Raw genomic sequence first — 72,089 nt, 5'->3', positions numbered from 1 at the left:
CACCACCCACTCTTTATTGGTCCACCACCCTGCACCAAGGCACGGAGCCATGGTCCATTAATAATATTAGTGTAAAGGCACATGCATATATACAAATTAATGTGCAAGTAAATAGAAAAGATATCAATTATATAACCCAATTTATTTACTTTTATGATTTATACAAAAAATAAGTATTATTAAAATTATTTATATTTTATGATCAGCATTCCTTCAAAAATGAAAATTTTGGGTTCAAAATCTATGAACTAAACGCTTTTTATATTATGGATAATAGATATCATATGTATCTTGTTAGGTTTATACTTTTTTCACTCTTAAAATCCTCTTTGGTGGATAAACATGTGTTCGAGGAATAAGGCTTCTATTTTAGAATGGAAGCAAGGGCGGTGATAACTAAAGGGACTTATGGCTGATCTCCCTGTATCCTAGAATCTCCATGGATAGTTGGACCCATGCATGTTTATTTGTTCATCCTCCTCATGCTTGATGCCTCATGGCCTCATTCTTTAGAATATTTTGACAAGACAAAATTATAACCCCATTTTTATGAGAGATGGGATTGGATCTTACAAACAAAGAAAAATAGAGATATTTCGAATATAAGATAGCAAGTGGCTGTAACTTTTTTAAGGATTGAATCCCATATCTCGGGATGAAATCATGGCTTCAAATGTGGTGGGGTTCATCCCCACCGCCAGCGTCAAGGGTCCATATCAGGGATTGAGATTCCCTTTCGTCATTGGATGGTGCTTGGAGTACCAAGTTTTTGTGTACCCGATCCATCTCAACGTGATCACCAGCAAAATAAAACCTACACTAACACCACGTCACCACGTACCACATTTAATCGTCTGAAAACTGCACTCGTGGGCCGTGCCCCTACCACCCCAGCTTCTGCCAAAGTACCTTAACCATCTTAATAGTTAATACCCAGAGGAAACCCCCCAGTACATCTGTCATGCATGCAGGTTCCTGCAGTACTCTCTGGGACCCACTACTTATTTCTCCGGATGAACGCCACGTGCCTACTCTTCCCAAGTTACTATTTTTTTTTTTTCCTGGAGGTGTAGCGTACATCTCACTTTTCAATAAAATATTAAAATGCCACTCACTCAAAAAAGCCATTTGTGTGACAACTGACAGACACCCCTACGCCAGAAAAGTTGACGAAAGTGAAAGAGAAATTAGATACCCTGCAGAGAACAGAGAACTGCCAATATATCGTTATTTTCAGTATTTGTCCTCACCACGATATTTCGGATTTCCCATTATTTATCACGATACGAGAAACCGAGAATCGAGAATCTCTCGGCAATTGGAAATTTTGAAAATAATGCTATGGAAAGCTGGTTACCTAACAAACAGAACATAGATTTCTGGGAAAAACGGGATAATATCCAGTAGCTTCCACCAATTGCTCTATTATGTTTCCCACTTTGGCTTAAATGGTTTCTGGCCGTTGATGTTGGATTTGATAGTAAAGACACTTCAATAATTCTGATTTGAAAGGCATGGAATCGACAGCTCTTGATAGAAGGAGAGAACCGAGAAGGAGAGAACCAAAAAGGACAAGAAGCCCACTAAATGACAATTTTGCCCTTTTCTTTCTTGTTTATTCATCTACATTTTATATAATTCCATCATTCCATGTTGGTGCTGAAAAGACTAGATGTTACAATTTTAATATTCTTTGTCATTGATGGAAATACGAAGGTTGGAACTCATCACATCATGGGCAATTTGGACTTCTTATCTTCATCCACCCAAAATGAAGTCAACAACTTTCTATCGAGGCGGCTAATATTCTAATACTTCCGATTGCTGATAAATTAGCAGGCTTGACCCGCTAACGCTCCAATCAACCCGGATCGAATGGTATTAAATGGGTGACCCACGCCCAAATAACATTCCCTAATTGTATGTCATAGCTTGAGTTAAAGATGCTCGATTATGTATATTGTCGTATTCAATGTTTTAAACTAAGGAAAGATGCTTTGAATCCTAGAAATTATTTAAATTTCTCCTTGGAATCTCAATCACAAATGCATTTTCTTCTTTGTGCTTTACTTATTTGGGTGGGCATTCCAAACTCCATTAACTTTGGACTCTGAACCAACCGTAAAAGGTAAAAAGGTTCGAAAACAATTATGAGATGTAATTTATGAAATTTTTGCTTTTATGATTTTTTACATATTTAAATGCAATGGAACTATTCGGCAGCCACAATTAAAACTTTTGTCAAATTCAAGATCATGGATCATGAATTAATTGTACCCGTATTTGGTAGTTCGAATATTGTATTATAATTTTTGAGAAATGCCTATTTTATAGTTTGTGTAGTGAGATTGTCGGGTTATATAAGGCTATAGCACACTAGTGTAAGGACACGTGGGTTGGGGGATTCTAATATAAGAGGGAAGGGCAAGATTTGGGATTGAGTCCGGCCTGCACCTGGGTTGGGGGGTTATGGGTGTAGGGGATGAGCTATTTCCATTGTGTAGCCCCTTGTAACAAAAAAGGGCACATGCTATGTATATGTGAAAGTAAAGAACAAATATGTAAGTTAACCTTATATAATCAAATTTTATTTATAAGATATACACCAAAACCAAGATAAGTATACATTTTATATATAATTTTTATAGCACATAAGGATATTTATATGTTGTATTATATGAATATGATACCTTATAACCAATCAACCAACATCATAGTAGTGCCAACCAATTAGGTGGTATACAAAATGTAATTTTCATGTAATGTAATATTATCAGCATTGTTATGTTATATTATTTGGTTATTTGGGATCTTTGGAGGACAACATTGTCCAACTAATCCCTAAGTCAAGACCTCTCCTGATTTTGTAACTTTGGATTCAAAAATTAAGGTCCTGGCATGGCCCCCCATTGAGCTACACTAGATAGAGACTTGTACAGAGCAGCCTACCTACAAGGAAGAAAACACAAGTTGGTACTGCTTTTGTTCCAAAATCATTGAATTGGGTACTTCAATAGGATAATCATAAGATATGCTAAACTTTATGCTCAATATTATAATTTCTACTATCATGAATTGGAGTCTAGATCTCCTGAATAATCAGTCCAAGCCAGGGTGGATCCTGTCCCAATTCAATAAATAGATGTAAAGGTGTCAGTGGACTATTTTTGGATTGGATCCCATCCAAACTAAAATCAATTTGGATGGATTGGATAGACCAATAAGATACATTGAATTGGACCAATTGAGACTTAATGATTCAAAGTATTTATTGGATTGGATTGGACCTGGTCCATCATAATGAATTTATATTGGATTGAATTGAATTGAACTAACAAATTTGTTTTAAGTGTATGAGAAAAGAGATTAATGGAGCTGCACACCTTTAACTCGAAAGATAAAAGGTTATATGGTGGGATTGTAACTCTATTTGTTTGTAGAGCTCTATTTTTCCTCCTCTTGTAATAATTATTTCTATGTTCATAAAAATCCTAAATCAAAAGTACAAAACATAAAACAATATACATTCTATGCATTCTTTGTTTACCAAACAAAGGCTGGCTCATTGGTATATTAGTCGATTTATTTCAGCGTTGACATGGATTTGAATCCCCCAACCAACACTTTGGGAAAAAAGGGAAAAGGGGGAAATTATTAATCCGAATACCAAAAAAAGCATTCTTTGTTTTAAAATACAATGAGAAAGAACGAAAAGAGACCATGGCCTTCATTATATAGGAGCAAACAATTTGAGACAATAATAAAGATGTTCATTTCATATTTCAAAGATAAATAAAACGAAGAAAAACTGTTCTTATCTGTTCTATTATTTATTTTAAAGTCTCCACTATATAATCTCTCCATTGAATACCGGAACAAAAATGGCAGCCCCCATTCAAAATTCCCCCATTCCTATTTAAACACCCTCTGACTGCATTCTCTGACTTAATTAGAGGAGGCAGCAGGTCTCCAAGAGGTCGCAATGGTATTGAGCTAAGATGTATATGCATGGTTTTTAAAACCGGATTGGACTGAAAAATTTGGGAATCGGTCAGGTAATTGATTCTGTTTCATCTTAAAATTGTTTTTTTGACCAAAGATCAATGATTTGGTCAGTAATCCATTAACCCGAATGGTCAAACTTTTGAACCGTCAACCTAAACAATAGTTTTAACCTTTTTTATTTATTTTTTTAAATCAGAATGGGATATCCCTTATAATCGGACAGTTGAACCATCCAACCCAGAAACCAGTCCCCATAATCATTCCCCTGTCCAATATGATATTAAAAATCTTGTGTATATGAGTAGAGAATTGCTAGTAATTGGACTCCCTAACCTTGGTTAGTGATGAATTGGGTAGGGACTTCTTCTTTTCTCTCTCTTTTACAAAGCTCTAAAATCCTAGTCCGTGTAGTCTTCATCCCATATCAAAGCAAGTTATGCCATGGAACAGTTGTTGGCAGCACATTCTGCTCAATTGCTTGGAGAGGACTCTTCATGTGATATTGAGATATGGAGAAAGAATGCAACCAAAACAATAGGGAGGCAAATGACAAGTGGCTTCGAATCCTAATTGGCCCAAGGGCATGTTGACAAAACGGAGGAAAAAAATTTGTCACATTTTTTCGCGAAGTATTTCAAAGGGATTTCTCATTTTTATTATATGAAACTCTCGTTATATAGCATCATTATCGTTGTCAATGAACAGGTTTTGGATTCAACCCAGTCTAAATCTAAATTAAAACCAATTTGAATGGATTGATGGACCAATAATACGTATTGAATTGTACCAGTCCAACTTTAATTGTCCAAAGTATTTATTGGATTGAATTGGACCTGATCCATCTGCAGTAAATTTATATTGGATTGGGTTGGATTGAGTCAATATCTAGTGTACCGGGTTTGAGTTAGAATTAATTAACATTAAAACAAATTTGAATAGATTAGATGGTGCAATATTAAATTGGACCGATCTAAAATGATCCAAAATATTTATTGAATTAGATTGGACTTGATCCATTTATAATTGACTCATGTTGGACTGGATTGGATTGGACCAAATCCAGTTCAATTGGCACACCTTTCATCAAGCCTTATCCCAAATAATATATATATATATATATATAACTTTATATTCTGAACAAGCAAAACCGATCTGACCCATTGTAATGGAGAAACTTTATGTAGAAGCAAACTATATTTGGGTAGGTTTTTACCATCCAATTGCAATTGAAGCTTCTGATGCCAAGCTTTCTGATGATGGCGGATTTGGCCTTCTAATGACATTATGACACATGACACCTCAGAACAACTAGGTGACACACGGAACCACTCAGGCAACAACTTGCCAAGTTGATGGTGTCCCGACCTGGCGACCTGGCACAAGCGTTGAACTAGTGACCTGGCACAGGCGTCGACCTAGCGACCTAACTATCAGGACAACAGCTCAGCCTGACATGCCAAGTCTGTAACGAAATCGAGCTCAGATAACCAGACCACCTCAGGACAAGTCTACCTCAGGACGAGTATACCTCGGTGCAAGGTCACATCAAGACCACCTCGGTCCCAAAGCACTTCGGCATTCATATCAGGTCAGATCTAAAGAGAACGAGCTCAGGCAATGCTAACCGACCACCACATGGCAACCCTGGGAATCTCGTCACCGTACTCCACGTCTTATGGGATCATACCTTGTAACGGCTAGTATTATCTCCCCATTCCCCAATTCAGGCGTAAATTGTCAGCCTTACCGGTTGGTAGCTTTATCCCCAACTAACACGGAAACGGGTCCTGTCACAGCGAGATTTCGAGAACTACTCCACCGAACCCACAAGGACTCCAGTATATAAAGGCTTCACCCCCCACGGGTGAAGAGAGGCATAATCTCTGCTCTCTAGCTCTCTCACAATCTAATATCATTTTCAGCTCGCAACCAAGTGCTAACTTAAGCATCGGAGCGACCCCTCTGGGTAAACAACACTGGGTTCTTTGATTCATCTCTTGCAGGTTCATTGAGCCCATCGTTGCCAGTAGCCAGATCATCTCCCGCAGGGAGCAGTCGGACTGCGCTACATCATTTGGCACCATTTGTGGGAAACGCTACAAAAAGCTAAGTTCTCATCTTCTGAAAGGCTAAGTCCTCTTCTTCAAGAAAGCTAAGTTCTCACTTTTTAAAACTAAAGCTCTCTCTTTATAGTTTTCATTTTTTATGAACTCAAAGACAATGTAGGAAGTTGATAGCTAACAGATTAAGTAGCTCTACCAATTTTACTTCAACTCGGATAAAGCCTCATCAATCCTCTTCGCGAGGTCCCCTCTACAAAGATGGCTCTCTGTGGCTTCTATAAGAGTTGACGGCCAACAGACTGCATGGATGCCCTTGCTGGTCGAGCCTTCCAAGGCTCCCGTGCAAGCTGGCGACCTAAAGTTAGTAGTGTTGCCCCCGTAGGTAGATCTCCTAGTAACTTCTTGTAGGAGTGGGTGACCGGCGTCACGAGGCTGATGCAGTGCAACCATAGCACTAAAATACTGAACTAGTGAAGACCTCCTTACCACATAGGCCCAATCACCTCTTTGGCATGGGCAAAATCAAGGAGAGTAGACTACGAGTCGCTCCCAGAGCCTAAGGGCTAAAGTGCCGAACTGATAAAAGACCTCGGCACCGCTTAAGACCCAGTCGCCTCTTCGGATGGGCAAAATCAAACTCAAGGAGCGAATTGCGAGTCGCTCCTAGTGCCTAAGGGCTAAAGTGTCGAACTGATAAAAGACCTCGGCACCGCTTAAGACCCAGTCGCCTCTTCGGCATGGGCAAAATCAGAATCAATGAGAGTGGACTACGAGTCGCTCCCAGAGCCTAAGGGCTAAAGTGCTGAACTGATAAAAGACCTCGGCACCGCTTAAGACCTAGCCGCCTCTTCGGCATGGGAAAAATCAAACTCAAGGAGCGAATTGCGAGTCGTTCCAGAGCCTAGGGGCTAAAGTGCCAAACTGATAAAAGACATCGGCACCACTTAAGACCCAACGCCTCTTTGGCATGGGCAAAATCAAGGAGAGAACTGTGAGTCACTCCCAAAGCCAAAGGAATTGAATCGATGCTTACGAGCTCATCGAATTATTCATCCCGGGCCAAAAAGAGAAATTTACTCCCTTAGCCGAGTTGTCATGTGGTGGTTGGCCCTCCAATGACATTATGACACGTGGCACCTTAGAACAACTAGGTGGCACCCGGAACCACTCAAGCAACAACTTGCCAAGTTGATGGTGTTCCGACCTGGCTACCTGGCACAGGCACCGACCTAGTGACCTAACAAGTAGGACAACAGCTCAACTTGGCACGCCAAGTCTACAACGGATCGAGATCAGATAACTAGACTACCTCGGGACAAGTCTACCTCGGGACGAGTATACCTCGGTGCAAGGTCACATCAGGACCACCTCGGTCCCAAGGCACTTCAGCATTCATATTAGGTCGGATCTAAAGAGCATGAGCTCAGGCAATGCTGACCGACCACCACATGACAACCCCGGGGATCTCGTCACCGTACTCCGCATCTTATGGGATCATACCTTGTAACGGCTAGTATTGTCTCCCCATTCCCCGATTCAAGCGGAAATGGTCAGCCTTACCGGTTGGTAGCGTTATCCCCAACTAACACGAAAATGGGTCCTCTCACAACGAGAATTCCAGAACTACTCCACCAAACCCGCAAGGACTCTAGTATATAAAGGCTTCACCCCCCAAGGGTGAAGAGGGGCGTAACCTCTGCTTTCTAGCTCTCTCACAATCTAATATCATTTTCAGCTCGCAACCAAGTGCTAACTTAAGCATCAGAGCAACCCCGCCGAATAAACAACCTCGGGTTCTCTAATTCATCTCTTGTAGGTTTATCGAGCCCGTCGTTGCCGGTTGCTAGATCATCTCCCGTAGGGAGCAATCGGATTGCGCTACATCATTTGGCGCCGTATCTGGGAAACACTACAAAAAGCTAAGTTCTCATATTCTGAAAGGCTAAGTCCTCTTCTTCCAGAAAGCTAAGTTTTCACTTTTTAAAAACTAAAGCTCTCACTTTATAGTTTCTACTTTTTATGAACTCAAAGACTATGCTCTCTTGCAGGTTTATCGAGCCCGTCGTTGCCGGTTGCTAGATCATCTCCCGTAGGGAGCAATCGGATTGCGCTACATCATTTGGCGCCGTATCTGGGAAACACTACAAAAAGCTAAGTTCTCATCTTCTGAAAGACTAAGTCCTCTTCTTCCAGAAAGCTAAGTTTTCACTTTTTAAAAACTAAAGCTCTCACTTTATAGTTTCTACTTTTTATGAACTCAAAGACTATGCAGGAAGTTGATAGTTAACAAATTAAGCAGCTCTACCAATTTTTTTCAACTCGGATGAAGCCTCATCAGTCCTCTTCACGAGGTCACCTCTACAAAGATGAGTTCTCTGTGGCTTCCGTAGGAGTTGGTGGCCAACAGATTGGATGGACGCCCTTGCTGGTCAAGCCTTTCAAGGCTCCCGTTTGAACTGGCGACCTAAAGTCAGTAGTGCTGACCCCGTAAGTCGAGCTCCAAGTAGCTTCTTGTAGGAATGGGTGACCGACGTCGCAAGGCTGATGCAGTGCAACCATAGTACTAAAATACCGAACTAGCGAAGACCTCCTTACCACATAAGACTCAGTCGCCTCTTCGGCATGGGCAGAATCAAGGAGAGTGGACTACGAGTCGCTCCCATAGCCTAAGGGCTAAAGTGCCGAACTGATAAAAGACCTCGACACCACTTAAGACTCAGTTGCCTCTTCGGCATGGGCAAAATCAAACTCAATGAGCAAACTGCGCGTCGCTCCCAGAGCCTAAGGGCTAAAGTGCTAAACTGATAAAAGACCTCGGCACTGCTTAAGACTCAGTCGCCTCTTTGGCATGAGCAAAATCAGAATCAAGGAGAGTGGACTACGAGTCGCTCCAGAGCCTAAGGGCTAAAGTGTCGAATTGATAAAAGACCTCGCATCGCTTAAGACCTAGTCGCCTCTTCGGCATGGGCAAAATCAAACTCAAGGAGTGAACTACGAGTTGCTCCTAGAGCCTAAGGAATTGAATCGACCCTTATGAGCTCATCAAATTATTCATCCCGGGCCAAAAGGTGAAATTTACTCTCTTTGCCGAATTACTTTCAGCTCAAGAGTGGGGGGCAAATGATGAGGGCGGATTTGGCCCTCCAATGACATTATGACATGTGGCACCTCAGAACAAATAGGTGACACCCGGAACCACTTAGGCAACAACTTGCCAAGTTGATGGTGTCCCGACCTGGTGACCTAGCACAAGCGCCGAACTGGGCGACTTGGCACAGGCGCCCACCTAGCGACCCAACTAGTAGGACAACAGCTCAGCCTGACACGCCAAGTTCGCAATGGATCGAGCTCGGATAACTAGACCACCTCGAGACAAGTCCACCTCGGGACAAGTCTACCTTGGGATGAGTATACCTCGGTGCAAGGTCACATCAGGACCACATCGGTCCTAAGGCACTTAGGCATTCATATCAGGTCGGATCTAAAGAGCACGAGCTCAAGCAATGCTGACCGACCACCGCATGGCAACCCCTGAGGTCTCGTCACCGTACTCTGCGTCTTACGGGATCATACCTTGTAACGGCTAGTATTATCTCCCCATTCCCCGATTTATCCCCAACTAACAAGGAAATGGGTCCTGTCGTAGCGAGAATTTTGGAACTATTCCACCGAACCCGCAAGGACTAGTATATGAAGGCTTCACCCCCCATGGGTGAAGAGGGGTGTAATCTCTGCTCTCTAGCTCTCTCACAATCTAATATCATTTTCAACTTTTAACCAAGTGTTAACTTAAGCATCGGAGCGACCCCACCAGGTAAACAACCCGAGTTCTCTGATTCATCTCTTGCAGGTTCATCGAACCCATCATTGCCGATAATCAGATCATCTCCCGAAGGGAGCAACCTGATTAAGCTACATCACTAGCCATTATAACCGTATAAGGATGGGTCAGGATCAAGTGTGATACAGAAGCTTACCATGCTTCATTGCTTCCCCTAAAAGGAGAAAGTAAGAGAAGACCCATCAACTTTAGTGATCACATCATCACGGGTATGGGTCAGGTTGGACACAAAATCCAAACCGTTTTTCCCTATTTAAGCCAACACCTCTGAAATAGACCGTTTGGGAGGGCTTCACGTTTCAGCGTTATTGAGCTGGATTGACAGAGACGCTTCCAAAGTTCCAAGAAGTTATCGACAACAATTTTTCCAGAAAGTCTATTTTGCAGCTCCTATAAGTCTATTTTTAACTTTTGGGTTTTTAATCAAATACTTCATGAATCATGAGTCATGACCAGGACGCTGTATTGAAAGCCCTTACCAAATGGGCACAAAGCCGTGAAACATATTCATTAAATTAAGCCAGGCTTAGATTGGACTTGAAGCATTAGGCTCAGACTCTACCCTAAAATTTGTGAATTTGGTGCGAATTCAATGCCAAGATAGACCTGAATACAAAACCCAGCCGAAGTCTGAACTTTCCAGGCAGGGCTGAAATGATCACTGCTAATTGTTAGGGTGCTGGAACGTTTTTTTATTGACAGGAGATCCGAACACCCTGCTGCGATGCAAAGGGAAAATGAAAACGTCAGTCTTTATAGCGACAGTGGAATAGTCACAAGGACCACACGGATGACTGTGGTCCCCACTCCGTGCCGCACTATCATCTCCGCTGCAAACAACGAACCTGATTCCTGCATGAGCTCCCCGGAGGACAATAACATGAGCCCCAGCGCACCTCACCGACCTAGGAACATCTCACGTACTTATTATGTATTGTTATTATATACGGAGAGATTGTCCTGTGAGGTCGGTGTGAGGTGCGCTGTGCGAGGAGCAGATTCCAATTCAATTACATCGTTGCTATAGAAAATTGTTACTTTACCTGAGTGGATATACACACAAAAATCTATTGAAAGAAGAACTCAAAAAGCAATTATAAAGTCCTTAATCCCATCTTAATCAAACCATAATTAACTTAATAATTAAGACTTTCTTTACTTCTATGGTATCTATGCACTGCTCTTGAACGTGGAGCCTAACCGGTCAATTCATCGAATACATAATCGAGAGATCCCTACAGAAATCTGCCACGTGTAGGATGATCCCGATCTCCCCAACAAACCATTTTGTGGACCCGGGTCCCTAGAAAAATAAACAGCTTACATTGACCAATCTCAGAATGGCGCACACCAAAAATAATAGTCATGTTATTCAACTTCCATCAGACGGTCCCGGGATCAACCACTCATGTTGATTTTCAGGTGGGCCCTATTGAAAAGACTGACTGTAGACTATGTGGTAGGACCTACAGAGTGGGTTAACGTTGTTGTGGATTTTTTAATCTTTTTGAGCAAAAAAATTGCTTTCCGTGCATGCAATGCCCAGAAAAACTACTGCACTTTTTGTGGACAGCGATTTTCTTTCCTTAATTCGGACTCATTAATTATCAAAATTAATTAAATTATTGTCAGTAATTTTTGAGTGCCGACAGATCTTCTCGCGTCGATATATCGCAGGAATTATCGTGTTAATCAGAGCTTATCTCGTTATCGAAACGAAAGACAGGATCACGTGATGCTTTTCGTACCGTACCATAAATAAACAATGGCAGTTCTCGTAATTTGTATGTTACATTTGACCAAAATTGGTAAAATATCAGTCCAACGGGTTTTTGTCGTTTCTTCGGGGATATTGGAGAAACGAGAGTAACTGCAGTCTTTCTCTCTCCCCGATATTCTCTCTCTCTCTCCGTTCCCAGTTCACAGTTAACACTCATACTTATCTCACGCTCTCTTTTCAGTCTTGTTTTAATGAGCTAAGGACAGCTGTCTTCTCAAGATTCCGCGCCGATAAAGTCGAGAAAACGTAGCCGGTTCTGAGGGACCCACTCTATCACTGTACTTATAAAAGTGAATGCACTTATTATGGTTGATAACTGCACGGACTTGACACAAGATAAGCAGATCAGCTTATACTTCTGTTCCTGTCGCCTCTTCTCTCTCCCCTATAAATTCGCTCTAGCTGCAAGTCCTGAAGTCCATGTATTTTTTTTCCTCCTCTGGGAAAGAGAGAGAAGTGTGGACTGGAGAGAGAGAGAGAGAGAGAGAGGAGAGATAGGTAGAAGAAGAAGAGTTGTCGGAGTTTGTCTTTCCTCTCTCTACTGTGTTATGTCGCTCGTCTGCATCGATCTATAAATTTTCCTTGTTGAGGTAAGCTTCTGTTTGCTCTCGTTCTGTTCGAATCTTCACCTTTAAAGCGGGCTTTTCCTTTTATCTTGACCTCGCTTTTTTTTTTTTTTTTCCATTTCCCTCCTCCTTTTTCTCTGCATCTTCGATTCCAATGCTTTAAAGCTGCTTTTGTTTTGCTGATAGTGGGAAACCCTAAAATTTCACCTCTGTTTCACGGTTTTGAGCTACTGAGTTCGGTGGTTCTCAATTTGATTGATGGTATAATGGAAAAGAAGGAGTTTTTACATGTTCAGTCGAAGATCAGTTGAACCTTCTGGTCATAGTCCGATTGTGGATGCCTCAATGCTTTTTTCTTTTTTTTTTTTTTAATTTCGATAATTCTAAGAACGGACTCTGTTTGTGGTTTTTGCAGAAGATCTGTGTTTGTTTTGCTTGATTTCGGTTAATTTGAAGTGTCTGGAGACCCAAACGGGCCATCGAGATGTCCTCTCTCAGTAGAGAGCTCGTCTTTTTGATATTGCAGTTCCTCGACGAGGAGAAATTCAAGGAGACCGTTCACAAGTAGGTTTGATTTTTATTTTTATTTTTAATACATATATTTTTCTTTTTTTGACATTTTTAAAAGTCAACTTCTGTGATTTTTTTTTGTAATCCAGTTTATTTATTTATTTATTTTTTTTTAGACTTGAACAGGAGTCAGGGTTCTTCTTTAACATGAAGTATTTTGAAGACGAAGTTCACAATGGAAATTGGGATGAGGTTGAGAGGTATCTTTCGGGTTTTACCAAAGTGGACGATAACCGGTATTCAATGAAGATATTTTTTGAAATCAGGAAGCAGAAATATCTTGAGGCATTGGATAAGTAAGCTTGTAATTTTTAAAAACTTGCTTTTTTTAGTCATGCAAATATTATGAAAAGTCATCCTTCCTTTTCCATTTTCCAGGCATGATCGTGCCAAAGCTGTAGATATTCTTGTAAAGGATTTGAAGGTTTTTGCTTCTTTTAACGAGGAGCTATTCAAGGAAATCACACAGCTATTGACACTGGAGAATTTCAGGCACTTCTTTTATCAGAGCTGTTCTGCTAGTTGTCACCTTAATTAGGTCATGTGAGATTTGTGTTAACGAGATTTTGTAATCCTATGGGTTTTACAGGGAAAATGAGCAGCTATCCAAGTATGGAGATACAAAGTCTGCTAGAACAATCATGTTGGTTGAGCTCAAGAAGCTTATTGAAGCCAATCCTTTATTCCGTGACAAATTGCAATTTCCTAGCCTAAAAAACTCAAGGCTAAGGACCCTTATTAACCAAAGGTAATTTCCAAGCCTGTTGTGTGTTGCTTTAATCTGTAAAACCAGGATTATTTTACATTGTTATGTAGAAAATGACTTGCGTCTTTAAGTTATTGTGCTATTGTGAAATGTGTTCCATAATAGGTAGTAGCCTAATCACGTTTTGATAACTGAAGTTGATACATTGATGTTCCTGATAGAATTGATTTATTAAGTAAGAAGAAATTGATTTGTGTACATCTGGCAGCTTGAATTGGCAGCATCAACTTTGTAAAAACCCAAGGCCCAACCCAGATATAAAAACCCTTTTTGTTGATCATACTTGTGGACAACCGAATGGTGCCCGTGCCCCTTCACCTGCAAATAATCCACTGCTAGGATCTATACCCAAAGCTGGAGGGTTTCCTCCACTCGGTGGACATGCGGTGGGTAACGTATCTATTTTCATTGGTCACCCAACCTTATTGTCTAGAAATCCTGTTTAACATTCTCATTATGCTTGAATTTTCATGTTCAGCCTTTTCAACCTACACCAGCACCAGTTCCAACTCCCCTTGCTGGTTGGATGTCAAATCCATCCACTGTTACTCATCCGGCAGTTTCCGGAGGACCTATTGGCCTTGGTGCTCCTACAAATCCAGGTAGTAGTCTCAGTTCTCCAGTAATGCCTTTATTATGTTATGGAAATATCGTTGTTTATTTTGCACCATTTTACAGGACCACTGTTGTCCTAGTAGTGGAATGGCAGAACAGGATCTATGTACCTGACTCCAAATGGCTTAGTTGAACTAATATTGTTCTGCTGATCTTTTCTTTCTTCTCTATCTGTTGCAGCTGCAATTTTGAAGCATCCTAGGACTCCTCCAACTAATAACCCTGCTGTCGATTATTCATCAGGGGATCCTGATCATGTATCTAAAAGAACAAGACCAATCGGCCTTTCTGATGAGGTAAGTTGGTTGATTATTGCTGAGTTTAGCTTTTCTTTTTTTTTGTTGTTTTTTTTCTTAAATTTGCCTTTTTTGGATATCCATAGTTTATTCTCTCTTTACAATTTGTGTAGGTAAACCTGCCTGTTAATATGCCAGTAACTTATCCTGGTCAGAGTCACAGTCAGGCTTTCAATATACCCGATGACTTGCCAAAGACTGTTGCTCGAACATTGACTCAAGGATCATGCCCAATGAGCATGGACTTTCATCCTGTTCAACAAACTTTACTACTAGGTGAGCTTCTTTTGCACTGATATCCTTTATTATTTCTATTTTCAATTTCTACTTTGATTATTTCTTATCCTTTCTTTTCTTGTCAGAATTATTTATTATTATAAAATTTGGCACATTTATAAATTTAAGCTTGCTATTGACCTGCAATTTCCATGTGAAATAGTTGGTACCAATGTGGGGGATATAGGTCTCTGGGAAGTTGGTTCTAGAGAGAGGTTGGCTTTTAGAAATTTCAAGGTTTGGGATCTCGGTGCATGTTCAATGCCCCTTCAGGTGTGCTCTCCTTTCTTGTGTTATAAAACATAAATTACATTTGGAGAGTGCAAGCTATTTTAATAGGTTATATTGCTGTACTTCATGGTTACTAACATCAGATTGTCTAACATGTAAACCGATTTTGCATGAAACCCAGGCAGCTTTAGTCAAAGATCCTTCTGTATCTGTTAACCGCATAATATGGAGCCCTGATGGTTCTTTGTTTGGTAAGCTCATGGATATGGCTTCTTCAACTGCATGTGTGTTTAGCAATATTCTTTCTAATTCTTACTTATGAGGGGCTAAATTCCATCATTGAGCTCATATTACACAGGAGTTGCATACTCGAGGCACATTGTGCAAATATATTCTTATCATGGTGGTGATGATGTACGGCAGCACTTGGAGGTATTAGTTATTACCTGCTCTACCCCATGTAGTGATTTATTATCTTTCTTGTCCTATTGAGTTGTTTCCTCATCAACTGATTTCTGTTTCGTAGATTGATGCTCATGTTGGTGGTGTAAATGATCTGGCATTTTCTCACCCCAATAAACAACTGTGTGTTATCACTTGTGGTGATGACAAGACCATAAAGGTTGTCTCCTGATATGAGATAATTTCTGATAAGTAGAGGAACTCCAAAACCTAATACTAATAATTTCAAATTTTAGGTGTGGGATGCAGCTACTGGTTCCAAACAGTATACTTTTGAAGGTCATGAAGCTCCTGTTTATTCTGTCTGTCCTCATTACAAGGAAAACATCCAGGTAACAACTCCCCTTCATTGCCGTTGCTTTCTTTTTTTTGTTATATATTTATCTTTGCGTGTAGTCTTTTTTTTTTCCTCTTTCTTCATAAGGCTGCTGTTGGCATCAGTCTGTTTTTTGTCCTAACATTCTCTTCTTTTGCCTTAATGTAACAGTTCATCTTTTCAACAGCATTGGATGGAAAGATAAAAGCATGGCTATATGATAATCTGGGTTCTAGGGTAGATTATGATGCTCCAGGTCACTGGTGCACAACAATGGCTTATAGTGCTGATGGGACAAGGTTGATTTCCTAGGTCCACTGCTCCCATCTTCATAATCATTGATTTTATCAGCATAATTAAAAGCTGTTCTTTTTCCCTGAACATTTTCAGGCTATTTTCATGTGGAACTAGTAAAGATGGGGAGTCATACATTGTTGAATGGAATGAAAGTGAGGGGGCTGTGAAGAGGACCTACCAAGGATTCCGGAAACGTTCTATGGGTGTTGTTCAATTTGATACAACCAGGAACAGGTATCTGGCTGCTGGTGATGAATTTTCAATCAAATTTTGGGATATGGATAATGTTAACCTTTTGACAACTATTGATGCTGATGGAGGCCTACCAGTAAGTTCTTGAACAGTTGTTCTCTGTGTTTTTTTCCTTCTTTCTTTTTTTTTTTCCATTTACATTAAGATCAAAGATGGTGATGAAAAGGATTATGGTCCAAGTTGCTGACTATTAACTCTTTCAATTATCAAGGCAAGCCCACGTATCCGCTTCAACAAGGAGGGTACACTATTGGCTGTTTCTGCGAATGACAATGGAATTAAGATTCTGGCTAATGCTGATGGACTTCGGTTATTACGAACATTTGAGAATCGTTCTTTTGATGGCCCAAGAGTTGTATCTGAAACTGTAACAAAGGTTAGCTTGTAACTTCTTTTTTTGATGTCTAATTTCTGGTTGAAAATTGATCTCTGCCTAATTCATGTTAATTTAAGCAGCCTACAATTAGCCAGATTTCAGCTGTTACAGCTGCAAGTGCTGTGGGACATGCAGATAGAGGTGCTCCTGTCGTTTCTATTACTGGAATGGTGTGTGATAAATATCTACCTTTTCTAGCATATTTACATTATCTAAGCATTACTGATTTCACGCTTCCATTTATTATATTACCATTATTTCAATAAAATAAATCACAATGCTTCACATATTCTGAAAACTAATTCTGATGTGGCATTATAATTGATTTTGCTAGAATGGAGATGCACGGAGCTTGGGAGATGTTAAACCTAGAATTACTGAAGATGCCAGCGACAAATCAAAGATTTGGAAGCTTACTGAAATTAGTGAACAGGTTCAGTGTCGATCATTGAGGCTTCCTGATAATCTGAGAACAAACAAGGTGTGGTCTTCATCCATTTCTAACATTTCCAATATTTCAATGAATTGACCATGTTTCTTGGGGAGTCTTATTTGCATTTATGAATATGGCCTATACTGTCAATTTCTCTTCTTTCCCATCTTCCCTTGAATGTTTTACATGGTTTCCTACCAAGAAATAGACTATTGTCCCCCAATTTGTGGTCAATAAAGTAGTTGACACTTCATGTTGTTTGAAGGATTCTTCCATGTACTTTCTGCTTTGCATGGCACTTTGTTCCCTCCTTTTGACATCTAATATAATACAGTACATTGTAGTACATATAGATGACTACAATACAACAACAAGGGGTGGGAAGGGCACATTCATTGTGGGCTTGCTTGTAATTGCTCTTGTTTAGAGCTTATCCCTCCCCTAGGAGGCTGTAATTGCTGTACTTTGTTTTATTAATAAAATTTCTGTTTCTGATAAAAAAAAAATACAATAGCAACAACAACAATAATAAAAAAAAAATATTTGCCTAGAAGCTTTGTACACTAATCCAAGCTTTGCAATTTTGGCCAACTATAAGTTCATAAATGATATAATTCCAGTCTTCCATATTTTCCTTATCAACAAAAAATGATTAAGAAATAGTCTGAAGTACCAGTCTCTTGATCCAAGGCTCGTGCACTTGGGTTACTGAGTGCCTCCTCTTTGAATTACTAAACCTCAAAATTGTCAGTCGAAGAAAATGAGATTCTTACATGTTTCTTTTGCTAATAGCCGCAGATATCAAGATTGATCTACACTAATTCAGGCACTGCAATTTTGGCATTAGCATCAAATGCTATTCATCTACTATGGAAATGGCAAAGAAATGAACGCAACACAAGTGGCAAGGTAGAAAGGACATATGTCGATTATCTATCAAAATAGAGAAAGAGATATATTTTTAGGTAAACCTCATCCCCTCTTGAAGTTGGACAATAGATTATAATAGATGCTTCATTATGCAGGCTACAGCCAGTGTGGCTCCTCAATTATGGCAACCAACAAGTGGAATACTAATGACCAATGACATTGCTGATACTAATCCTGAAGATGCTGTGCCCTGCTTTGCTTTGTCCAAAAATGATTCTTATGTTATGTCTGCATCAGGAGGGAAGATTTCCTTGTTCAATATGATGACCTTTAAGGTGATTTGTACGCAATAATATCATCTGTTTGGTTATGGCTTCACTTGCTGGCTGGGATTTAATTGATTCTATTCAATTTCTGTTGGACGACTGCAGACGATGACAACATTCATGCCTCCACCACCTGCAGCAACATTTCTTGCTTTCCATCCACAAGACAACAATATAATTGCTATTGGCATGGATGACTCCACAATACAGATATATAATGTCCGAGTAGATGAGGTATGATACTCGTGCTGGAACTGTCTGAGCCATTACTGGTGAAGAATCAGAACCAAAATGCCTGGTTTCCCTATTATTATTTCAGGTTAAAAGCAAGCTCAAAGGACACTCCAAAAGAATCACTGGTCTTGCCTTTTCTCATGTATTGAGTGTTCTAGTTTCATCTGGAGCAGATGCCCAGGTTAACTTCTTATCCTTCACTTATACGCACTACAGCAGTAGCTACATAAAGTATAGTTTTCTATGCTTTTTATTTCCCCTTTTTTAATTTTATTGATAATCAATAGAATGAATTTCATCTGTTGTAAAAGAATCCTCCTATTTAGTTGCTCTTTTCAATCCCATCATGGATACTGTAATTTATGATTTAGAGGTTAAATTTCGGATGGTGTTTCTTGCAATAGCTGTGTGTGTGGAACTCAGAAGGATGGGAAAAGCAGAAGAGCAGATTCTTGCAGATTCCATCAGGAAGAACTCCAACAGCCTTGTCAGACACGCGAGTGCAGTTTCACCAGGATCAAGTACACTTCCTGGTTGTGCATGAGACTCAACTTGCAATATATGAAACAATGAAACTTGAGATTGTCAAGCAGGTAAATTCATCTGTGTAAAATTGTGAATATGCTGAAGAAAGATGCGTCCTCAACTTTTTTGCCACACCTCATTTTGATCATTGCAGTGGGTTCCAACTACTGCCCCAATCTCCCATGCAACATTCTCGTGTGACAGCCAATTAGTATATGCCAGCTTTTTGGATGCAACTGTGTGCATATTTAGTGCAGCAAATCTCCGACTACGATGTCGTATTAACTCATCAGTTTATCTTCCAGCCAATGTCAGGTATGTGCTTCCTTAAAATTTTGCAAGTTTTGTCTGTAAAGCTTAAGAGCTGATTAGCTTGCTAACAAGTTCAGGTAGGTAGCATGCTTAATGTCCGTCCAATATGTATAAAACTTTGGTAGGATATGGGAAATGCCACTGATTTTATTTTATTTTTTTGGGAGGAGTGGGGGGTGCATCCCTAAAGATTTGTTTTCTTTGATGCTTTTCCATACTGTTTACATTTGTACCGAGAAACTTGATTTTTCTCTTGGTAAGTACTAGTAGTACATCTAATTGGTCTCTGTGCTCTGGATGCCTTGTACTTTTCTGTCAATGCTCCCCTTGTTATACCAATCGAAAGAAAAATTTTGAAAATCATGTTGAAACTACATGTTCAACTATAATTCCTTGCATCTACGACATTGTAACTAATTCTTGTACTGTACTGCAGCTCGAATGTATATCCACTTGTGGTCGCAGCCCATCCATCAGAACCAAACCAATTTGCAATGGGACTAACAGACGGTGGGGTACATGTCTTTGAACCCTTGGAATCCGAAGGGAAATGGGGTATACCACCACCTGTTGAGAATGGGTCAGCTAGTAGCATGCCCACAGCAAGTGCAGTTGGGGCTTCAGGTTCAGATCAACAGCAGAGATGATGGAGGTTCCAGGGCACAAGTTCTTTTCATATGCACAGCTTGGATGACCCTTAATCTTTTTAACTGCAACTTTGGGTAAGCTCTTTAGATCTTCATTTGCCTGAAGCATTTGCCGTGGGTAATTTCTTGTTGTCCTAGCTTATACAGTTAAACAATCAGTTTTCTATTTATGCATTTGTTTATTTCTTTTTGTTTGGTGCAGTTTGACGTTCAGGATAATTTACTAAGATGGATAGGTAGAAGCATAGACTCAACATATAAGATAAGGGGTTTGCGTAAGCTAAGTGTCGAAGTAGGATCATGGCAAAATCGGTCTCATAATTTCCTGAAAATGTTCATTTCTTTCCTTCAATTTTTTTCTTTATTTATAATTTTCTTTTACATCAAAGGCTGCTTGGATGGTGGTGCTGTCTCATGTAATCAAATTGCAGTGTTTTCAGTTTTCTGTAATTTTTATCACATGCAATCTTCAGCCCCGTGCACATTTGGTTAGAGGGGGGAAGAAGCGTTTTCTGGGCACTAATTTATGTTAAAGATGCCTCTGAAGATTAGTCTCTTTTTTGTTGAGCAGTTTGAAACATTGCGACTTATTAGTGTTTCAGACGCTATTGTATTGTACATCTCATATGATCCTCCTTTGGGTACATTCCTCGCCCTACATTTATTCTCATTATTTTGGTGGGGGTTTCATACTTTCATTCCCTTGTTGAACGCAATCTCGTTCATGACTTGGTGGACTACCTGGATATATATTTTAGGGATAAGTTGATGCCCATCAATTACCGTGGAGAGTTGTCAATATTTGAATGAGACAAAAATATTTCTTTTAATAATGGATTTATATGCTTAAAGTGATCATTGGTTTATTTAACTGGGAAATAAAAGAACATCAGGTGAATGTACTTACCTGGATATATATTTTAGGGATAAGTTGATGCCCATCAATTACCGTGGAGAGTTGTCAATATTTGAATGAGACAAAAATATTTCTTTTAATAATGGATTTATATGCTTAAAGTGATCATTGGTTTATTTAACCGGTAAATAAAAGAACATCAGGTGAATGTACTTACCTGGATATATATTTTAGGGATAAGTTGATGCACTCCACCTCAGAATTCTGAATTCAATTGCAAACCTACAACAATTCAAAATTATAAACATCTTTACTTATAACATTCATACTCGCCCGTAAATTGACATCAATTACCGTGGAATTAAGATTTCTGGCGTGGAGCTAAGATTTCTGGGTGAACTGAACAGTAAAAAACCTTATATTTTATGAAGATGTCAGCCATGCAATTTCAAATTTCAGCATTATGTCACGCCCTTCCAATAAGCACCAATGAAGCTTGATAGGCATCTTGAGATTCAGATAAGAGACAGGTGGGACGTCGAGTGTGCTATCAATATAATTATCCACCCGACCCAGGGAGGATTCCCCAAGGAAGTCGTTTCATGTAACTTGTATCCTCTAGCCAGCCCAGTGATGTAATGTTGTGGCACAGAAATTCTGTCCTTGCAACTTGTCGCACAGAGGTAAAGCTGCGCTACTCCTCCAGTCGAGTCGATAGGGGAGAGAATATTATCCCAACTGCGAGACATTTCAGCAACCCTAGAATTTGGTGGAATATCATCTATCTCAGTTCAATTATTGATTGACAACACTAAAGACTGACTTGTAACGTGGTGAACTAATGGAACCAACACTTGGTTTAACCGATAAGCACTGGAGAATATGCTACTTTCTGTGTCAAATAGAAGAAGACCAAAATCCCAAAGAAACCAGGGGAAAATAAATCTTGGGTCGTTTTTCTTAGAAGTGAAAGGAAAACGTTAATTCCTTTTTGAATTTATTAGCCGAGAGAGAGATGTTTAAGAATTTCTTCTCACCATAGTTTTAAAAAACGAACCGGTGACTGAACCGGTCAGGGGTTTGGTTACCGGTTTGAATGGTCTGACCATTCATCCCAAATGGGTGGTCCATTCTAACAAAAAAATAAAAAAAAATTTAATAAAATTAGAAAACGATCAAAACCATTCAAACGGTTTGAATGGTTAATCAGCCGATTAAACAGTTTGTTGATCAAAATCAACGGTTTTGGAGACAAACAGAACCAATCAGATGACCGGTTCTCGGTTTTTCCGATCTGACCGTCCGGTCCATCCGGTTTTAGCATGTACTTATTTGATATTCTATACTTTTATTTTATGTCGACAATTTTAGCCTTGTCAATTATAAAAGCTTCTTTTGAGGGCTAAACTGCCCTTTCAGTGTTTACCCCAGCTTTATGCGATAGGCCCCAATTGCCGGAATTAGGGAATTTTTATTGGATCTTTGCAAGCCATTAAGAAGACCCCACAAACATCAAATATCTTGGTTAATCAGTTATTTGCATATTTCAGTTGTGACGAAGGGGAGTCACTGATTGAGGAATGGGAATAGGTGTCAATTACAAATCTAAGATGGCCAAAGCATCATGACACCTACTAAAAAAGTTATCGCGCAAATCCTTCAATTGAACCCTATAGGCTAGAATAGAGAACGTCATTAATGTGCCCACATTGATTCTATGTTGATAAAATTGATCAATGATGGGAAATAATGCACCATACAACCATATTTTTTAAGGGTGCAACTTGGGCAGTCCAACCCTAGCCCAGACGATCTACCCCACAATTTTATACAGGTTGGGCTTAGATGTTTTGTCCGGGCCTGACTCAAAAGTCTTGGCTTTTTAATTATTTTGGGGGTAGTCCATCCCCCAATCCCTAGCAGGTGCAGGCGGGATTCAATTTCAAGTCTTTGCTATGATCAACATGAGACCTTACCAATTAGCTGGATTGCATCTTGTATAAATAATTTTTTTTATTAAATTATATATATATATAGATAGATAGATACATAGATACATATATACATATATATCAACTTTTAGTATGGACTGATTGACCAACCCAAACCTGAGCCTAACCCAAATGCACCAAATTTTACCATAGGCTGGGCTTAGGTTGAATAGTTTGGGCTTAACCTTGGGCCTGGGCCGGATTCAGACTTTAAGCTCAATTCTTAGAATTGGGCTTGGGTGAAGCTAAAACCTGGCGCATCTCGTCTAAGTTGTACCTCCTATATCTATTGGAAGTGAGCCGACGAGGCAATGACCCAGTAGCTGAGTTGGTCACTCAGCATCACTCAGATTATGGAGGCACAGGATCAAACCCACAACTGTAGGTTGAATGGTCGAATCTCATGGTTTTAACTGCAAAAGGTAGGTAAGTGTAAAATGCCAACACAGGCCAACCTGAGTTGCACCCCTAATGCCAAGTGACCATCTCAGCTACTCTGGGTCATCGGCTGAAATACATATCAATTCCATGGGAAATTGGATCGGTGATTATTATAGGAGGGATAACAAACAGAAAGTATGAATAGAAAACAAGTAGTAAGTAGGGCTGTAAGTCAGGCCGGGTTGAGGCCAACCCTACCCAACCCTAAGTTCTAAACCCCCAACCCTAATCTTGACCCAACTCAACCTACTCAATCCTAATCCTAACACTAACTAAATTCCTTCAACCTTAACCCAACCCAAGGTCAACTTCGGGTTGGGCCCAACTCAACCTTCTTCCCATCCCTTAAAATCTCATACAAACTTCTTAATCTCAGATCTTAACTCAAGTTTCACTACATATATTAATCATATGTTTTATTAATACTTGTTTGTTGATGTTTCTCTTGATTCTTTAAGTACAAAATTTGGAAAAAAAAGGTGTTTGAAATGACTATAGTTTATAATGAGTTATGACTTATAATAGATCTTTTATGAACAACAAGTTATGGGTGGCAAACAATAGAGAGGAGATAAAGAATAAAATATTCAAAAAATGTAAAATATGTTATTAAGGTTTTAGTATTTCCAATTAGGAATAAGTGAAGTGATTATCTTAAAAGAAATAAATGATAGTATGTGGTGGGGGCTATACAACTATCATGCATCTAAACAAGTTAATGTATGATATATCACACATATAACATATATTTATATATGATATGTACTATAGAGTTGGGTTCGGGTTGCCCAAGGGGTCAACCCTAACCCAACCCGAAGTAAAGTCGGGTTCATAAATTTCAATCCTAACCCTAACCCGAGCATCAACTCGACCCAACTCACCCGACTTTTTTGGGTTGGGTTTGGGCCAAAACGGCCCAAGTTGCAGCCTTAGTAGTAAGGAAGAGGGGAAAGAAACAATAAAAAAAATTAAATAGAAGAGGGAAAGAAACCCATAGTACATCGGTTTTGTCACTCCAATTAATTAAAAGGGAAAATTCCCGATTAGTACCTTGTACCTTGGGCCTAATTCCACTTTGGTTCCTGAACTTTAAAATGTGACAATTCAATACACGAACTTTCAAAACATGTCAATCTAGTACCCTGTTAACCAGCTATTAAGTGGCATTTGAAAAGACACAAATGTCTTTCGAGTGTCATCTAATTCTCTTTATCAACCATCTAAACATTGACAAAAAATGAACAATTCCAAATCCCTGCCTCTTCTATTCAAGAAAGTTGGGGTCACGTCTCAGTGGGCATTCTGGTGACCCCAACTTTCTTGAATAGAAGAGGCAATGATTTGGGACTGTTATTTTTTGTCAAGAATTAGATGACACTCGAAAGACATTTGTCTTTTCAAATGCTGCTTAATGACATTTGTTCATTTTTTATCAACATTTGGATGGTTGATAAAGAGAATTAGATGACACTCAAAAGACATTTTTGTCTTTTCAAATGCCACTTAACAATTAGTTAATGAGCTGGTTAACGATAGGTAGTGGATTAACACGTTTTGAAAGTTCGGGTGCTAAATTCTCGCGTTTTAAAGTTTGGTGACCAAAGTGGAAGTAGGCCCAAAGTGTAGGGTAGTAATCGAGAATTTTCCCTAATTAAAATTCTCATTTTAATGGCATATAATGTGATTGATTTATTGTTTAAAAATTTGTTAAATCATTGTATATGTGGCACTCTCAAAATGAGGGTTAAAGTTCTCTTTTTAAAAGAATACTAGTTAGAACCTTGATGCATGGGCTTTACTTATCAACAAAATTGAAGATGGAGCTCTATGACATTTCCAATTAAATGGTGTCCATCTAAGTTCAATTCAATTATTATTTTTTAAATAAATACTAGTTAGGACTCATGCGATTGGTGGGCTTTATTTATTAGCAAAATTGAAGATGGGGCACTATGACATTTCCAATTAAATGGTGTCCATCTATGTTCAATTCAAGTATTATTTTTTGGGGTTATGTATAGTTTTATATTAACTTTAAATTGATATTCATTTTTAATTTATCTTATTCCCTTTATTAACTAAACTTTTTACTATATTAATAAAAGTATTTTTATCATAACAATAATTAATAATAATTTTTATTTTATTTAACTTACTAAATAATTTTTATTATGATTAATCATTTTTTATTTTTCAAGTGGAATATAAATGGATTGTAATTTTAAATGGAAGTAGATTATTTAGCAAATAATATATCCTTGAATATCTCAATTTCAATATAATTAATCTTTACAGATAATTACAGTTTAATGGGGATGAGAGGGAATTAGTGGCATGGGTTATTGAATGAGAGAGTTAATGGCATAATTAATGAGGGGAGATTATTAAAAGAGTTAATGGAAGAGAGAGAGAGAGAGAGAGAGAGAGAGAGAGAGAGAGAGAGAGCTTAGAGGTAATTGGTCACTTGAATTATTTTGTTCAATTTTAAAATTAAAAAAATTCAAAAAGAAACCAGAAAAAAAGATAGGTGCCTTTGAGAAGAAACCTAAAAAGAGATAAAGTGGCTTCAAGAATAAAACATAAAGTAATAGTGCCAGCTTGGCACATTGCATTTTAATATATAGATATAGAAGTGCTTATATTGGAGAAAAAGACCATCAAATGCCTAAAATAAAATAAGTGCTTATTTTTCACTTGAAAAATCTGTGTCAAATGCAAATAAATACTTATTTGATTAAGCACTTGTTTTAAGAACTTATCAATAAGCGCTTATTTTTCAAATAAGCACTCCTAAACTTGTAAAGGCCTAGCTACACTAGGGGTAAGGTTTTGAGAAAGGGGAGGCGGATCTTCCATCGTACGTGGACTCCACGTTTGCAAGGGATTGCTAGTTGGCTTGCATTAATAAAGCTTCATTAATGAGGCATGGGAGGGACCAGGACCAGGGGAGAGGGAATATCCATAGCGTTGACACGTGGACCACTGATATGACGTTCCAAATAAGATCTAAGGCATTCAACTAAAATTGGGATTTGCTCTATTTGCCCCTCACAAAGCGCACCATACACTGACATACACATCCCACCAGAATAATAAAACACAAGTATGAGTGATGTTAGTGTGAGGAGCAGATCCCCACTCATCCAACGAGGGGGGGGGGGGGTTCATGACTCATGATAACGCAGCTGAGTTCAGCTGATAAGTATAAGTGGGATTCCTCCCCTCTGAAGGGATTATAAAGATCCCCCCTAATGACATTAAAGGCAAGTCATACGGACCTCACAACATGTTCCAGCTGCATATCGGGAACATCTCCTGTAATTGTATGTTATTATTCATGGTAGATGTTCTCAATACATAGTGGGATGTGACTGTGAGGTCGGCGTGAGGACCAGAACCCAATTCATTAAAGGCAGAATAAGGGAACTGTTTGTTTGAGAATTCAGATCTCCTACCCATATGACAGTATAGCACAGCTATACATTGGAAACATCTCTCCATGAATGATAACATGTAAATAAAGGAGATGTTCTCAAAGTACAGCTATAGTGAGCCTTGGGTAGGGTTCTTGTGAATAGGAGATCCAAGCTATCTAAACAAACCCTTGGAAATAACTCTCACTCTCATGCCTCTCCCTGACACAAGACCGGACCCCTGTTGTATCATCAGGCAGCCTGAAACTTGCCTCTTACAGAAACTTCTATATATAGCTCAGAAGATCTTAGAAGCATGGTTTTTAAAAACGAATCGGTCAGGGTTCTGGTTGCCGGTTCGAACAATCCGACTGTTCGACCCGAACAGCTGGCCCATTCTAACAAAAAATAAAAAAAAAATTTAAAAATTGGAAAATGGTCAAAATCATTCAAACAGTTCGAATGGTTAACCAGGCAGTTCAGTGGTTTGTTGATCAAAATCAACGGTTTTAGGGAAAAAAAAACGGTTTTGAGGGAAAAACAGATCCCGTTTTTTCAGTCCAACTGTCCGGTCTGGTCCAGTTTTGAAAACCATGCTTAGCAGAGCTTGCATCAGCCTCCAGATCTTGACACATATAGCACAAACATTTTGAATGCCGACAATGTGTCCTTTGTTTCCAAAGCTGAAACCAAAAGTATTTTCTTGATTTTCTGGTTTCATGCTCCATAAGTCATCTATAATTTCTTTTTATTTCATTGGAACGTTTTTTGTAATAGCTGTTGTTCGTTAACTTTTCTGGTGGTAGGATGTTCAACTTGCTTTAAAAAGTGATTGAGGCATTTTATTTTTTACAAAATAGCGATTTTTAGAAGCTGTTATTTGTTTGTCTTTCAGATTAGATTAAAAAAATGAATAGGATACTTTATTGTTGGGCTTCACATTTGAATATATATTCTACATTGGAAAGGGATAAGAGAGGCAAGAGACTTAAGATTGGTCCATAACCTAATAAGTTTAATTAAGCTTTTGGGTTAGGGTTGGTATTAAGTCCTATGTGTGTATGTTTGAGCTCTCGGATTTTGGTGACTGCTGGCCTTGGCTCCCCCAACAAGTAGTATTAGGGCTAACTGTTCAATTGGACTCAAATTTTAAGGAGACTCCCATGGATCTGTCGTTTCCCATGGGTTGGGCGTTAGTGCTTTGCAATTGCGATTGGTGACTCGCATGGCTGAGTGTTGGCAACTGGTACTTAAGCGTCAGCTCCCTGCTATGGCATTGAGCAAGGGCTCTTGGTTAGATGCTTGTGGTGTGTGTTAAGCTTGATGATGTCTTAGTGATTTCCATTTGGGGGGAGTGGTTGATGTGAATGATAAGAGACTCACACATTGGGGGGATTGCTGGGATTTATGTATGAATAGTTGGTGACCCACATTGCAAACGGATAGGAGAGTAAGGTTGTCAATGGCTCAGATCTGGGTCGGGTCCAGGTGGAACCGGAACTGAATTGGACTTGATATGGTCTGTAATTTAGACCCAGAATTGAACCGATTAGTTCTTGAAACAATCAGGTTTGATCCGATGGTTGAAAATATTATATAAATAATAATTTATTTAATATATTATACATTTAATATATATTAAATTGGTTCGGGACTAGATGGAACCGGTTTCAAACTGATAAGATTCGGGGCAATATAACAGGAATTAGAACTGATCCATCTGCTATAGTTCCTGGAATCCAAACCAACCCAATCGGTTTGGGTCCATCGAGTGCATCATGTCCAACCCGACCCATTGACAATCCTATAAGAGAGGTAAGAGACTTATATACATGATTGGCATACAACCTAATAGCTTAAGTTTTGGGGTTAGAGACTTAAAGTGGTGTCTAACTCATGTATGTCTTACTTTGTATGGGCTCTTGGGTATTGGCGAATGGTGACTCTCTTAATTCCCCTTCATTTGTTTGGTGCATAGCATTGATTTTTAGAATCTATGATTTACCTGTGTTTCAGTTTAATCAACTAAGTTGGAATTACAAAAAAAAAAAACATCTTTTTAATTATTTTCTGGCATAAAAAGCACTAATCGCTTTTCTTAAAATTAGGGGTACAACTTAGGTGGGTCCATTCAATTGGCCCAGCCCGCAATACATAGGTTAGGTTTTGGATTCAAAAGTTTGGATTTTTAATTTTACGGGTTGATATTGAGCCTAGCCCTTAAGTAGCCCAAACCTGGCCCAAGTATTGGAACATAGAGTGAAGAGTGGGAATAGCTAGAGCATTGAAAAGAAAGAGGCTTCACCTATTTATAGGACGGGAGTCTCGTCTAGGGATATGAGTATGTCGTTCACACGCTGTAGGAGCCCCGATCCAACTGTCATATTTGTAGTTTACACGTTATGTGCAGATGGTCGGCAACGTGTCTGCATTGATAATCAATCAACTTGGCCACGTGTAGCATCCAACGGTCTTGTCTTTGTACATGACATCTAGCATGCCTCCACCTGGATATCAATGTGTTACGCTTCCTAAATTGATTAGACAAACATGTGACATGAGTTTGTATGCATGTATCAGCTTGGTTCGGTCACATACATTCTTATGAGTGAAAGTGTTGGATTCAGCTGTGCCATTGACTTTATTTCTCAGGATGAGGTGACTTTTGTCAAATCAGAAAATCAGCTTGGGTTGAAGGGAGTGCTGCACGCCATGTCTGGGTCTGGTGAGGGGACTAGATCATCTTCTGAAGTAAAATAAATTGATCATTATGCCCCTAGGTGCCATACCGTGGCCTCTGATTGGTAGTTGGTTTTTCCCACATCATTCCATGGTATAAACAGAAAGGATTTTCATGTTTTCACACACCCATTGAATTGAAAACATATATCATAAGAGGTAGAATGGAATTAATAGGATACGTACCCTCAAGCATAAAATTAAACATTTATGTTGGCCATGCATATCCTCACTTCACATAGATCATTTAAATGTGTTTTAAATGTTGTCTTAAATTTAGTGTTATAAACTCCCATCCTATTATATGCAATCCTTCATTCAATGGCTTTTTAAGTATATTTAAGGCAGTATCTTAAAGCTGTCTTTCCAATAATTTATACCTTGGATCCAAGTATCCAATCAGTCAATTTAGGCCAAATATTACCCATCTTAATACACCAAAATCTTAGTAGTAATTATGCAACTAGCCAATGATCCAATAGCTGAGCTTGTCATTTGGCATCACTTCAAGATAGGAGGCACAAGATCAACCACTGCAGAACTGCAAATTCTCAGTGACGATAGCCAGTGGATTTCACATTTAGGGGTGTCAATTGGACTGGATTTGGTTCAATCCGTTCAAGTCCATGTGAGTCCATTATAAATGGCCCAGGTCCAGTCCAATCCAATGAATGTTTTGGACCAATTTGGAATGGTCCAATTCAATGTCTGAACCATCAAATCTGTTTAAATTCATTTTGATTTAGATTGGTTTTAACCCAAACCCAGTCCATTGACACATGTATTGTTATCTTGTATCAATGGACCAAGTATTGACTTGATCCAACCCAAATCCAATATAAATTTGTTACAGATGGACCGGGTCCAAACCAATCTAATAAATATTTTGGATCAGATTGGTCCAATCTAATATATCTTGTTGGTCCGTCCAATCCATCCAAATTAATTCGTCTATTGACACCCTTATTCACATGCACCCCACCAAAGTCCAATGTGTATTATGTAATACCCAAGAAAGAAAAAATGTAACTAGTGAAATTCTCAATAGCTACCACGATCCCATAAGAGGGTTTATACCATCTCTGCGGAGGAAAATGAAATCCAGTGTCCTAGATAAGGCCCTAATCCAATCCTGTTTCTTGCCAATAATAGCCAAGTGAGATGACCCAGGTCTGTATTCCCAACGCCTAGTAATCAATCCATTTACAGTTCTCGTATGAACATTTCAAGGATACCCCTAGTAACGGCCCAAAATCATTAAAGTTCCAACTTCCACATTACATAGATGTTCCACACTCGGAAATCGGAATAAAACCACTTTACAGGTTCAGAAGCGTAATATCCGATTCAAGTCCATAAACCATGAATTAGCTGAAGAAAAAAACAGCTACATAAACACAAAAACCATGTGAAGCAAAAGCAGGTTGAACGGTGCAACCCAAATAAACCATATATACAATTCCCATAGCTCCAGAGAAGCGCACCTGTAGATCATGCCAAGGAAGTATATTTACACTTTCTGGTTCATTGCTTGCAAGAAAGCTTCACACATGGCAGATTCTTGCTTTCCCCACACTTGAGAAATATTTACACCATGTACATGGTTGTTCACCAATTGTTGTAAGGATATTTACATAGAATCGTCTCATGCTTAATTGAGAACTACTCAGGTCGAACACTTATAAGATTAGGGAGGAAAATTGTCTGAAGCTTCTTCATTTCACTAGCTGTGACCTTGCATGATTCCAGAGTCAGCGACCTTAAGTTCTTTAAATGCCTCAAATGCTGCAATCCCGCATTGGTTATACGTGAATTTGAAACATTAAGGGAGACCAACGCAGTCAGTCCTGTATTTTACACGATGCTAGAATTAGAAACATGTAATAAACTTGAGATGCAGCACTAGTGACAAGTTAAGAACAAGGGCCCATGCATATGGCATTGGACAGACGGAATGGCAGAATGCAGCCGACCCCATATAATTTAAGGGGATCCATCCCTCTCAAATCTCAGTTTCATGGATTCTATGTACATTTTTTGGTCCAAAAGCAAGCAATTGGACGAAGGAAGTGATCCATATGCACATACACCGTCTGGATTGACTACATATCCCAAGTCATAAAAACATGCCATAGATCACAGCAATTGGCCAGTCAAGTATTTGGCAGAGGAAACTCCCAGCTCGACCTACCATTGAATTGTTCCACATGTACTGCATAAATACGATGGGAACTCCTACCCTGATGTCCTCTGTAAATTTTAAACGAATATAAATAAAGAACAATTCTTCAGCTTCATGAAAGTGAGCATACCTGAAATCAATTCCAAGGTTTTGTCTGTGAGGTTGCAGTTTTGTGACAAATTTAGTAGTGCCAAGGAAGTAAGATCCTTGATATTCTTCACACCAACATCAGTTAACCCTCCACCACATATCTCTAGGGAGCGGAGGTTCTTGAAATCTGATAAAGCACAAAAACAATTATTCAAGGTGAATAATTGAAAGAACCCAATGGTTTAATTGATGAGATATACTGATACACATATATCAGTGTTTTCATGATTTGATTTCATTTAATATTGAATTGATTCTTGATGTTAGATGACTCGGCTATATCAACCAGTGAAACTTCCCAGTGCACCTCAGCCTCGTTAGCCATAATATAAGGAATGCCTCAACCATTGAATCAGAATTAAAGGTACATAGAAATTGAGTATAATTTCTCCATTGGAACTTATTTTATTATATTTGTAATTTTGTACTGAAGAAAGTATTTTTATTTTATATGTTGCTTTCTAACCATGGGTATATGTGAAGTTTATTACTCTCAATATATAATAGAAAAGGGGCTTCATACGCATCCCAAGATTGACTCTCTCAGTAAATAAATAATAAAAATTCTCACCTTAACAGTTTGTTCAATACTAACCCATATGAAAGATGATGAGAAGTAAATATTCAAGTGAATAAGATAAACATGTAAATGATAAGAAAATCAGCATATGGCCCTGCTTCTGTCAACTATTAGCATGTATCAAGAAAGCCTGAAAATGCAGGCACTACTTGTGCTCTCATAATATTTTCCCAACCAAAAGCCTGCTAACAATTCTGAAGACTATTAGACTAGTAATGTTAATGCCATTTATTTTTGTGCATGCAGACGGGTATGACCTTAAGCAAAAACCAGAACAGTATAGTTTTCTTATGAAACATTTGTATACTAGGAAGTACAAAATCTGGGGATTCCAATCACATGCATGAAAACATGTAATAATTTCCTTCTTTCCCTCTTATAACTTTTTGATAGGCATTGCAAGGATTCATTCACATCCACGAATAAACGAAATAGTAGATAGTTAGTCTAACTTACAGCGCAAACAGTTCGTTCCAAAGTCTGTAATTCGAGCCCCAAAAAGATCCAGATGGGTCAACCCAGTCAAATCTGCAACAGCAAATGCAGTGAAATTTGAAATTTTTATGAACAGTGAAATTTGAAGTATTCATTCACATACACTTATAGAATATATGTAAAATATGTACACCAAAAATTCTCAAAAGAATTCTAGTACATCACTACACACTAGGTAAAAATATGCACCATAGCACCAAGTGCTATCTAAGTGGATAAAATGACTTAAAAATAGAATTCAAAGTATATACAAAATATGGACCCAAAAAAAAAAAAAACTCAAGAATTCCATTACATCACTACACTATCTAGGTAAAAATATGCAGCATATACCAGGTGCTATCCAAGTGGAAAACAATGACTTGAAAATAGAATGAGCCACTGAGACTATCCATTAGCATTTGAGCTTTCGTTGGCTGAGAGGCTTGAACTCAGTTCAAAATTTTCAATTACAAAAGTGACCACAGAGAGTGCTTTCTTTTCCACAAGGTATCAAACTTATTCTGATTAGACTTCCTACGTGTGAGTTGCATTGAAAACTGGAGCTGCCAATTGTCAGATTCTTGAGCACGCAAATCTAAGACTGAGCTCTGTGCCTCTAGAATCCATGGTAGGAATATGTAAGAACAATGGTTATGAACTTTTTGCTACTCCATTACAACATTTTTATTGCGCAATTTGGAAGTCTTGAACTACCAAGGAAATATGCATCTAGCAAACAACATAACCATACAACTCGAGAAAAGAAAATAAATTCTGAAGAGCCAAGTAAAAAATAGAAAAGATTACAGCTCCTTATTTCACATGTATCTCTAGATTAGAGAACAATATATATACGCAAAAGCACAGTACATTTTCAAGTTGGATAAGTTATAAACATGCTTACTTGTAAGAGCCGCCAGACCAGTATCTGTAATTTGGCGAGCATCTAGATTAAGTGACTTGAGAGATGTCAATCCGGATAGCTTTCTTAAACCATTATCCGTAACCACAGTAAATGACAAATTTATACTTTCCAGGTTAACTAAACCTACAGGAGAGAACCAACCAATTAGGCTTTAAGTATATGATGTGAACCAAACAACAAATCAAACCCATGGTTAATCATTATAAGAATCAACCTTCAGATAAGAACCAGATATGTCTACTCTAACAAAACTGTCAACCACAGAATTCACTGATCATGGGGTCCAAGTGTCCAACTAGGGGTGATATCATGGTCTAAGAGCTTAATAGTGTGAGGATAGCCTTGCTAAGCTTTTGTACATCCTTCCCCTTTCTTTTGCAATAAAAGTTATCATTTTCTCAAAAAAATTATTCAATTTGAGTTAAAATACAAATTTCATTTTATTATTTTTCTTATTTGTTAGGGTTCAACCAACATGTATAGTGTCTTGAACCCTTGGAAGACTTCAAAACCTGAGATAATAAGCATGGAAGAACTCAAAATTTTGTCCAACACATATTGAATATTTCTTCTTCTTCATCCTCTTTCATCCTTTCTTTTCCTTCCTTTCCTAGGACAAAAATAGAGGCTCAGCCCCTCTATTTTCTGAAATTTCTTTTCTTTCTTCCATTTTTTTCATGAATACGTTTATCTTTTATGTTTTAAATGAATTTTATACATTTTTTCAGAGATCGTAAACAATTAATAATGAAAGATGGTCGGTGTTAGCTATGGAACCTAGGGAATTGTCCTAGGGTTCATGGTTTTTATTCAGAAAACAAAAAGCCATTGCCTAGGCAACTAGGTGATAGGGCACCCCCTATCACCTAGCATAACCTTGATACATTGAAATGTATGCCTCTAAGGTTCACTTCCTTTCTTCGACAATCAAGAAAAGCAAAGATAGCTTAACATGTGGAGCAATGAGTAGGCATGGCCACAGCACTTTCTTTTAGACCCTCCAATATAAATCACCCAGTGAGTACTTACCTGGGTGATTTGGTTCAATGTATTCACATGGTCACAACACTTGCAACCCTCTAATAAAACACAAATATGCTATTAATGAAGCAAAAAACCAAATTATCCACTATCTAGTGAGTGCCTGTTGTTGCTACCCCAAATGACACACTGACAACCCGCTAACATATGAGAAAATGGAGATTGCCTCTAGGGTCTACCACCTGACCATGACAATTTAGAAATAACCAGGATAGCTTAACATGTTGAATGATTAGTTCAAACAACCACACCACTTTGATTCGACTGTCCAATGAAACACAAGCATGCTATCAATCAAATGAAAATCCAAATCACTGAAATGCGTATATGCTTGGGTAATTTGATTTTGATAAGTTCACACAGTCACAAAACTTTCTTGGAACCCTACAATAAAATAGGCATGCTAACAATCAAATGAAAAATCATATAACCCAATGAGTGCATACCTTTTTTCTACCCCAAAATGACATAAAAATATATAGAGACTACCATGTGTTGTGATGTGTTCACATGGTCAGAATACATTTTTTGACCTTCCAGTAAAACACTAAGTCAAAAGAAAAACCAAATCATTTAGTGAGTGCATGCTTAGGTGGTTTGAATTCAATGACTTCACGTGGTCACAACACTTTCTTGTGACCCTCCAATAAGTCACTAAAATGCTAATAATCAAATTTAAAACCAAATCACCTTGCAAATGCATGTCTAGATGATTTAGTTTCTATTAGTCCACACGGTCACAACATTTTCTTGCACCTCTCCGATAAAATATTGACATTCTATCCATCAAATGAAAGACAGAATTACCTAGTGAGTGCATGCTTGTTGTTACCCAAAGTGATATACAAACTACCTACTATCATATGAAAAAATTGAGACTACCTCTAGGATCTACTACCTTGCTAGTTGATCAAAAATAAAGATCAACTAGGAATATAAAAAAAGTACGAAGCTACTAGGAATATAAAAAAAATACGAAGCTAGCCTAACATGTGGAACAATGAGTTCACATAATCATAACATTTTCTTGTGGCCTCTAAAAAAACCCAAACACGCTAAAAGTCGAAGTATAAATCAAATCACCCAGTGAGTGCATGCCTAGGTGATTTACTTTTCATAAGAGCACAGCCACAACAATTTCTTGTGACCATCCAGTTAAACACAAACATGCTACCATCAATCAAATAAAAAACCAAATAACCTAGATAAGGCATGTATACTATTGCTATACCAAATGATACAAGAACAACCCACTATCATAAATAGAGACTAACTCTATGGTATAGTACCTAATTATGACAATCAGGTAATACCAAGGTAGGTTAACATGTAGAGTGACACCTAGGCGATAAGGTGCCCATGGAGGATCACCTCACTTAATTGCCAAGATATATTTTACACGGTGCTCTTAGATACTTTTATATTCTTAACTTTCTAAGATTATAATAATAAGATGTACATTATTAAACTAAATTATTCAGTTTGATTTAAAATACTAGTTTCCTTTTATTGTTTTTTAATTTGTTAGGGTTCAATTAAGATGTATATTATCTTGAACCGTCAAAAACTTCAAAGCCTGAGCTAATAAGAATGGAAGAACTCAAAATGTTGTCCAATCAACACAAATTGATTTTCTTCTTCCTTTCTTTTCTTTTCTTCTTTTCCTAGGACAAAAAATGGAGGCTCAGCCCCTCTATTTTCTGAAATTTATTTTCTTCCATTTTTTCATAAATATGATGATTTTCTATGTTTTAAATAATGTTTATACATTTTTTATGAAGATTATAAACAATAGCCAAAGATGTTGCTGCTTGATATGGAACCTGGGGAATTACCCTAGGATTCACACTTTTTATTCAAAAAAATCCCATCACCTAGATGACTAGGCAAGGCAACAAGGCACCCCCTATCACCTAGCCTCACATGGGCACCAGAAAACCATGGGGCCAAGTTGGGCCAAATTTGGGCCCATGTCATCTAATGAAAATTTTAATTATTTATAAAATTTTAAATTACATCACATATAATACATAAAAAAATATTGCACAAGCTCAAGCTAGGCTAGGCTTTGGGCCAGTGGCACAAAAAATAAGGCATGGTCCTCATTTAATTCCTAGACTTAATTTGGCTTGGCTTATCTATCCTTTTGTAGATGAAGGGAAGGCCTTCATTCCCATTGTTGAGCAATGTGGGACTTGAAACAACAGTCAATGGTGAGTGTTACCATTGAGTGTTGTCCCAAGTCCACCATTGCTTAGAAATGGGAATGAAGGCCTTGCCTAGGAGGACAATTCTCATAGTTAAGTTAACTCGTGTTGGCACATGAGTTGGCATGCGTCAACTAATGAGTATTTATATGTTAGAAGTTTTATATTTTATTTAGTTGGCCACAGAAAAGAGGAAGAGTCATGTGGAGATGTGTCAGGGCTGCTGTGTGTTGGACTATCTGGGAAGAAAGGAACTAGAGAGTTTTTTCAGATAGAGGAAGAAGTCTACAAGATGTTCTGGAGGTGGTCCATTTTAGAGTGTTGCATTGGCTCAAGTCTCTAGAGTTGTTTAAAGACTTTACAGCGGCTGATTTGATTAGAAATTAGAAGGAAATTGCAAGCTCAGCTCCACATTCCTCTACCTACTTGGACTCCTCCTTCTAGTAGTTTCTTCAAATTAAACTTTGATGGAAATAGCATTGGAAATCCAGGTCTCTCAGGTATTAGGGGTGTTCTAAGAAATGAGGAGGGTATGGTAACTGCTCTTTTTTCTGGACCAATTGGAGTGGGTTATTCTCTCCAGGCTGAGATTTCATCTGTTTTGGAAGGAGTTCAAAGGGTTTTAAAGAGCTGAACATCACTAAACTGGTCATAGAGGGAGATTATAAACTAGTGGTGGGCTGGCTGAATGAAGACTCTGCTGGTCTCTGGAACTATAGTAATGAGAAGAGGAAATTTAAGTGGCTGACTAAGGATATTGAAATAAAATTGAATTGGGTAAAAAGTGTTATATAGTTTTGTATGCCCTTAGCTTCAATCAAAATGATGTACTTTATGAGTTTATTGTAAATGAATAAAAGTGCATATTTGATTCATGTTCCCTTAGTATGTTTCTGTGTAATACCCTTAAACTGGACACTTAATGAGACTCGTGTTAGTTTAGAATGTTCACAGCCAGTGGGTGGGTCTGAGGAGACCTATCCTGACAAGGCTGACACTGTGGTGCCACCAAATCGGTTGGGGTGGCTTGTCTCAGCTACCGGAGTGAGACCCTAGGCACATACAGTGTGGTATTAATTGAATCTTTGAACTGGACCAGATTTCCGGTATTGCCCTGGACCTTGGAGATTGATGGGCAAAACTGGAAAGTTACAGCCAACCCCTAGACTCGATTATGATACTGCACTAGGTGTCGGATTGGGCTGTCTTTGATGTACCAATCAGTGAGATCCTTAGCGGGGGTCAAAACCTGGGTATCTTGGGATAGTCTGAGAATTCATCTGAGTGGGTGATCATAGTGACAGGATCAGCCCCTTTGTCGGACAAAGGTAATGATCGGGGATGCACTCTCACTGATGGAAACCAAGACTGCCGGCAACCGATTTCAATTGTTGAGATTTGTTTTGCAAAATATATTTTATATGAGATATAAAAGTATATATATTATGATTTTAAAATGATTTGCAAAAAGTTTTAATTCTCGGGATCCATGCTAGAGAGAGTGCAACACTGTTCCTTGCAGCCGAGGGAGAGGTCCTCTCTTGTTGGGCAGTGTATGATCATTATGGGCTGAGAGGTTAAGTGTAAGACCATTGAGGATAATACCTGATGGGCTAATCTTGCATCTGCCCACAGTCCCTGGGTGTTACAAGGTGGCTTGGCCCAGGGACCACTTAGGGTAAGTGTTGGGCCCATAGAGCCCATCTGATGGGTTTCAGGGGGTGCACTGTCTATATCAGTGTATTCGTCCAGGCCTTGTAACAAAGGCTGGGCTGAACCCAGGTGGCTGATGTGTAAATCAATGTTTGGGTCCCACGCCATACAAGGAAGCCCAACTGGGCAGCAGTTTGGAAGGCTAAATGAATACATAACCCTAAATGGGCCTTAAGCCCATTTCAAACTGGGCTAATTTGATTAGTCACTTAAGGGGCGAATTCTGAGATAAGATCAGCTGATAGGATTGGGCCCACACCCTATCCACTCAGAGAGTCCAAGATTTAAATGAGATTTAGATCTGGAAACTTCCTAATCAGATTAGAAGATGGCTTATCTAATCTATAGATAAGATAAGGATTATCCCATATCTTAAAGGGACTTCTAATCCAGATATGATTTGGGTTAGCAACTCCTAATGGAATTGGGAGCTGATCCCTTTAAGTCTATAAAAGGAAGAGGGGGCGGCAGTCTAAAAGATTGGTGGGAGTTGTATTCACAAGCCGTCCGGGTGATTCTTGAGAAGGATCAAGTTCTTTTGGAAGAACACTGCTGATTCTGCTCCACCCTGCACTGTGCCATCTTCAGTGGGAGCAGATTTTGGATCCTACCTTGGGCGTGAACACCTCCATTGAGAGATATTATTTCTCTGTATCAGGTATTATCTCTCCCTATTCCTTTTGGTTCAGATCTAGTTCAATTTATGGTTCAAGAATGATCCTTGAAAATATGATTTTCTAAATAGGGAATTTGATTCCCAGTTGCAGGGAGAGAAAAAATTTTAAAATTCGCCCCCCTTATTCCACAATCTTTGGGCGTCCATATGATGGATTTCCTATCCCTTCAAAAAGAAGTGCTAACTCCTTTTCTGATGGGTTATCCAAACAAGGGGTGACTAGGGACTCTATGTTTTGGGCTCATTTGTAATCTTGTTTTCTTTGTTTGTTTTGTCTTTTGGTGGGGGAGTTAAGAGAGCTTATCTTAATGAAAGTTACGAGTTATTCATCAAAAACAGTTTTATAAAAATAAAATGAAATATACATGCATATATATTAGTACATCACATATACAATATATAATAAAGATATAATACAGATAATATTATATATAATACATAATATAATATATTATAATATGAAAATATTATGTAAAATTATATTATATTGCAAGTCAAGCCAGGCCTAGGCCTGGAAATTTGCAAGCTAGGCCCAGACAAGAATGATCACCCCTAGGTCCAACCAAATCAGATGCTCATCTGCCATGCTAACAATCTAGTCTCTTGGATATGATGGCAGAACATCAATGGATCATTCAACCAAAGCTATTTGAGACCCAAAATAGGTTGAAAGTAATTTGATAGTTGATACAATGATTTGAGATCTATAATGAGCTCGAGAATGCTTTGATACATGTTAACACTAGTTATCAAAGAAAAAATAAAAGATAGATGTTATACTACACTGCTTAAATAGTTGGAAGAATATTGCATTATTTATATGTTGTTTCTATGAACCAAATACCCTTCAAAAGTTTCCAACTATAACTGAAGAATTCTAATCTACGATTTACTGATCTAAGACTTCTACAGAAATAGAGCTTCCTAAAAGTAGAATCTGGAGCTTCATCAAAGTTATGAGTATGGACCTAAAAGAAGTGAGTAGTGAGTTTGCTGGAATCATGATGTGGACCTAGTAGTGAACATTTCGGCCATCACTTAGCTTCTGTAATTGGTGGCCCTATATGAACAGGATAAAGCAACATCAGGCAAAATTTCCTCAACTTGTCACCTATTGGACCTACCTCTAGGTTCCCATTAAATGATAGTTAACGAGAAACATAAATACGGTGAGATAAGCAAGCAGAAAGAGAAGAAAAACACAAGTAGCAAGATACAACTCCACATAAAGTTATAGTTGAATCAAAACCAAGGCTAGAGAAATGATGTTGTGCCCAAAAGCAGCTCACATAAACTCAAATTTACACAAACAATTAATGCTTTACAAGCACCTCCCCAATGTTAATATTGAATGTAAAAAATTCAAATTCTCTGATCAGTAAAACTAAAGGCCATCACAGAATACCAAAGCACGAAACTAACACCACAATAAATTAAAAGTGACATTATAAGCAGGGGGTACTCATATCCTATATATGGAAAGATGTTATCTAACCAGACAGATGGCGCAGCCCATGGCTCCCAACTTCAGTATCAGACAACTCCAGAATTCTCAAGTGCAGAAGGCCTGGGCTTCAGAAGCCAAAACATAAACATGTAAACATCAGAATCACTTACATATTTCATCTTAGAATAAATTTTTTCTTTAACTTGAAAGGTCATATGGTATATTGTCACAAAATTTTCCTTCACTTGAAAACACAGGAACATTATTAAGTGCTCCATTATAAATCACTTGAGAAGATTTTTTCTTTTTGGTGGAAACTGTTCAGTTCTATTAATTTGTCAAGAAAAAATGAAGTGTGTACAATGAGAATATCCCTATTGATAGACCCCTTCAATTACATTTATATCATCCCATCTTCTTGTAATATAACCCCTCAATACAACTGATTTCTGCTCACTCCTTGCCTAGCTGTTAGCCAATCTATCAATCCACTTGAATGACAATCTTAGCTCCCTAGCCAAATTTCTTACCACTTGAGAGTAATAGGCACCACTGATCTACTAGGTAAGAAGATGAGACATAAATGTCAGCAGGAAAAAAAGTAGAGAAAAATATCTGCAATGCGAATTTTCTCTTTTTAGATGATTAGCAATGAGCAAAGGAATTTCATTATCACCAGTAAAATAGGCATCACTGATCTAGTCAACCTGGCACAAACAAAGTTATTAATATGATTTTCTTTGGCAAAAAAGGACAAGATAATAGTATTTATTGCACCATGTGAAAAGGAGAAAGTCTCTGGAAGGATGTATAATCTAAAATGTTGCACAAGACCCATGGACAGATAGCTCATAAGCTCATTTTTTACAAAGAACTAGACAAGCAATAAGCTGCCAATTTATGAAAATCTATAGCGGTGCTGGATTGAGCAAGACTATCAGCTGCAGAGTTCAGCTCCTTAGGAATCCACTGTAGCTAAACTATCAATCATGGTAAGATCTCCTAGATTTCATTAACTTGATAAGCAATATGCCAATAGGCATATAACAAATACCCCAACAAAAAAGGATAAGAACTCCACAAAGAAACAAAACCACCGGGAGAAACTACCATCCCAAAATAGACAAAAAGACTCAGTCCAACTGCTCGATCCTTGAGAACTGATGAGGAGAGAGACCCCACAACACCCCACACAGCATAACCCCTCAAGAGCCTACGCTACTAGGCAACTACCCCTTCCCCACCCCCCTTTTTTTTTATCAATAACAAGAAACTTTATTAAACATATGAAACTATGTGAAGCTTAGGTACAAAGGGGAGGTAAAAAGACTTGACTCCCCACCAAAGAATACAAGGAAATTTCAAAAATTATCCCCAAAAGTCGAAACCCTATCCACCCCTTGCTTTGCTAACCCATCAGCAAAAGAATTAGCAGTTCTTTTCACCTAGTTGTAATGAACCACAACATCCCTACTCAGCCAGTTAAATTTATTCTTCTCATTGTTATAACTCCATAATCCACTGCTTCCCCCCTTTAGCCACCTAATCACCACCTCCGAGTCACCTTCAAGAACCAAACATCTGATGTTCAACTCCCTTGCTCTTTGGATACCTTCTAGGGCTGTGAAGATCTCAGCCCTAAGAGAGTCTCCTTCCCCAATTGGGCCTGAGAATATAGCAATAATAGCCCCCGCCTCATTCCTGAATACTCCCCCAATCCTAGAAGGCCCTGGGTTCCTTATATAGCTACCATCAAAATTCAATTTTATGAACCCAAGGAGGAGGGGACCCAAAGGACTACAGGTCCTCTTACAGAGGGCAGAGGAAGCTATCTCCTTCCAATTTCTCACCACATCAGCCACAGAATAATCAGAGAACAATTCCATAGTTTTCAACCAATGTGACACCCTTAACAGGATTAGATCTAATAATTTTCCAATGGTTCTTTCCTTATCTGAAAATATTCGTGAGTTTCTTTCTTCCCATAGAGACCAACACAATGCAGCCCTAATGCTTCTCCACATAGTCTTCCCTCTCTTCTTCAGCCATATGAAAAAAGATGGAGAGAACAAGCTTTGGACACCCCCAGGGGGAATCCAAACACACCCAAAAAGGGAAAAGACTAACTCCCAAACTGATTTAACAACCGAACAAGTGACCATAAGGTGGTAACCAGTTTCCCCATCAGCTTTACAGAGAGTACATCTATTAGGAAGTAAACAATAGTTGGGTCTCTTCTTCTGAAGTAGGTCATTTGTGTTAATTCTTTCCAGGAAAGTTTCCCAACAAAAACAGAAGGCCATAGTGAATCTGTTTGGCCTAGGGGCTTTAGATCTATTCATTGAAAACACTACCTTTTTTTTTCTCTTCAAAATTTTTTTTCCAATCGAAAAGTGATCTTCTCATTCCTCAATTCAACTCTAGCTAGACAGAAAAGCACATAGTCCTCAACTTCAACTTTCCTTGCATATAATGACTGCATGTAGAGGGCAACGAATGAGAAGATGATAGTGGGAAGATTTTTAGTGGAGGAGATGGAGTTCGTGCAGGCAGGTCAGTGGAGGAGATCCTTGAAGATAGAAGTAAAAAATCTCCAGTTCGAAGAGATGAGAATCAAGGGGAAGGTAAGCCTGAAGGTAAGGGAAGTGAAAAAGGGTACAATATTGCTGGAAGGATTAGAAGTGATCGAGTGGCTAAGAGAGTTCATAGCTGGAGCCTATTCAAAAGGTAAGCAGATAAACTAGCAGGATTTTAGTACACTAGAAGGGAGAAGATATGTTGTTGAATGTAAGAGGAATAGAAAGGGGTTCTTCATAGCTTTGGCTGAATTTTTTGGTAAGGGACAAAGGCAACTGGTGTGTCTACCAGCAGGAAAACAGAACCAAGGTTGGGGAGAAGTTGACTGGCTGCTCAAAGAGTCCTTAGCTCAAAGAGTAGCAAATGAGAAAAAAGCCTCCATAAGGGAGGAGAAAGCATATCTCAGCAACAGTAGGGTAGAACAAGGGCCATTGGTCATGGCAAAAACAAAAGGCCATTGCAGAATGGTGGGAGGTCTAGAGAGAGAGGAGTGGGATAGTAAGTTTGTGATACAAGCCAAGGAAAAGGTTAATGATTGGAGGAGGGTTGCTGACTTACTGGCAACCAGGTTGAAGTTGAAGAGTGTTTTCATAGTAACCCCTTCGATAACTGTAAAGCCATCCTAGATCCAATAGAGAATGATTTGGAAATATCAGCTATCAATGTTCAAGCTGAGTTCGGATCATTCACAGCCTTCAAATGGAATCCAACACCCAACTCCAATGATTTTTTTGTCAAAGATGGTGTGGTGGTGCGTGTAATAGGCTTGCCATTCGATCTATGGAAACAAGAAATAGCATAGTCTATAGCTGTGTTGTGTGGAGGAATCTTGAAAGGTGCTTTCTAGGGTGATCTCTACTCAGTAGCAATCATGCTAAGTGGTGTGAAGCCAGATGAAATTCCACGAAAGGTAGAGGTACGAACAAAGGGAGCTTTGTCTCTGTTTGGTTAGCTTCCTCCATTGAAGCAGGGTTGTGGAAGGAGGCTCGTATGGTAGGAGGGGAGAAGGAGGAAGAAGAAACACTACGTGGACTTGCGAGATTGGGTAATTCAAATGGGAAGGGATGTTTCACTAAGAAAGGCCAACAAATTCTGGGAAGCCAAAAAGCTTTGGGGGTAGTTGGAAGGTCAAACCTGGAGAAAGCAACGAAAGGTTATGACAAATGGCAGATCCTTTGCAAAGGTGGTGTCAAGGGAAACAAACAAAAATATTCTAGTGTTGAAAGGGAGAGGGCTGAACCAGCAACCTCAGACAGGGAAGGTTGCTGGTTCGACCATTAAAACAGGGGGGCGTGACTCTTTAAGTGGTCACGTGGGATGAAAAGAAGGGCCCAATCGAGTGGATCCCTTTTATGGTGGGCCAGAAAAGGCATCTCAAGTAAAGGCCTTAAAGTTGGGCTCCTAAAGTCTTGAGCCCAAGGCCCATTACATGATAGATGGGCCGAGGGACACGATAAGTAAGCATGTGACTGGGAGGAGGGATGAGCTAATAGACGAGATAAAGTGTCTATCTTCTTCAACCTCGAACCCCTCCTCTCGATTGAACAGATCAGGTGCAAAAAAATCTCAAGACTCGTAGTCTCGAGGCTCTCTACGGTGGGTCCCATCCAACCTGGCGAACCGTCTCTCACCAGATAGGCGCAACCCGAGATACCTGAAGCCTAGTGATGAGAACAGAACAGGACTTGAAGATTGGTTGAGTGAACAAAACAGCAATGACGATTCTGATAGAGATGAAACACTAAGTCTAGGAAGTCTGTCTTCGAAAAGCAACAATGATTTTCTTGAAATAGAAAGTTTGCATACAGAGCAGTTGTTTTTAGAGGAAGAGACTAGAGAGGCAAGTGGCGGGAAGACTAGAAATGGTGAAGAAAATGGTTCTAAAGCTGTGAAAACACCTCCTCCCTTCGTCGAGGGAGCTGACCCTGAGTCTAATGAATTACAGGATGTTAGTGGAGAGGGACAAGAATCGGCCGTGAGGAATGGATGTGGGTTTTCCAGTGTCGGAAACACAGAGAAAGGTTTTCCAAGTGGGTAGGTCGTCAGGAAGTGATTCTTTCACCATGTCTACTTCACAACCTTGTCCTAAAAGGGGAAAGGCCTTAAAACCATTTGCCGCCTGTCAGCAAGTCATTTCCAATGATTCTAATCCTACCCCCATTCTATCAGTTATAGGTGTCAATTCTGTTTTAGGTACTGACTTGTTTGCTATGCCTGTAACAAATATCCCAGCTTCCCATCCAGGAGGTTCTGATGCAAGAGAGAGGGTGATAGTGGAAGGAGGAGAGAGGGTGTTGGAAGGAGGTAGTAAGGGGGAGGCGGATAGAATTTGGGAGTTGATCTGTACAATGATGGAGGAACAAAATAAAAATGGACTCATAGAAAGATGTTGTAGCCAAAACAAGTGTGAGCAGGGTAAAATTCTTTCTCAAACATTGGCTGGAAAGGATGGAGAAAAGAAAAAGGATGATTGCAGTATTGGGAAGGGGGGGGGGAGAAAGAGGACCAAATAAGAAAAAAAATCTGAAGTGGAAAGGGTAATTTCAGACATTGAGGGGGATTTAGAATTCAGTGGTAGAGGGGATAGAAGGAAGGGCCTAAAATGAGGAGAATATGGCCTCTTATTGGGTCCTTTGCTATTTTGTCTCAATGAAAATTATTAGCTGGAATGTAAGAGGGTTAGGGAGTGCAAGGAAGAGAAGGGCAATCAAAGACCTACTCCCAAGGAAAAAAATCTGATATTGTGTTGTTACAAGAATCCAAACTGATGGAATTAGATGGGAGATGGGAGATGGGTGAGGAGTTTTTGGAGGTCTAGAGGTTTAGGTTGGAGCTCGTCTCCTTCTTGGGGAGCCTTGGGGGGGATTGTAACACTATGGAGGGAGGATGTGGTGGAAGTAGTGGAAGAATTGATAGGGAGATTCTTAGTTTCCATTAAGTGCAAGAATGTAGAAAATGGGTGTGTATGGGTCTTAACCAATGTTTATGGCCCTAATTCCTATAGAGAGAGGAATGAGATGTGGGAGGAACTATATGCAATCAAGGGGCTATGGGATGGTCCTTGGTGCCTGGGCGGGGATTTTAACGTCATTAGATTCTCTGATGAAACCAGTAATCCCCAACAGGTAATCTCTACAAGCATGAGGAAATTTAATGGTTTTATTGAAGATTGTGAACTGAAGGAAATACCTCTGTTGCAAGCCAATTACACTTGGTCCAACCTTCAGGAAACCCCTTTGTGCGCAAAATTGGATAGATTCTTATTTAACCTTGCCTGGGAGAATAGTTTGGAAAACTTGGTTGCTAGAGTGTTACCCAGGGTCACCTCCGATCACTGTCCTATCCAAATAGGAACTGAGTCTTTTCCTATAGGACCCAAACCTTTTAGATTCAAAAATATGTGGCTTACCCATCCAGATTTTGCGAAAAAAGTGAAGGAGTGGTGGGGTGAGGAGGAGAGGGGGGTAAGATGGAAGGGGATCAAGTTCCATAAGAAATTAAAAAGGTTGAGAGCCAAAATAAAATAGTGGAATAGAGATCAGTTTGGCAGAATTGAGGAGCAAAAATTGGGCCTAATCTCTCGAATAGAGAATTTGGATGTAAAGGAATCTCACGTGGGCTGACCGAGGTGGATAGTGTTAAGGAGGCAATTAAAAAAGGATTTGGAAGAAGTGTTATTGAGGGAAGAAATCAGTTGGACACAAAAATCTAGACACAAGTGGATTAAGGAAGGCGATGGGAACACTAGATTCTTCCATGATTTGGCAAATGGGAGATGAAAAAAGAATTTTGTGACCAAGCTAGAGATAGGAGAGGAGGTGATTACCAACCAGGATGACATAGCCAGAAAATTTGTGGACCACTTCAAATCGATTTATACAAGGCCTTTGAGTGAAAGAACAATCATGGAAAGGGTGGATTGGCCAAGAATTGATGGAGTGGCAAGGTGGCTGGAAAGGGATTTCGAGAAAGTTGTCTTTCTAATGGATAGATCCAAGGCTCCAGGTCCAGATGGCTTTACAATGGGTTTTTATCAAGACTGTTGGGAGGTGTTGAAAGAGCATTTAGTTGAAGTCTTTAAGGAATTTGCAGACAATCACACTATAAGCAATGGAATTAATGCCACCTTTTTGGCCTTGATACCTAAGAAGAATGATGCCAACCACCCAAAAGATTACAGGCCTACTGTCACTACTCTATTCTGGTAAATTGTATGGTGAGGGACTTTTTTCCATCTTGCAGGGGTGTCAGGCAAGGGGATCCACTTTCACCTTTCCTTTTTACCTTAGTAGATGATGTGATTAGTAGGATCAATACTAAGGCTGACACCGAAGATGCCATTAGGGGTTGGAGAATAGGGACACACCAAGTCCCCGTCACCCACCTTCAGTTTGCAGATGACCTAATGATTTTTTGTGAAGGAGGTCTTAGTGAAAAGGTAGCAAACCTAAAGGAGCTAATAAAAGGATTTGAAAGTGTCTCTAATTTGAGAATAAATCTAGAGAAGAGTTGTATAGCAAGTATAAATTTGGAGGTAGGGGAGGTCCAGGCTATTGCGGAGTGTTTTGAGTGTTCCACCTCTGCTTGGCCTATGTCATATTTAGGGCTTCCTTTAGGGGCAAATCCTAGGGAGAGTAGATTTTGGACCCCGGTGTTAGAAAAGTTTGAGAAGAGATTAGTCTCATGGAAGAGGAGCTATATCTCTTTAGGAGGGAGAATTACCCTAATAAGAGCTACCTTGGCTAACTTACCTACCTATTATTTGTCTGTCTTTAGGATACCAGTTAGGGAAGCTAGGAAACTGGAGAAGTTGATGAGGGACTTCTTATGGGAGCCGGGACAAGAAAAAAAAGGATCACTTGGTTAATTGGGAAATTGTGTGCAGAAGTAAAGAAGATGGGGGTTTGGGAATTGGGAGGGTAACTAGAAAGAATCAAGCTCTGTTAGGGAAATGGTTGTGGAGATGGCCTTTGGAAAGAGAGATTGTGGCATGAAGTGGTGGGAAGCATTCATGGGAGGTCAGAGAATGGATGGGATGCTGGTGTATCGAGGCAAGCTAACCTAGCAGCACCTTGGAAGGCTATTCACAACACCCTTCCTCAATTCCTCAATTCCTCAATTTTATCAGGTATGAAGTTTGTTTTGGCAACTCTATCCTTTTTTGGGAGGATATTTGGGTAGGAGACTCACCGTTAAAGGATTTGCTCCCTTTGCTTTTTTCTATTCCTTTGTACAAAAAAAGAGGTGGTCTCAAAATTTGTCTCACCTTTGGGAACACCCTTAGATCCTACTTGGGATTTTGGGTTACGTAGAGGACTTAGGGATGCTGAAATTGAGTCTCTTTCTATTTTGCTTGGTTGTCTTAATCAGGTTTGTTTGGATTCCTCCAAGCCAGATAAGAGAGTTTGAACTCCTAGACCCAATGGAACCTTCACTTGTGCTTCTTTCTTCAAGTCCATCTCTCAACTTTCTACTCACCAACCCTTTCCGTCAAAAGAAATTTGGTGTAGGCCAGTTCCCCAAAAAATTATAGCTTTTTGTTGGGAAGTTTTCCATGGGAAAGTAAACACTTTAGACAACCTACAAAAGAGAAGACCTTTTCTCTGTATTTCTCCTAATTGGTGTATCCTCTGTAGAGCTCACGGTGAGGATTGTTACCATCTATTAGTATCTTGTCCCTTTTCTACAGACCTTTGGGCTTGGCTACTTTCGTTGTTTGGGGGTAGTTAGAGTCTACCAGCAGGAGTTCACATGCTCTTCAACCATTCTACCTTTTATTGGCCTAAAAAAATAGGGAGAATTATGTGGAGAAGTGCTCGTGCTGCCTTGACTTGGACTCTTTGGGAAGAAATGAATCTTAGAAATTTTCAAGATAAGGAAAGGAATAGCCAAGATTTGAAAGACTGTGTGTTAAACAGCAATACATTGGCTGAAGACCTTGGAAATCTTTCATCAATTCTCCTTTAATGGCATTTGGAGAAATTGGTTAGCAGTAGCAAGGTGTTCATCTCTAAAGGACAAATCAATTACAAGCTGGTCTCCACCTGAAGGCTCAATAAAGTTGAACTTTGATGGAAGCAGCATGGGTAATCCAGGATTATCCGGAGTGGGGGGTGCTTTGAGAAATGAGAAGGGAGAGATTTTGTTGCTCTACTCAGCTCCCTTGGGATTTGGGAAATCCATCAGGGTAGAACTTTTAGCTGATGTACAAGGGTCCAATTCGCAAACCAGCTGGGGGTACAACACCTAATAATCGAGGGGGATTTCAAAGTGGTGGGGGGTTGGTTGAAAAATTCTGAAGAAGCTATGTGGCGATACAAGAATGAAATGAAGAAATTTAGTTGGTTGACAAGGAATATGTTGGTCACTGTACAATGGGTGGGGAGATCAGCAAATACCTTGTCAGATGTGTTAGCTAAGCAAGGGGTAAATAGGGAAGAATAATTTTGGGCTTAGTTGTGATTCTTGTTTTTCTTTCCTAGTTTACTTGTAAGTTTCAAAGAGGAGTTGCAACTCGCGCCTCTCATTGGGATGATGTATGAACTCACTTTAATTTGCTTCTGAATCAATAAAATTATTATTATTCATCCAAAAAAAAAGTTTCCCAACAAAAACTACCAACCCGAGGAGGAATGGGCCTATTCCAAATTTCTTTAACCGGGAAAGACAATCCAATGGGATCAGAAGGCTGAGTTAAAGTCTCGAAAAATGAGGCACAAGAGAAAACACCTGAAGAGGAGGGAACCCAAAATCTGGTGTCCTCCTTAATGGGATCCAAGAAGACATTTTCAAGGATGGCTAACAAAGACAAAATGTGGTCCAAGTCTGTGTCCCTAATTGCCCTTCTCAGCCCTAGGTTCCACCCAAACCTTAAAGGAGAGTCTGAGGGGGTTAAAAAGGAAGAAATGGGTTCATTTTTCAAATCAGAAAGAGCATACAAAGAGGGGAATTGGTCCATTAGAGGTGAGCCCCCGACCCAAAGTTGTTCCCAAAATTTTATTTTATTACCGGAGTTAAGACCATACCTGATACAAGGGGAGAATATTGGAAGCAGTTTGTGTATGGCTGACCAAGGAGAAGCGGCTGTAATCCTTGCCAAGATTCCAGGTTCCCAACCATTGTCTTCCAACCCATGTACACCAGCCACGATCTTTGTCCACAACTTGTCTCTTTCCAACGGAAACCTCCATAGCCATTTCCCCAACAATGCCATGCTCCTCTTCCTAAGATTCCCAATCCCAAGACCTCCTATCTTTTTACCTCTAGTTACCACCTCCCAACTCACCCCATGGTCCCGCTTCTCCTCCCCAGGCTCCAACAAGAAATCCCTCATAAGCTTTTCCAAAGTGTTAGAGACCTTTGTGGGGATCTTAAACACAGATAGGAAGTACACTGGAAGATTAGCTAGGGTTGATCTAATCAAAGTCATTCTCCCCCCCAAGAAAAGATAATTTTTCCTCCAAGAGGCAAGCCTTTTCCCAAATCTCTCCACCACCGGGTTCCAAAAGCTTACCTTCTTAGGGTTATCCCCCAGGGGGAGGCCTAAGTAAGCCATCGGCCAATCCGAGGTTGCACACCCTAAGGCATCTGCATACTCTCTAAGCTCCCTCTCCTCCAGATTCACACCCGCCAAACTACTTTTACCCAAATTCACCTTAAGATTGGATACCTGCTCAAAGAGTTGTATTGCCAACTTTAGGTTCCGAATCCACTCAATGTCCCCACCTTCACAGAAAAGGATAGTGTCGTATGCGAACTGTAGATGAGTAAGAGGTATCTCCTCCCTTCCTACTCTCCATCCTTTTATTAAATTCCTTGAATCCACTCTCTGAATCAATCTCCCAAGTACATCAGCAATCGAAGTGAATAGGAAAGGGGATAGTGGATCACCTTGTCTTATTCCTCTCAAGGCAGGGAAGAAATCCACCACAGTTCCATTCACCAAGATTGAGTAGTGCAACTTCTAATACAACCTCAAATCCAATTACACCAACTGTCTCCAAAGCCAAAACTTTTCAACACCTCTAACAAGAACCAATCAACCAAGTCATAAGCCTTCTCCAAGTCCAGTTTACACACCACTCCTTTCTTCTTGGATTTCCTAAAACTCTCCAGACTCTCATTTGCAATCAAGATTTGATCAGTAATTTGTCTTCCCATCACAAAAGCACAGTGCAATTATAGAAGGAAGAACCTCCTTCAACCTTAGAGACAACACTTTTGCGATTATTTTGTACAAACTGTTCACCAAACTAATAGGTCTGAAGTCCCTTGGTTGTGAAGCCTCTTTCTTCTTAGGAACCAAAGCAATGAAAATGGAGTTCAAGCCTGGGTTGATTATTCCCCTTCTATAGAACTCCTCAAACACTGACCCAATATCTTCCTCCACAATACCCCAACGATCTTGATAAAAAGCCATTGTGAACCCATCCGGACCTGGAGCTTTTGTTCTATCCATTGAAAAGATTGCTTCCTTTATCTCCTCCAAATCAAATTTCCTTTCTAACCACTCTGTTTTCTGGACTTAGAGTCGGCCAATCTAAACCCTCCAACTAGATCCTTTCATTTAAAGGTCTTTTGAAAATAGATTTGAAATGGCCAACAAAGGTTTCTGCTATTTCTACCAGGTGGGAAATAATTGTTCCTTCGACTTCCAACTTTGAAATGAAATTCTTCCTTCTTCTACCGTTTGCCACTGAGTGAAAGAACCCAATGTTTCTACCCCCCTCCTTCAACCACTTGCACCTAGATTTCTACCTCCAGCTTATTTCCTCCATAATCAAAAGACCCTCCAATTGCTTCCTTACACTCCATCTCCTTTCTCTATCTTCTTCACCAAAAAGACCCCTCTTCCTTCATATCCAGCTCTTCTATTTGCTCTACCAACACCTGTTTCCTTTCCTCAACTCTCCCAAACTCCAACCTGTTCCACTCCTTTATTTGGGATTTTAAGAACTGAAGCTTTTTATGGAACCTCATTCCTTCCCATTGTACTAGCAGATATAGTACTTCCACCATTCCTTGATTTTCTCAATGAAGCCCGGGTGGGTCAACCACATGTTTTCAAAACTAAACGGGGCAGGACCATCACCTCTCAAATCCTCCTTGCACATTACTATAGGCTAGTGGTCTAAGGTAAGCCTTGGGAGCACCCTAAATGTTAAGTTACTCCAATGTGCCTCCCAATCTATAGAAAAGAGAAACCTCTCCAGCTTAGAGCAAATTGGGCTTGATTGGACTCTCTGTGTAGGGTTGTTGGTTTCCTTTGTGAGTCTCACTACATTAAAATCCCCTCCCAGACACCATGGTCCTTCCCAAAGACCCCTAATATCACTCAACTCTTCCCACAGTTTCTTTCTCTGCCTATAGTCATTGGGCACATAAACATTTGTTAGAACCCATTCGAAACCATCTTCCACCTGCCTAAACTTCAAAGAAACAGAATGATCCCCTATCAACTCCTCCAGTCCTATAAGCACATCTTCTTTCCACAAAGTCACAATACCAACTGAGGACCCCCACAACAAAGCAGCCGCCCACTTAATCCCCTTAGCTCTCCAGACACTTCTCGCCCACCTACAGTCAAAATCCATTCTTTTGGATTCCTGAAGCAATACCACATCTGGATTGAACTTCTTAAACACCTCTTTGATTGTTGCTCTCTTTCTACAACTACCTAGCCCCCTCACATTCCAACTTACGATTCTCATCACAATTTTGCAAGAATCTACCCTATCACCACCAAAATCTACTTGGGCCCTTTCGTTCTATCCCCTCTGGCCCCAAACTTCTTATCCTCCTCAATATCTCTTTTTAATCTCTCAACCTCACTCAATTTTCTTTTCTTGAACTTTCTATCCTCCTTTTTTCGTAGAAATGCTTTTAAATCATTTGGGTTCTTCAGTTTACACCCCACCTTTCCCACAAATTCTGCCACTGAATGTTCCCTACAATTCTCCTTTTTATCTAGCTTTCCAAGCTCTCCACGTCTACCCCTCTCCTCATTCCTTTTCTCTTTCTCTCCACTAGGCACTCTTTCTGTCCCATTTGTACCCTCCCTTTGCAAATCATTCCTCTTCACTTCACCCATTATCCTCTCAATGATACCCCATATCCTTTTATCCCTGCCCTGTAATCCTACTATTGTCTCCCCCTCCTCCCCTTGTAATCTCATTGCGGCTTCCTGTCCATGGGTCTTTGACTCTTGGTTGGAAAAGGAATCTTGAACAATGGACACAGAACACTCATCAGTAGCACAAACTGAATTGACAAAGTTGTCAGAGTTACCTGGTTCCAACTGAGGGTTGTAGCAAAGGGGCAGAGGAGGGTGGTTGGTTTTCAAACCCTGTAAAGAACAATTGGAGCTTTCAATCTCCTTGGGTTGGAGGGAACTATTCCTCGTCAACTGGTTTACACAAATACCTTTTCCTCTACCCGGTTGTCCACCTCTCTGTGGTGTACTCTTGTTTAGATCCGGGTAAGCATGACCTACCACCTTAATGGCTACTTACAAGGGGTCGAACCTTGGTAGAGGCTTGTCCAAAATTGAGCTTTGGTCTACCCTGTTCAAGTTTACCGGAGTCTCCAAATCTTTCTTCTGTACACCCATCGGATTTTCAAGAAAGAGATGCTCTAAGTTTAACTCATCTCTGATCTGTCCTGCCTGGGAATCTTCTTGTGTGGAGCCATCCAAACTTGCACAGTCATCTGAAATCCCCTCTTCATCACTCTCCATGCTGCAACTTATCCAACCTCTATATTCCTCCTCTCTCTCTTCTATTTTACCCCTACTGTAGTGTGGGTTTGGGCGATCTTCTACACTGGAAGCTTGCTCGCCACAGTCCGGACGAAGATTCCAGCTTAGGGGGCGCCTTCCTCCGCCTGTTTGCGGTTTCTAATAGCCCTGAGAAGCAAACAAATTGGGCTCCTCTTTTTTGGAAGAAGATAGACGGACGTTTCCGTCTACAGTCGAATAGAGCTTAAGCCCGCTACAAGTGGTGAGTGGACCAAAAGATGGCTCGGCCAATCTTACACCCGGTTCAGAAGTGGTGGCCTTGTTAAGACGCGTCGAGTTACAATCTCTTCTGGCCACGTTAGCATAGGAAGGGCCACCTAAAACTCTTGAATTTAATTCAAAAAATTTTGAATTAATTGCTTTTAAAGGAAGGCTTCGAGAGGTGGAAAAACCCAGCGACTGTTCATTTTCTCTAATTACTCTTTCGCGCGCAATAGGTTGCTTCCCTACTCCTTGGGTGCCACATGTGCTCCATCCCGCTGCCACGTCATCATCCCCTACCTCTAGTCGTCTCCCCTAAAGAGACACCTCAACTTCTGTTGCCAGCCAAACCTTATACCAGGCTCCATCTGAAAGAATTTCAAGAGCACGAGGCAAGCTCTCCACCTTATACCCCTTTCCCCCTCTTCCCCTTCATTTTTTTCAAACATGATAGAAAACTTCATTAATGACTGAAGGTGGGTTAGAAAAATTTATAGTCTCATACGATGAAGAGACTGCTACCTCGGAGAAGGGGATGGGAACCAAACACCACCAAGGTTCCAAGACAATGAATCCAAAATCCAGTACAGATCCAGACTACCATTGGTCTCCTGTGTCTTTAATCTAGATGTGAAGTCTAGAAAACTTCTAATTCTTAATAAAATGCTTAGAAGAAGTGTTTATTGGTATGGATGCCAGTAAGTTCTCTCCCTCATAACATTTGTTTCAGTGTTTTAAACGTACAACATACAAGAAAAGTGCAAGGGCCTTCTACTACCTGAGGTTCAAGGTAACACACACCTTTTCAAAGCAAGGTGCAAATTTTTGAAAAAAAATAATAAACTCAAAGTCGAATTTTAGAAGAAATTAAATGCTTTAAAAATCCTATTGACTTGAATTAAAATACATAAGCATGATATATAATACCTATTCAAAGTGAAAATTAAACCAGGTGAGTTATGCCTCTGCACCTAGGCATGCCTTTTGAAACACTAGTTTGTTTTACATTTCTTTCATTTTATTATTGATTTATATGACTACTACTATTTTTTACAAGTGTGAAATTCGTATTACATTAGTTGTCCAAAAAGGAATAGGAATCCCAAGTAGGCTCATGTACAAAGTATACAGCCTATACACATCTAATGGTTGAAACACAATATGCTGCAAATCATTACAGAAATGATAAGAAGTAGGCTCTCAAAATATACTAAAAAGTAACACCAAACAATAAATGAATCCAGTCACTCCTCTATGAAGGTACTAGCTAGCTTTCTGGTAAAGTCTCTACCTGATGTTGTAATGGAACCTGGGATTGTGCCCCACCTTCATCAGGGTTTCTATTCTCAAAATCTCTCAAATATGTTGTGTTTTGGAGCAGCTACAGTAGTCCGAACCAGTGAAGAAGGAAGAAGAAAATGAGGAAGAAGACAAGAGAAAGAGAGAACAGGAGGGTTTAGTCGAACAGATTTCATTTCCATTCAGTCGACCCCCTTGTGTTTATTAGGTTCTAATTACACTTACAAAGACTAAACTGCCCTCACTTAAGTGTGGGGCAGAGTACTCTAATAAAACAGCCACATAAGCAAAGTACTTAACTGACATAAGATTACTAAATTACCCTTATTCGGCTCACTCTAACACTCCCCCTCAAGCTGGAGAATATATGTCATATAATCCCAGCTTGTTACATAGATGATTCACTTTCCCTGAGTTTAGAGCTTTTGTAAACAAATCTGCCCATTGATCATTCGAGCCCACATGTTCTGTGTTTATCTCTCCAGCAAGGACCTTCTCCCTCACAAAGTGGCAATCAACCTCTATGTGCTTTGTTCTCTCATGAAATACAGGATTGGATGAGATATGGAGTGCAGCTTGGTTGTCACAATACAGTCTCATAGGTTTATCCATGTGAAACCCAATTTCTTGTAGAAGATTCCTCAACCACACTAACTCACAGGTAGTATGTGCCATGGCCCTATACTCAGCTTCAGCACTACTTCTGGCCACAACCATCTGCTTTTTACTCTTCCACGTCACAAGATTTCCTCCAAGAAATGTGCAATAGCCCGTAGTAGATCTTCTATCATTCACTGAGCCTGCCCAGTCTGCATCTGTATACCCCACTACTTCAAGTTTTCCTCCTGGTTTATACAATAGTCCACGGCCTGGAGCTCCTTTCAGATACCTCACAATTCTAAGAATTGCATCCCAGTGAGGTATACGAGGGTCCTGCATGAATTGGCTCACCACACTAACTGCAAAGGATATGTCGGGTCTCGTGATAGTTAGATAGTTCAGCTTCCCCACTAGTCGTCTATACCTTCCAGGATCTTCAAATACTTCTCCTGTATCACTGCTCAACTTAACATTTGGTTCCATAGGGGTCTCAGCCGGTTTTGCACCTAACAGTCCCGTTTCTTCCAATAGATCAAGAACATATTTTCTTTGGCACAGATTTACACTTTGTTTTGACCTGGCAACCTCTATTCCCAAGAAATATTTCAATGTTCCAAGATCTTTTGTTTGGAAATGGTTTTGCAAAAATACCTTTAATTTGCCAATCCCTAATTTATCACTGCCAGTAATGACAATATCATCCACATAGACCACTAATAGAATCTTCACAGCTTCTGAGTCATAGCTGAACACTGAGTGATCTACCTGGCACTGCTTCATTCCAAAACTCTTCACCACTTCACTGAACTTCCCAAACCAAGCACGCGGCGATTGTTTCAACCCATAAATTGCCTTTTTCAATCTGCATACCTTACCATCCTCCCCCTGAGCAACAAACCCAGGTGGTTGCTCCATATATACCTCCTCCACAAGATCACCATGGAGAAAGGCATTCTTGATATCAAGCTGAAACAGAGGCCAATCATACATAACTGCCAGGGAAATTAGTACACGAACAGAACCAATCTTAGCCACCGGAGAGAATGTCTCCATGTAGTCTACTCCATACAACTGGGAGTAACCTTTAGCAACAAGTCTGGCCTTCAGACGCTCTACACTACCATCTGGCAAGTATTTCACAGTATACACCCATTTACATCCCACAGCATGCTTACCAGGTGGGAGAGTAGTAAGTTCCCACGTTTGAGTATGTTGAAGAGCAGAAAGTTCCTCCTCCATTGCCTGCCGCCAATCAGGTGAACTGAGAGCTTCTTGGACATTGTTAGGTATGGAAATAGAGGATAAAAGGGAAACAAACTGGCGATGTGATGTAGAAAGACGAGATAATGAAACGAAATTGGAAATGGGATAGAGGGTAGAACTGCGTTTACCTTTCCGTAAGGCAATGGGTAGATCAAGGTTTGAGGGTTCAACAATAGGAGCCATGAGAGGATCCGCAGATGAGGTAGAAGCTGGAGGAGGGGCCGGTGCCGTTCGACGTGTATACACTTGCCGGATTGGTGGACGTTCGGTGGTGATCTGCATGGGATGAGGTGATGAGTCTACTCCAACAACAACATCTGGAACTGGATCACTGACAGGGAGAGGAAGAGGAAGTGCGGGTGGAGACAAGGGTGCTTCAGGACTTGAGAAGAAGGGGACTGACTCAAAAAAGGTGACATCAGGACAGACATAGCACTTCCGGGTAATGGGATTATGACACTTGTACCCTTTCTGAGTCCGTGAGTAGCCAAGGAAGACACATTTAATTGAGCGTGCATCTAGCTTGTCTATTCTAGGGCTCAGATTGTGGACAAAGCACACACAACCAAAGACACGAGGAATTAATGGGAATGGAGATAAAGTGGGAAACAAGATAGAGAAGGGGGACCGACCATGAAGAATGAAGGAGGGCATCCGATTAATGAGAAAACATGCAGTGAGTACAACATCACTCCAAAAACGTTTAGGAACATTCATGTGGTGAAGAATAGACCGAACAGTTTCAAGAAGCTGACGGTTCTTCCGTTCAGCTACCCCATTTTGTTGAGGGGTGTATGCACATGATGTCTGATGAATAATGCCATGCTGTTCTAAATACTGTTGAAATGAAGTAAGAAAGTATTCACGACCATCTATGTCTAATTTTAGGTTCCATGCTATTCCACAACCAAGTCATGATTTGAGCATCTTCTTGCTCCCAATCATCAAACCCTGGAGAGTCCTCCGATGGCTTTTCATCTCTTACATGCTTTACTTTCTTCTTTGCCTTGAGAAACACTTCCACTGATTTGGCCCATGGAACATAGTTCTCCCCATTCAGCTTAATTGAGGTCATTTGTACCCCTAGGTAGTTGGAGGAAATTACCACATTAGGTTTCTGATCATTGTAGCCATCTCCTATTGCTGCCATTGTACTCTTTCACAGTTGCCTCTAACCTTACTTCTCAGCTACAAGCTGATTGATGTTGTTCACAGTTTGATACTTCAGCACCTATTGCAGCCCCTAAACACAACAGTGGGAGCACACACTTGTTCTTCTTTACACTACTGCTGACTTCACACACCTACGACCCACATAAGCATCACAAGCACCACAACACAACAGTAGGCCCTCTTACAACCACTCAATAAAAAAATTGCGCATCACAAGCACCACAACACAGTCAAACTGCTACACCCAATTCAGATTTGTTTAACACACTTAAGAGGGCATTACACGACCACAAGGAGCTTGGCAAGGTCACTGCATTCCCCACTCGGCCACCTACAGCAGCCCTAACACCACTCAACAACTCACAGCAGCCCTACACCATTCGGCTACTGCACACACAGCCCTTTTTAGGGCAACAATGAACCTAGTTCTCTAGGTTCTAATCAGTACTAACTGATTCTTGAAGGGTTCCTACCTAGAAATACCAGCAACACAAGAGGACTAAATAACCAACCTTCCTTTGAGAGTATCAGCCAACCATTCACTGCTGAAATCACCTTCCTTGATGAAGAAAACTGTGCGCAGCAGAGAGCAACGAACTGTGATGTCTCAGACCTAGGGCGAACCAGCTCTCTCCATTAACCAACTAGAAACGAAGAGGAGGGTGTCACGAACACAGCTGAGATGCTTTGCAAGCGGAAGCAGGTCAGAAACCTTGCTCTGATACCATGTTTTGGAGCAGCTACAGTAGTCCGAACCAGTGAAGAAGGAAGAAGAAAATGAGGAAGAAGACAAGAGAAAGAGAGAACAGGAGGGTTTAGTCGAACAGATTTCATTTCCATTCAGTCGACCCCCTTCTGTTTATTAGGTTCTAATTACACTTACAAAGACTAAACTGCCCTCACTTAAGTGTGGGGCAGAGTACTCTAATAAAACAGCCACATAAGCAAAGTACTTAACTGACATAAGATTACTAAATTACCCTTATTCGGCTCACTCTAACATGTTGTTATTCCTCTCCTTCAATAGAATCCATGAGATAGCAAAAGAAATTAAGTTCCAAAGGAAATAGAATCCATGAGATAGCAAAAGAAATTAAGTTACAAAGGATACTGCCTCTTTGTGAGAACCCTCTTGCTAGATAGGATTGGACCAATGATTGCTACATATCTAGTGGAATTACCTATGGTCATATATTCTCTCAAACAAGGTTCAAACTTCAAAGTATCAAGACACCTAATACGCACGAACTTGCATATTGGATGTTTGATAGGCACACTCCACCATTTTTTTTTCAAAATTTTACATGCAGTCTTTCTTAGGCCTGGCTACCCCCCTGAAAGTGGTCAAAGGTCAAAACACCTGTTATTTGGCATATCGGGTGCTACTGGAACAATACAACATGCCTGATATGCCCCAATATCTTGTGATATTTTGAACCTTGCTCTCAAAGAATTTGATAAAATGACACCAGATTGCATAGGAAGAGATATTGTACACTATATAAAACAGCTGCTATGTGCATATATACATGTCCATACCTACATACATGAGTAAATGCTTGCTTGCAAACATTGCACAAATCTATAGAAAGAAGTAAAGTGGTTATAATGCATGTGGATTCAACTACTGGTTTTGTAAAGTTTACATATTGCCCAATGTTGATCCCAATTATGTAGGACCTTGGGAGGGTTGGACTGGATACGGACCTAACCTTTTGTTTTTTTTTTTTTTTCAATTTTTGTAAATTTTACCTAAATAACATAAAACACAGGTTCATAAAAGCATGTTTGCAATCATAAGCCTTCTCTAAGAACAGTTAATAGGAATCTGATACAAATAAGATAAGCAAATCGAATAAAAAGAGGAAATCAACTCAGACAATACCTGCCAAGTTAACCAACCCTTCATCACCAATCTTACATGAATCTAGATTTAAGCTTTCCAAATTTTTTAAACCTGCACAGGATCAGACAATATTATATATAATAATTAAATAATTACCCCTCTGCAAAAAGTGCAAGCTAATTTTGCGATAGTTCCCTATAAAAATCTTAATTTATAAATTAATCAAGGATATCATGATAAAACAGTATTCAAGAAAGAAAGGAGGGAAAAGCAGAGTAATTAGGAAGGTTTGCAAAATTTACTAACTAGTAACTTCTGCTAGAAGACCCGCATTAAAGTACATAGTTCAAATAAAAAAACTTCTGAAAGTAATAAAATGTTATTAACAATGTTATAATGTGCATACGGGTGCAACTTGGGCAAGGTTAGCTTGAACCCAATCCAACAAGGTTGGGTTGGATTGGGTCAAGCTGAAGATCAGGTTAGGCTTAGGATGGGGAGTTGTATCTGATTTAATTTCGGGTTGCACAAAAACAGTATAGGCCTTGACACTTTGTATCAATATTTTTTTTTATCAGCAACACAAAAAAAGATTTATTAATTATAAAAATGAGTACAATAAGGAGTTTTGGGCAAAGAGAAAGCTCAAAATCACTTTCAATACTTACAAAACAGCCCAAAACATGGAATGTCTCTGAATTCCTTGTTTAGCTAACCCATATGCCATGCTGTTTGCAGACCTCCTAATCCACTTTATTTGGATTATTATATCTTTAGAAATCTGCTTGAAGCGCCTGAATTCATTCTTTAAATGTCAAATTACTCCTTGCCCCTTTTTCAGCTAGTCCACAACAATTTTGGAATCACCTTCAATAAACAATCTGTCAATCCCCAATTCATTAGCTTTCTCCACCCCATATACGGCTGCCAACAGTTCTGATCTCACCACATCTCCATGCTGAATAGGACTTGAAAACATGGCTAGACTATTTCCATTTTCCTCCCTGATTACCCCACCAATACCCAAAGGTCCAGGATTGCCCACACAGCTGCCATCAAAATTTAATTTCTTCCATCCAGCACATGGAGGTGACCAGATCTCAATTATTTTTTGTCTTCTAGAGGATGAGTGAGCTATTGATCTCCATGAGATAAAAAAAAATCTTCAACTTTAAAGACTGCAAAAAGCTTTAAGGTTTTCACCCAACGTGCCACCCTTAAGGTTATAATCTCTAACACAGCTTCCTTACTCCTTTCTTTGTCTTCAGATTTTGTACCAATATCCCATGTATAATGTATTATCCTAATCCTAATTAAACAGTTTTCTTCTTTATTTCACCTTGCTGCCTTATATAAAAGTTCAATATTTCTTCCTGTTTGGTGTTCACTTACATTGAGCCCTCACCAGTCACTCACCTTACCTCATCTGTTCTTGGATTACAGTTTTTGATGTTCAGTTGGCCTTGCTACCTTGGCCTCCGGTCCCAGAAGCCAGAAATGTCATTCTGGTTCTTCAGTGCTCACCAGTCAGTCAACCACTATCTCAAATCGCAATTGAGATGTGTTCTTAGTGCTCATTAGTTCTTATATAATTGAGATGTGTTCTGGTTCTTCAGTACTCCTATTAATTTTTTAGATTTTGACATCTGAAATGTGTTCTTAGTTCTCACTTGGCTTTGTCGCTGACCAATCAATCACAATTATAGTTTTCCTATTTGTAGAAAACACCCTTCACTCAATCAAGGGTTTTCTGGTTGGCCTTGGATTGAGAAGAGGGCATTCAATCAACTGTTGAGTCCACCACCATTCAATTAAGTTTTATTCTTCTTTCTTGAAACCATTTTGAAAAACTGTTCAATCAATTAAGTCTTTGATTAATAGGAATTTTTTTCTTCAGAGAAAATTTTAAAAGTTTTACTGTCATAAAGATGAAGCAGAATTATTATATTCTCCAAAGAACATTTGTGGAAAAGGTATGATTTTCTGTGCCCTCAAATTTCATTTGCTACTTACATAATTGTTTGAATTGCTTATATCTTTATACATCTTTTTTAACCCTACTTGGAGGTTAATGTAGTCCTTGTATAAAATGCCCATCACTAGATACTTGTTCCGTGTGAAAATTAAACTTGATTACTGAAATTTGTTCTCAGTTCTTACTTCCCTTTGCTATTGACTCTTCAACTTCAAGTTCGCTCAGGTTGGATTGAGGTCGAGGATTTTTATTTCTCTTTTGATCAGAAACAATCGAAAACTTTATTAATTGATTACAAAAAAAGTATATTACAATGACGAGGAGGGCAGCCAGCCTCAGCTAACAACCATGATGATTTTTTTCTTTTCTTGCTCCTTGTTTTGCAAGACAATCTGCCATACAGTTAGCAGACCTGTACACCTGAAATGCCTTGGCTCCCAGTTCCTACATTAGGGATTTAGTTTCTCACAATATATGTCTATACTTCAACAAACCCTCTTGATCGTTTTTTTTTTTTTTTTTACCAGTAAAGAAGGATAAATTTTATTAAATTGAAAAAAGAGAGAAAAAAGAAGAAAAAGATAGATTACAACCAGCCTACTACAACCCTCAAATCTCCATTTACAATTAAGTTTCTATAGTTCAGTCATTTTTGCTTTTTGAGGTCCATACAGCACTACTTGCAATTCAGCCCCTGTTGAGTCCAAGGTTCGAAGTATTGAGACACCTGATATGCACGAACTTGCATATCAGGTAGGCCTGGATACCCCCAGAAAGTGGTCAAAGGTCAAAACACCTGTTATTTAGCGTATTGGGGAGCTACAGGAATGATACAATAAACCCCGATGGGTTGCAATATTTTGAACCTTGGTTAGTCCCCATGTCTGATTGGGCCTGAGAACATGGCCCAAATACTTCCTTTCTAATTACTCCCACTCTGAAAGGGCCAGGTTTGCTAATGCTGCACCCATCAAAATTTAACTTATGGTGGAGGAATTTTAGGGTGGTTGAGTTAGGGTCAACTACATCAGGTTGGGTCATGATTAGGATTGGGGTTCAATACTTTGGATTGAATTAGGAATGACCAAACCCTACCTAACTCAGCCAACTTTCACCCCCAAATACATACCAGCATAGTTTTCAAGGCACCAGGCAAGGCTAGGTGACGGGGGAGCGCCTAGGCAATGGATTTTTTATGTTAAAAACATAGATCCTAGGGTAGTTCCCTAGGTACCATAACCATATTTCTTTACTAATTTTTTTTTTTTGATAAATGAACCGTATCTCTTTATTTCTTTAATAATTATTCATGATTTTCATAAGAAAAGTATAAATTTCATATTAAAGTATAGAAAATCAACATTTTCATGAGAAGAAAAGGAAGAAGGAATATAAAATTCAAAAAATATAGGGGCTGATAAACACACAAAATGATTATTTTAGTTTAATAATGTCTATTTTATAATTATAATCTCGAAAAAGAATGAATAAAAAATTATTTTATAGTAGGAAGTAGAAAACTGCTAGGCGATTAGGCGAGGCGAGCCTCAAAGGGCACCTTGTTGCCTAGGCGTCACCTTGACAACTATGCATACCAGTTGCTTTAAGCATCTCTGATCACATATGATGGAATAGAAAGAATACCTAAAATAAAAAAGAAAGAGTGGGGGATTTCTATGGAGTCTTCTTGCAATTGGTGGCATACCGCTATGGAGTTTACACAAACAAAGGGACCACATTACATGCTCAAATTATAACTATAATTTCATTTTTCTTTCTTTCTTTTTTTTTTTTTTTTTTTTTTTGGTGAGGTGAGGTGGGGAGGCAAGGAAGAATTGAGGGACTACCTTTCAGGTGTACCAAACATGCATCTGTTATGTTGTTGAACCCCAAATTCAATACTTTCAAATTTTCAAGTCCTGCATAGTACATTACCTGAGGAAGTAAGCTCAACGCTGAGTAAGATATCAAGTATATCTTCGTCAAAAAATAAGATGGGTTCCATTTCCTTATTTTGCATATGATTGAATACAGCCGATAAGGTTTTAGCATAACTTACCAGAAAAATTCTCACATCCGTCATCAAATAAATTGCATCTGTTAAGATTCAAGTATGACAGGGCAACAAGCTCTGCATGGATCAGGAAACTACACATTAATATAATTTTTTATCAGTGTGAATGAAAAAACTATACTTTTGTATCAGTAATAGAATAATGTTATTGATAAATAGAAATGTATATCCAACTGTACAGTATAATCATTACAAGTATGTACACATTAATATAATTTTAAAAGTCCTGGAATTTCTCTCAAGATCAAAGGAAATAAATTTTTCACTTCAAGAAATAAGATAGACATTCAAAAAATAAAGAATATTAAGATACTTTTTACCTTTTCTCACCCAACAAAGTCCAGAAAACATTTTAATGCTCAATTATTTAGTAAATGAAATGTTAGTGTTTAGTTGTTTACAAAGAAGCGAAACATGTATATATGTATGAAGAGAAAAAAAATCTCCAAGAAGGCAATTTGCAATTATACAGAAATATATAACAGTAAAATAAATTGCTAAGCCTATTAGCTTAATAGGAAAAGCATTGTAAGATTCTAAATATTTAAGTGATTCAATTTTCATATCCCCATTAGAAAGGCATTTCCATGCCAGATTTTCAGACGCATCCTATACAAATTAAAATAATAAGAGTCCCTTGATCTTATTTCCATTTTCCAATTTAAATATTGATTTTCAGAATAAAATTTTAAATTTCATTGTACAAATGATAATAAGGAATCTGATTATCAGTACAAAAAAAAATATTCTAAGGGTGAACCTGAAAGCGACTCCAAGCATGCAGCAGTAACAGGGCATCCCTCCATGTTCAACAGAACAAGCTTATGCAAACCTACCGTGTAAAGAAATGATTTTAGGCATTTGCAAAAAAAACAAAAAAAAAAAAAAGATGAAACTGCATACCCAGATTAATGATCCAAAGTAAGATCTGTCCTAAAGTGGAAATTATCAAAGCCTGGAGCCATTTTTTTCCTCCTTAGTAACAGTTTAGTGGAGGGATGACCAAGGCTAATATATAGAAAGCTTACAGACAGTAAAAATAGAACCCATTGTCAAAACACAGAAAAAGGTGAGTAGATTGGAATGTAGACCATGGATCAAGCCTAGAAACCCCCTTAGCCAAATCTGGCCAACATATAAATCAAATGGAATGAGGTGTTCAACCTGGATCATGAAACATTGGTCTCTCTCAAGAAGTGAGACAACCTCCACAAACCCCATTCAAATCTGTCAAACCATCAAAGGAACAGACGAATTGCCCTTGCTACTGACTGAGATCAAAGGGGACAAAAAAAAAACACACTCATTCTATGACGGGTAAAATGTCAAAAAGAAACATTTCAATAGAAAGAAGGTAAATTGTAATCAGGATTCAGGAAGGCGATAAAAAAGTTGGAAAATGCAAACTTAAGGACCAAAAGCTCACAACTGGTAAAAATGAAACATAAGGAAATGCCGAACTATGAGAAAAACCACATATGAGAAACCTACATATGGTATACGCAAGTAAGACCACATACAACAGAGAAGTCCAAATACTCCCTTAACCAAAATAATGGTGCCAGAGCATAAAGTGCATTAGTCATGCATAATACCGAAAAGTAAATTAAATATAAGGGGAAGGGATTGAGGGATAGAGATAGACCTTTCAAGTAAGCAACTCCAGCATCTGTAACTTTGCTACATGAAATTTGCAACTCTTTTAAATTTGTAAGCCCTGAAACATAATTAAGAACAGATGATATCTAAGTTAAAATGACCAAGATTTTTCCAATCACTTCATCAAGCCACCCACTTCACACTCACAATGCTGCCCCACCTTAACAAGCTAGTATCTACCATGATGGTGGGGATACTGCTTCATGCTTTTGAGGCCAAATATGGAATAAGCACTACAATTTCCATTACAAAATCATAAGATAGGAATGCAAAAAGAAGAAGAAGAAGGTAAGATTGTATTAACGGTATAGCAAAATATAAGTGCCTTGTGCCTGTACAATGAGACCCTGTACAAAACAAGCATTCAATGATACTGTAATAAAAGCAATCATAGTAGCATTTTTTTTATTTTTATTTTACAACAGCTATCTCAAAATTTAGATGGCATGTAAGTTGTAAGTTGCAAATTTTCCATAGAGATAGACCATAGAACCATAACACACATAAAGAAAACTATGAAATACAGTAGGCACCTGAAAGAGACATCATGTCTGCATCTGTTATGCAATTACAGCACCTGATGTTAAGAGATTCAAGCTTTGTCAAACCTGTTAAAAAGAGTCAAATATTACAATACATGAAATCCATTTCAGTAAGCAATTAATGTCAAAGAAAAAGGAAGAGGAAAGAGAGTGGAAAGGCTAACTCCATAAATGAGGCAGTATACTGATTAACAAACCTTTAAGATGAACGAGTCCACCATGAATCCCTAAACACCGCTCAAGATCCAATTTTACCAAGTTAACTAGATTGGCAAAAGCACTCATTCCTTCAGCAGTGATAGCACTGTTCTTTTTTAAACTCAAAGCGGTCAAATTTGTAAGACCTGAAAGCAAAAGAAGAAAGATACTGTAGTAAACAAGAAAGATACAAAGGTCTTAATTTGGATAGTAGTATCTGAAATTCTATTACTAAGGCTCAGTTTGGAAGGAGTACAAATACAAATATGTAGAGTGCAAATACAAATACAAATATGTACAGTACAAATATGTACAAAGTAATACAAAATGTAAGGTTTTGAACTCTGCATATTTGTATTTGTGCCCCTTCCAAACTGAGCCTAAAGTACAAATGGAAGCTTCTTTATCGAGGCTACCACAAGAAGGGGCGATTGGCATTGACAGTACCTCTAATGTGTTCTAGTCCATGGTCTGAAATCTCATCACAATAATTTAAAGTTAAGGCTTGGAGGTTTTTGCAATCTTTGAGGAGATCCAAGCCACAATCCGTTACATCAGAACTGGAAATATCAACAGATAACAAAGAAGGCCCTTGTGAAGCAATAACATCCATCCAACTGTCCTTCACTTCAGGATATTCTCCTAAACAAATATCCTGCAAAACACAACATAAACCCCATTAGAAATTTCCATAAGTATTAGGTACAAAAGTTATTGCATGGAATAAAAGCAATCATCATTTAAAATGTTGGGATATCTGGTGAAACACTATTACCTGAAGAGCACAATCCCGAAAAGATTCGAGAGAAACATCAGTCAGACAATGGAAACTCACTAATTCATTGAAGATCTGCTGACTAATATCCCTTGGGAGCATTGAAAATGTATTATAATTATTGATGTTCTGTTACATGTAGGAAAATAAATTCATGGTCAAAACATAAATGTCAGGATCCTGGGGCAAAAAAATGCAAAGAAAAAGAATTACCTCCCGTATTTTATGAATACAAAGTTCCATGAGAGATGGGCATTTGCCTCCTCTCTGTTGAATATCTACAGAAGAACGGAGAAATAAGGTCCCTAACCATTTTGAACTTCCACTTTTGGAATATCTCCCAGAGGTTCCTCTCCTTATACTCTCTTCATTGATCTGCTGGTCTCGCTTCCTTGAACAAGCTCCTCCCATTTGGTGGTTCAATAAATATCAGGAGCACATAAAATAACAATCTACTCTGTTTAATCTGCAATGGTGTGACTGCAGTCAACCTACCCCTACATCACCCTATAAAAGGAAACAAACAATTTTGCAGAATAAGGTATATGGTCTGAATAGGCCCTGTACGTACCCATCAAGAAATCATCTTTTTAAGTGACAATGTTAAGTTTACATAGTTCAACCAATGGCTAGATAAAAGTAATGTTTCTGATATTGTTGAGTGCAGAGAAGGTGTACATTCAAGCCATTAAAAGGCAGTTCATTTGCTAAAGTAAATGTCAAAGTTCAGATCCATTAACAACTATTATTTATACTAGTATTTTAGTCATCATGACACATCGGCAGTTCAATCATTGCACCTTGCTATATCATACATAGGCTTTATCTGCTGAAACATTATTTCTCCTCTATATCTTATTAACAGCATAACAAGGAACCTCTCCACTCATTTATCTGGTTTTACCCAATCAACAAACTCGCTCACATTCTCTCTGTATCTCCCTCCATCCCTAGTTTTCTCGTATGTTATGTGATCTTTTAACTCATACCTTTGGTGTTTGCTTATTTCATGTTAGAATACTTTTACCTTCTGATTGCTATAACAACAAGACAAACAAGCTACTTCATACAAAGGGAACAAATAGATTTAAAATTACCCAGATTTTTTATATAAAAAAAATATTGTCGCCGGTGAACAAGGCACTCCCCGTCACCCTATCTTTGACCTGGCGCCTTGCCAACCATGGTGCCGGCAGGTGAAAAAAAATCCATACAGTCATGTTCCAACCAAGAAGTATAACAAATAGGAGTGTAGCTGAAGGAGATGGGCCAAAAATCAAACACTGTGCATATCAGGGAGAGACCCAGCAGACCAGATACCACGGACCCAAATCTTCAGCTCAGCCACAAAAACATATCGACTGTAGTTTGTACTTCGTTTAGGCTGATATTTGATAAAAAACAGTTATTTAGATTATGGGAAGAACCCACATACCATAAGGAATGCATTCATTATCCTACAACTATTATATCTTTACTCCTTATATTTGAAGACAACATCGGCCAAGCTTCACAAGGGAACTATCTCCTTTAAACAACCTAATGGACTTGAAAATCTGAGCCATGATAGCAATTTAACTTCAAAGGGGCTATTTGTTAGCTACCAAACATACTTAGAGCTTGAAGTAGGAGTTAGCAGCACTGAACAAAATGACAAAACAAAATGTTTCAGTTTACAATCCTCCAGAGACCTTCCACAGAGAAAACTGAACTACGTTTGGTCGGTTTACACCAAAACAGAACCAAACCAAACCACAAACAAATAAATAAATAGACATAAGAAACGAAACATAACACCACGACGATTGTTTTACAACCTTACAGGGACTTGAAGCGATGAAAGAGAGAACAAAACCAGAAGTTGATGATCTTCGAGTACGAAACTCGAAAACGAACTAAAAGAACGAGCAGTAAAGCGTTTTCCGATCAAGCAAAGCTTATTGCGTAAACGGAAACGATCAATTATGGGAAAATAATGGGGAAATACCTGAAAAAAGGGGAGGAGAAAATCAGGAAAGCTTCATCTAATCGATTATTCAGTTTCAAAAACACAGATGTCCGAAAACTGAATTTCTCTCTTCATCTTGTTTTGTGGGATTATACCGAGAGAGAGAGAGAGAGAGAGAGAGAGAGGTTACTACACGAATGGATCATCGGAGGGAGAGAGGAAGAAAACTAGAAAAGAGTGCGGAAAGTCAAGTGCGAGGAGGGCTGAGCAGAAAACCGAAGGAAACTCCGGACCAGCATGTCGATGACACGTGTTGTTTTCGTGATTGATGAGGCTCGTGAGGCAATAGCTTCGGATGAAGATTAGATAAGAAAGAAAAAAGTGGGACCCCCACCGGCTTTTATTATTGTTTGTGGTTTTATCGAGTAGCGTCAGATGCGGTATTGCGGTGCTTTGGAAAATCATAGACGCAACGTGTCTTATTAATTATTTTTATTATTTGTTTATTTAATTAATTCTTAATTGGATTTAATCATTAAACTCGTGTCCTTGTCACTTCATCACCAAATACTAACTCGGACGAGTCACCAGTTCGGTATCGGTACACCGTATTCAGTACTCCTTTCTCAGCTGAGCAACCGTACTCCAGTACTCCACTAATTAAGTGGCCCCCACTTAAGCCAACTGCCTGAATAGTCTACATCTGCTTAGGCAAATAATTGTGACTGTTAGATCATGGACTGGCGTGAACGTTTGGAGTATTAATATGGCAGTCTCAGGGAATAATTGAATATCAATAGACTGTGAATGGACAGTTGTCAGGTTGAGTCCTGGGCCCACCTAACTTGACACGTGGTGAATGCTCAAAAGATCAAAACTCACTCGATCGATGGATCCTATTACTAATTCAGTATGTTCCTTTTTTAATTCTTTGTTCTAAATTAATCTCCATAGTCAGACCCAGAGGCAGAGAGTGGTTGGTTGGTCAGGATCATCAAATGTGGACACGTGGCAAGTTATAGACCCATACGCTGTTTTGCCAATGAAAGAGCAAGGGTCGTTTGGCCTTGTATGGGTTAAGCTCCTTCAGCTTGAACGAAAGGTGTAGACCCTGAATTTTGAGCTGTGAAGGGGGAATGTTTATGGGTCTACGGGCCCATATGACATGACCATGGGCTGGAACTGGGCTCAATTTTGTGGGAGCAGAGACAAGAATCTGAGCCCAGTTCATTTAATCAATAAAAATGATGGCATCACAAACAATGATCCGTGATCTATGATTCTATGTTGGTGGTCGGTCACGGCATGTGGCCTGGGGAGCACTCCGTTATTTTTATATCATGGATTGTCTCAAGTCAGGAAGCCTAGTTGCAACCTGGGGCCCCTGTAACTGGACATATATGATATTGCAGATGATCAAGGCCCAACTATTTGGTGGGTCCCACAGAAAGATGGTGTAACTGTAACGTGATCAAGTCAAGTGGCAATTATCCATCAGATTCATTGTTCTTTGAGAGAAATTGCAAATCATGGTTTTACTCTTTTTGGGTTCTCTTCTCCATGGTGAGAACCATCAAAGGGGTCTTGATGCACTAACTGTAGAATGTTGACATCTGGCAAGTTAAGACCCAAAAACCCTTTTACATGTCCTTTGTTCTCTTTCCAAATAGCTTCACAGCAGATGCCAATGAAGAAGATATTTCACCTACGACCTATGTTTTTCAGCACTGCCAAACCAGCAGCTGCCCATTGGTTTACTGGGAATATGGGCTCCAAACCATGTGAGCTGGTCCAAAAATTGGAGACTATTCGGGATAAGATTATGGGGAATTTGGGATATTGTCCATAGAATTAATCAATTTAATATGACAAGCAAGGCCACCCTTGATTGTCTCGACTACACAAACAGAAAAACATAATAAGATTTTTCAATCAACCTGCCTAACCCCAGTTTATCAAACTGCCCACTAATCATGTTGATTACTAAAACAGAATTTTAAAAACAGTTCTCTTACTCCCTCACCTCAAAATAAAGGGCAAAAAGGTAAACCCTCATATTGACACATTTTAAATTCATTATCTTTTTTGTGTATAGGCAGTCAGACTGTCTAAATGACACAAATTGGTCCTTTAATAGAAAAAAAATGTAAAAACAGAAGAATTCTATACACGCCACTAACTGAGCCTTTCTTTGAGGGATTTCTGCAACGAAAAGAAAGGAATTATCAAGTGGTCTTATTAAAACGTTTTGGAGTTTTTTCAACTAT

The 72,089-nt window shown here is 39.2% G+C and overlaps 2 protein-coding genes across 10 annotated transcripts; one reads left to right on the top strand and one right to left on the bottom strand.

Annotated features, from left to right (window-relative positions):
• The first annotated feature begins 12,022 nt into the window (after nucleotides 1–12,022).
• Nucleotides 12,023–20,757, top strand: LOC148843083 (protein TOPLESS-like). Of its 7 annotated transcripts, none has more exons than XM_088957963.1 (27): nucleotides 12,023–12,279; nucleotides 12,671–12,819; nucleotides 12,952–13,121; nucleotides 13,204–13,317; nucleotides 13,415–13,573; nucleotides 13,800–13,977; nucleotides 14,070–14,193; nucleotides 14,387–14,502; nucleotides 14,616–14,778; nucleotides 14,942–15,051; nucleotides 15,191–15,260; nucleotides 15,368–15,441; nucleotides 15,536–15,631; nucleotides 15,708–15,803; nucleotides 15,959–16,086; nucleotides 16,178–16,412; nucleotides 16,548–16,712; nucleotides 16,793–16,882; nucleotides 17,047–17,193; nucleotides 17,944–18,054; nucleotides 18,171–18,350; nucleotides 18,447–18,575; nucleotides 18,661–18,756; nucleotides 18,980–19,168; nucleotides 19,255–19,415; nucleotides 19,849–20,134; nucleotides 20,262–20,757. In XM_088957963.1, the coding sequence occupies exons 3-26, from the start codon at nucleotides 12,973–12,975 to the stop codon at nucleotides 20,057–20,059; spliced, it is 3,291 nt and encodes a 1,096-aa protein (XP_088814089.1). In that variant the 5' UTR covers nucleotides 12,023–12,279; nucleotides 12,671–12,819; nucleotides 12,952–12,972; the 3' UTR covers nucleotides 20,060–20,134; nucleotides 20,262–20,757. The 7 variants fall into 7 exon arrangements, with proteins under 7 accessions (XP_088814089.1, XP_088814085.1, XP_088814088.1 ...); XM_088957959.1 differs by having other exon boundaries at nucleotides 12,105–12,279; nucleotides 12,942–13,121; XM_088957962.1 differs by having other exon boundaries at nucleotides 12,106–12,279; nucleotides 17,938–18,054.
• A 10,151-nt stretch (nucleotides 20,758–30,908) lies between these two features.
• LOC148843082 (uncharacterized) lies at nucleotides 30,909–70,170 on the bottom strand. Of its 3 annotated transcripts, XM_088957954.1 has the most exons (17): nucleotides 69,862–70,039; nucleotides 68,972–69,258; nucleotides 68,088–68,381; nucleotides 67,875–68,003; nucleotides 67,547–67,754; nucleotides 67,099–67,245; nucleotides 66,893–66,967; nucleotides 66,346–66,417; nucleotides 65,461–65,532; nucleotides 64,686–64,757; nucleotides 64,474–64,545; nucleotides 60,691–60,762; nucleotides 40,946–41,017; nucleotides 33,793–33,936; nucleotides 32,868–32,939; nucleotides 31,812–31,958; nucleotides 30,909–31,346 (listed from the first exon to the last, which is right to left on the bottom strand). In XM_088957954.1, the coding sequence occupies exons 3-17, from the start codon at nucleotides 68,283–68,285 to the stop codon at nucleotides 31,162–31,164; spliced, it is 1,737 nt and encodes a 578-aa protein (XP_088814080.1). In that variant the 5' UTR covers nucleotides 68,286–68,381; nucleotides 68,972–69,258; nucleotides 69,862–70,039; the 3' UTR covers nucleotides 30,909–31,161. The 3 variants fall into 3 exon arrangements, with proteins under 3 accessions (XP_088814080.1, XP_088814079.1, XP_088814081.1); XM_088957953.1 differs by lacking the exon at nucleotides 68,972–69,258 and having other exon boundaries at nucleotides 69,862–70,170; XM_088957955.1 differs by lacking the exons at nucleotides 65,461–65,532; nucleotides 68,972–69,258 and having other exon boundaries at nucleotides 69,862–70,066.
• Nucleotides 70,171–72,089: the final 1,919 nt, after the last annotated feature.

This window comes from Nelumbo lutea, chromosome 8 (assembly GCF_056320005.1).
Source record: "Nelumbo lutea isolate HS-2025 chromosome 8, American lotus-T2T, whole genome shotgun sequence".
NCBI classification, from domain to species: Eukaryota; Viridiplantae; Streptophyta; class Magnoliopsida; order Proteales; family Nelumbonaceae; genus Nelumbo; species Nelumbo lutea.
The sequence above is the reverse complement of the archived record's forward strand: the minus strand, read 5'-3'. Positions and strand labels throughout refer to the sequence as shown.

Bases quoted from the DNA above. Each gene is read 5' to 3' on its own strand.
- LOC148843083 (XM_088957956.1), top strand. From the start codon at position 12,740: ATGTCCTCTCTCAGTAGAGAGCTCGTCTTTTTGATATTGCAGTTCCTC. The intron at 14,503-14,615 runs GTAAGTTGGTTG...CAATTTGTGTAG, and splicing joins CAATCGGCCTTTCTGATGAG to GTAAACCTGCCTGTTAATAT. The intron at 16,883-17,046 runs GTGTGTGATAAA...TGATTTTGCTAG, and splicing joins TCGTTTCTATTACTGGAATG to AATGGAGATGCACGGAGCTT.
- LOC148843082 (XM_088957953.1), bottom strand. From the start codon at position 68,285: ATGGGAGGAGCTTGTTCAAGGAAGCGAGACCAGCAGATCAATGAAGAG. The intron at 66,418-66,892 runs GTGCCTACTGTA...ATTATGTTTCAG, and splicing joins AGACATGATGTCTCTTTCAG to GGCTTACAAATTTAAAAGAG. The intron at 33,937-40,945 runs GTTAGATAACAT...TCTCTCCTGTAG, and splicing joins TGGGCTGCGCCATCTGTCTG to GTTTAGTTAACCTGGAAAGT.